Below are 72,089 nucleotides of genomic sequence, written 5' to 3' on the forward strand. Positions count from 1 at the left end.
TGTGTTTTTTGTAACGGTGAGGTTTCACCATGTTGCCCAGGCTGGTCTTGAACTCCTAAGCTAAAGCCGTCCCAAACCGAAGTGCTGGAATTAACTGGCGTGAGCCACCACACCTGGTCCTGGAACTTTGTTTGTTTTTGGAGACAGGGTCTCACTCTGTTGCGTAGACTGGAGTGCAGTGGCGTGATCTTGGCTCACTGCAGCCTCAGTCTGAGACTGCTCGAGATCCTCCCACCTCAGCCTCCCAAGTAGCTGGGACTACAAGCATGCACCACCACAACATTTATGGGTAATGTGACATAAATGAGCCACAACAGCATAAGTAAAGTGAGATCTGAAATATTAGCATTATTCTGTGTTAGATTACCACAGTGGAGGTGATTTTATAGTAAAAATTCAATTTTAAGTCAGTTACAATTTGCTTTGTCAACATCTACATAACATTTAGGATTGAAATTGTGGTAATTGCTGTAGAGAATCTGAAGGACAGAAGTATTGGAGTAAAGAAGCGGCCTTTCAGCTGGGTGGGGTGGAGGTTACAGTGAGCTGAGATTGCAACACTGCACTCCAACCTGGGTGACAGTGGGGAGACCCTGTCTCAAAAGAAAAAAACACAGTCAGCCGGGTGCGGTGGCTCAAGCCTGTAATCCCAGCACTTTGGGAGGCCGAGATGGGCGGATCACGAGGTCAGGAGATCGAGACCATCCCACTGCACTCCAACCTGGGTGACAGAGGGAGACTCCATCTAAAAAAAAAAAAAAAAAAAAAACTATAGTGATTCTTCTGTTTCTTGCCTTTCTCAATCAATGTTACTCATATGAGATTGATCCATGTTTCTGCATTTGAGAATGATGTGATGAGACATTTCCTTTATGTGGACATAGCCTGATCAATTGGCATCTTGTGATTGGATAAAACTTGACTACTATTGAAACTGACCCAATAGTCCCATAGACAGTTCCTTTAGATAAAAACATAGAAATTGACCCATCTGATCTTAAAGTTTTAAACTTATATTTGTTTTATCTGAGTTCCTTCCTAAGGAAAGGACACCTAGGCCTCTCAAAAAGGGTGAAATAACTGAAATTCACCAGAAAACTGTATTCAGACAATGAGATGCTAGACTCTTCATTTTGTTTCCTTACCCCTTTCTAGCCCCCAACACAGTGTTACATTTTTTCCTACTATATACACCCCTAATTTTATCTGCTCAGGAAAATGGATTTGAGACTCACCTCCTATCTACTCAGCTGCAACACCTAATTAAAGTTTTCTTCCATGACAATACTGGCCATGTCAGTCATTGGCTCACTGTGTCATGAGCAACAGGACCTAGACCAAAACCCTTGTGTTTCAGTAACACTATGATTGACTGAGACTCAGCTATCTGTTACAAGAATATACTCTTAAATTAGGTTGCCATTTATTTACATGCTAAGTTAGGCTACAGTTCACTACATAGGAACTCAAAGTACAAATGCAACCTCAGGCCAAATTGAGTTTAATTTAACAATTCTTTCCTTTCAGTCAGCCTCTCAATTTTGAGAGATTGACCAAAACCTTAGGCATTAATTCCACTCTCTATCACCATCATAATGAATTTGTTTGGTCTCACTGTGTAATTCACAATTCGTGGCTTCAGGTCAGTTGAATATTTCTTTGCCTTCTCTTTTGATTATTCTGTAATAATCGTTTTACATATAACAGATGAATGTATTCAAGCATTTTAGACCCTTGAGAGAATATGGTATAACAGGTAGACTATTATAATGGCTATCAAAAGGATAATGCTACAAGTCCAAAGTATGCTCCTTTATAGGAATCCCCACAAATTGAACAGCTCAAAATCAAATATATTAAAATTGAGCCTGAATATGAATTTGCTTTTTTTTAAACAAAGTGGGTGGGTTTTTTTTTGTGGATTTCTTGCCTCTGAGTTTCTATCATACTAGATGTATTTATCCAAGGGCAGTAGTGGGTCTTAGTTATTACACAGATTCCCACTATTTAACCAACAGATAGTCCAAAGCAATCATGTTTTCTAAAACAACTTTAGCAAAAATTTAAAGATGTTTTCTGGGCAACGGTAGCCACTGCAGTAGAGGTAGCTATAGTAATGTTTGAGACAGATTTCTAATCATAATACCATTTAGATTTATGACAAAATAGGGAAGGAGGGGTCTACCAAAACATGCCCATTTAGAAGGGCATGTTTGCTTGTAAATTTCTCCTTATTCCATGGTGAAAATCAAAAGGTGTTCAGCTTCCAATTGTTGATGGGGTGACAGTGGTACCGACAGAATCCCTAAACTACATTGGCCCCTTATCTTCCACTTATTAAGACATGTATTTGGCTACATATTTGGTTGAAAATTAAATACTCAACAGACAAATAATATATCCTAGAGGGGCACAGCAGACAGTTCCCCGTGAGATGCCTTGTGTGTTAGATGTCACCAGTAGGAAAGCCCTAGCAATATTTCTCTAAGGCTTCAGTAATGAATCATTGTAGGGTTGGAGGCTACCAATAATTAAAGGATGAGGTTTATAAATTTGGCTACAAACTTTTAATTTATATTTTGTGTTGTGGTTTTCTTATCCAATTTCTGGCATAATTTAAAATTAAAAATCTCACTATATATTTTGCTTACTATTAGATTTTTTTTTTAAATGCAAATTTATAACTATAACAGTCTATAGAAAGAACCAAATACTGCACCTGGAATATCAGTGAAATTTGTTACAGGGTAAGCCAGAGAATCTGTCAAACTACAGATCATGAAGTCTTAATTATTGCCTTATCTTTCCATGTATAAACAATAACAACAATGACAAAACAGGGGAGAAAAGAAAGGAAACAAAGGTTTCCTGATGACAGAGGTAAGAAATGTTGACCTGTAATCCTGAGAAAACTATCCACATTTAGAATGTCTTCTGCTTCTGAGGAAAAACCTTCCTGGTGAGTTTTACCTTGAGGTCTTTGATATGGTTTGTCTGTGTCCCCACCCAAATCTCATCTTGAAATGTAGCTCCCATAATTCCCAGATGTCATGGGAAGGACCCTGTGGGAGGTAATTGAATCATGGGAGTGGGTCTTTCCAGTGCTGTTCTTGTGATAGTAAATAACTCTCATGAGATCTGATGGCTTTATAAAGGGGAGTTCCCCTGCACAAGCTCTCTTGCCTGCTGTCATGTAAGATGTGACTTTGTTCCTTATTTGCCTTTTGCCGTGATTGTGAGGCCTTGCCTCAGCTATGTGGAGCTGTGAGTCAATTAAACCTTTTTCCTTTACAATTGTTCAGTTTTGGGTACGTCTTTGTTAGCAGCATTAGAACAGACTAACACATTAAATTGGTACCAGGTACTGAGGTGCTGCTGTAAAGATATAGACAAATGTGGAAATGACTGGAACTGGGTAAGAGGCAGAGGCTGGAACAGTTTGGAGGGCTCAAAAGAAAACAGGAAAATGTGGGAAAGTTTGGAACTTCCTAGAGACTTGTTGAATGGCTTTGAACAAAATGCTTATAGTGACAGGGACATTAAGATCCAGGCTGAAGTGTTTTCAGATGGAGATGAGGAACTTGTTGGGAACTGGAGTAAAGGTCACTCTTGCTATGCAAAGAAACTGGTGGCATTTTGCCCCTGACCTAGAGATCTGTGAAATTTTGAACTGGAGCTAGATGATTTAGGACATCTGGTGGAAGAAATTTCTAAGCAGCAAGGTGTTCAAGAGGAAGTAGAGCATAAAAGTTTGGAAAATTTGTAGCCTGATTATGCAATAGAAAAGAAAAACCCATTTTCCAGGGAGAAATTCAACCCAGCTGCAAGAATTTGCAGAATTTACATAAATAACAAGGAACCTAACGTTAATCACCAAGACAATGGAGAAAATGTACCCAGGGCATGTCAGAGACCTTCACAGCAGTCCCTTCCATCACAGGTCCAGAAGCCTAGGAGCTAAATATGGTTTCTTGAGCCAGGTCCTGGGTCCTTCTGCTGTGCAGCCTAGAGACTTGGTGCCCTGTGTCCCAGTCATCCCAGTTGCTCCAGCCATGGCTAAAAGGGACCATGTTACAGCTCCGATCATGGATTCACAGTATGCAAGTCCCAAGCCTGGGCGGCTTCCACATGGTTTTGAGCCTGTGGGTGCACAGAAATCAAGAATTTGGAGTTCAGAACCTCCACCTAGATTTCACAGGATGTATGGAAATGCCTGGATGTCCAGGCAGAATTTTGCTGCAAGGACGAGGTCCTCATAGAGCACCTCTGCTAGCATAGTGTGGAAGGGGAATGTGAAGTGAAAGCCCCCCACCCAGAGTCACCACTGGGTCATTGCCTAGTGGAGCTGTGAGAAGAGGGTCACTGTCCTCCAGTCCTCCTCGACCCCAGAATGGTCGATCCACTGACAGCTTGCACCCTGCATCTGGAAAAGCTAAAGATGCTCAGTGCCAGCCCATGAAAGCAGCCAGGAGGGGGGCTGTACCCTGCAAAGCCACAGGGGAGAGCTGCCCATGGCCATGGTAACCCATCTCTTGCATCAGCATGACCTGGATGTGGGAGATGGAGTGAAAGATCGTTTTGGAGCTTTAAGATTTGATTGCTCTTTTGGATTGCAGACTTGCACAGGGCCTGTAGCTCCTTCATCTTGTTCAATTTATCCCATTTGGAACAGCTGTATTTATCCAATGCCTGTACCCCCATTGTATCTAAGAAGTAATTAATTTGCTTTAGATTTTACAGGCTTATAGGTGCAAGGGACTTGCCTTGTCTCAGATAAGACTTTGGACTATGGACTACTGAGTTAATGCTGAAATGAGTTGAGACTTCAGGGGACTGTTGGCAAGGCATTATTGGTTTTGAAATGTGAACACATGAGATTTAGGAGGGGCCGGGGATGGAATGATATGATTTGACTTTATCTCCACCCAAATCTCATCTTGAATTGTAGTTCCCATAATCCCCATGTGTCCCATGGGAGACATGGTGGGAAGTGATTGGATCATGGGGTGTGGTTTCCTCCATGCTGTTCTTGTGAAAGTGAGTAAGTCTCAAGAGATATAATGGTTTTATAAAGGGGAATTCCCCTGCACATGTTCTCTTGTCTGCCACCATGAAGATGTGACTTTGCTCCTCATTTGCCTTATCCCATGAATGTGTAGCCTCCCTAGTCTTGCGGAACTGTGAGTCAATTAAACCTCTCTCCTTTATAAATTACCCAGTCTCAGGTATACTTTTACTGGCAGTGTGAGAATAGACTAATACAATTTTCAATGAGTATACTGGCCCAAGAATCTGGAGTAGGCCTTCTGCATGGAGACATGTGGATCTGATACTTGAGGCATTGAAGTTTTGCTGAAGTGTGGGTGGATGGAAGTAATTTGTATGGTATCTTCTAATGGGGCTCAAGGTAAGTCTTTTTCAGATGTAATTTCCAGAAGACACAATCTCTGGGCTCTAGATCATGAAGGGTCTGTTTGTCATCAGTTGGGGGTTCACAAAGGGCTTCTTTTATCTAGTGAAAATGCACTTTGGCATAATGCATCAAATCCTTGCCACATTGATTTATGTCAGAGTTTATGAGTGTGAGATAGAAGAAGTTCTAGTATTAAGGGCATATTACTTCCAGTAACTATTTCATAAAGCTATATTTTCCAATGAGAGTGGATCTGATTGCTATTAATGGGTAATACTCTTCACTAAGGTAATTTAATCAATTCAGTTAGCTTTACCTAGTGCCACTGTGTTTGCAATACATTAACTATTTTACAATTTGTCCTGTGAAACAAGTACTTCTGTCATTGAAGATTTCTCCAGAAATAACCCATAAGTATAAAACGTATTCTAATAATATTTCAGCTACCGTTAGAGCATCAGCTTTCCTACATGAGAGAACTTCTGTATAACCAGAAAACATGCATCAAAGGTAGAAATTGAATAAAATAAATCTATAAGTGTTTAAATGATCAGGCAGTTACCAGAGTCATATTATGTGAAGTTTTCTTTGTCTTATCAGGATTATGAGTTTGACAAACCAAATATTGGCTATAAATAATTAAAAAAATTTTAGAAACCTTACCTCACTAATATTTTAAAATAATTCATATCATTCTGTATACTCCATGATGAGTCATAGAGTACAAAGTTTTAATATTGGAAGCCCTAAACTCAGGAAGGGCCAGGTGACCATCTGAGCTCCCCATGAACCTACACTTAATATTGTATTTACATTCTCTTAAATTTTGTTTCTCCAATTGAGGTGCATATCACTGTTTATTTAATTCCTTATCATAGGTAATGTGTTAGTCTGTTCGTGGATCACTATAAAGAAATACCTAAGACTGAGTAATTAATAATGAAGAAAATTTTAATTGGCTCATGGTTTTGCAGTCTGTATAGGGAGCATGGTTCCAACATCTGCTTCTGGTGAGGGCTCAGGAAACTTACAGTCATGGTACAAGGCAAAGGGGGAGCAGGAAAGTCAGATGGTGAGAATGAGAGCAAGACAGAGAGAGTCTGGTTGCAGTGGTTCACGCCTGTAATCTAGCACTTGGTTGGCTTACATGGGAGGGTTGTTTGGGCTCAGAAGTTCAAGACCAGCCTGAGCAACATAATGAGACCCTGTCTCTACCAAAAATAACTAAAAAATTAGCTGGCTAAGGAGGTACATGCCTGTGGTCCAAGCTACTAAGGAGGCAGAGGTAAGAGGATTGCTTGAGCCCTGCCGTTTGAAGGTGCATTGAGCCATGATCATGCCATGTCTGAGTGACAGGGTGAGATCCAGTCTAAAAAAAATAAACAAAACAAAACAAAAACAGAGGATGGAGGGGGTATGTGCCACACACTTTATATACCAGATCTCATATTAACCAGCAGAATAAGATCTCACTCATCTGCAAGAAGATTGTGCTAAGCCATTCATAAGGGATCTGCCCCCTTAATCCAATACCTCCACTAGGTCCCACCTTCAACATTGGGGATTACATCTACCTTGAGATTGGAAGAGAAAAATACAACCAAACCATATTATTTCTTCCCTTGGTCTCAAAATCTCATGAACTTCTCACATTATAAAATACAATCATCCCTTCCCAACAGTCCCCCAAAGTCTTAACTCATTCCAACATCAAGTCCAAGGTTCCAGGTTTCATCTAAGATGCATCACCATCTACTTATGAGTCCATAAAATCAAAATCAAAACAAGTTATATACCTCCAAGATACAATCCTGGTACACACATTGGGTAAGTATTTCCATTCAAAAAGGCAGATATTGGCTAAAAAAAGAGGGGAGTGGGGTCAGAAGCTCCCAAGCAAGTCCAAATCCTTGCAAGCCAGACATTAAAACTAAAAGCTCCAACATAATCCTTGATTCCATGTCCTCTAACCTGGTGTGAAAAGTGAGCTCCCAAGGCCTTTGGTGGCTCCTTCACTGTGACTTTGCAAGGTTCATTCCCTTGCAGCTGCTTCCACAGTTTAGAGTTGAGTGCCTGCAGCTTCTCCATGCTCAGGATAGAAGCTGTTGGTGGCTCTACAATTCTGGGATCTGGAGGGCTGCATCTCCCTTCCCACAGGTCTACTAGGCAATGCCCCAGTGGACACTTTATAGGGGAGCTCCAGTCTCACATTTCCCCTTGGCATTGAGCTAGTAGAGTATTTCTATAGGTCCTCTGACCCCATGGCAGATTTCTCCCTGGGCACTCAAGCTTTCTCATATATCCTCTGAAATCTAGGTGGAAGCTGCCAAGCCTCTTTCACTCTTACATTCTTTGTGTGCCCAGAATTAATACCACATGAAAGCTTCTAAGGCTACGGCAGCTTGCACTCTACAGTGTAGCAGACTGAGCTCTATCTGGGGTCTTTTAAACCCAAGCTGGACCCAATATAGCTGGGATGGGAGGAGCAGGTTCCTAGGGAAGTACAGGGCAGTGGTGACTCAGGGATGACCCACAAACCATTCTTTCATCCTAGGCCTCTGGGTCTGTGATTGGAGAGTCTGTCCCAAAGACTTCTGAAAGGCTTTCAAGGTCTTTTTCTCATTGTCTTGGGTATTAGCACTTGGCCCACTTTGGGTCATGCTAATCTCTCTAGCAAGTGATTACTCCACAGCCTCCTTGTATTTCTCTCACACAAAAAGCTTTTTCTTTCTCTGTCACATGGTTAGGTTGCAAATTTTTCAAATATTCACATTTTGTTTCCTGTTTAGATATAAGTTTCAAATTCAAATAATTTATTTGCTCCCATATCTTATTTTAGCTATTAGAAGTGCACAGGCCACATCTTGAATGCTTTGCTGCTTAGAAATTTCTTCTGCTAGACGCAGTAAATCATCACTCAAGTTCAAATTTCCATATATCCTTAGGGCATGAGCACAATGCAGCCAGTTTCTTTGCTAGGGGGTAAAACAGATGATCTTGACTTCAATTCCCAATAATATCCTTATTTCCATCTGAGTCCTCTTCATCCTGGGCTCCACTGTCCAAATCTCTATCAGCATTTTGGTCACAATCATTTAACCATTCTCTAAGAAGTTCCATACTTGCCCTTGTCCTCCTGTCTTCTGAGCCTGACAAAGTCTTTCTACCTCTGCCTCTCACACAGTTCCAAAGCTGCTTTCACATTTTCAAATATTGTATAGCGACACTACGCTCTTGGTTTCATTTTTCTGTGTTAGTCAGTTCTTGCATTACTATAAAAAAAGCACCTGAGACTGGGTAATTTACAAGAAAAGAGGTTTAATTGGCTCATGGTTCTACAGGCTGTACAAGAAGCCAGGCACTGGCATCAGCTTCTGTGAGGCCTCGGGAAGCTTTCAATCAAGGCAGAAGATAAAGGAGGAGCAGATATATCACATGGCAACAGCAGGAGCAAGAGAGGGAGAGGTAGAGGTGCTACACTCTTTTCAATGACCAGGCCCTGTGCGAACTATCAGAGGGAGAACTCACTAATCACCAAGGGGATGGTGCTAAGCCATTCATGGGGGATCTGCCTCCATGATCTAATACCTCCCACTAAGCCCCACTTCACATTTTAACATGGCATTTGGAGCAGACAAACATCCTAACTGGATCAGAAAATTTGACTTGAATCAATCAATGTAGTTAATTCAAATCACATAATTTAACAATGTTAGTACTGGCTGAATTAGAATAAAAACCTGCCAAAGTATTATTTTGGTATTCAATTAATTCTTCTTATGATGTTGGGTTAGAAGTTTGATGAAACCAATCGATCTCTTAATTAAAGTTCAGGAATTCTTACCCAGTTTAGTGGTATGATCAAGTATGTAAGAATTTCATACAATTTCTGGAATACATATTAAAACTACATGCATACAAATATAACTCAAAGAATGTTAGTATCACTTATTATTTGAGAGTGTTTCTCAATTTATTATATCAAATAAATATAATTAATTTAATATTTTTTTGTATAAAAAAGACATCCTTTTGAGATTCACCAAGGGCCCATCTGTAAAATTTTAAAGATAATTTAAGGTCAAGGAAAATACTTAATTTAGAATTTGATTTTGAGAAATCTATAAATAATATCTAAGGCTTAAAATATTTGATCTAATTAGGATAACAGGTCACTATGAATAATAGCCATTCATTTAACCAAAGTAATAATTTAAAGACTTGAAAAGCAAATACGTAAAGTTACATAGTTACACAGTGGTAGTAAAACTTTAGCTCTTTTTATAGAATGATCTCAGGTTTCTTAAGTGACATAAAACTTAACAAAGACAATGTGAAGCACAGAAAATTATCTCGGTAAAATTTAGAATTTTAATTTTCTAGGCCAATTCCTAAAGGTTAAAGAAGAACTTTTCATAGCTTTCTATTAAGAACAGAACAGGCCGGGCGCAGTGGCTCAAGCCTGTAATCCCAGCACTTTCGGAGGCCGAGACGGGTGGATCACGAGGTCAGGAGATCGAGACCATCCTGGCTAACACGGTGAAACCCCGTCTCTACTAAAAAATACAAAAAACTAGCCGGGCGAGGTGGCGGGCGCCTGTAGTCCCAGCTACTCGGGAGGCTGAGGCAGGAGAATGGCGTAAACCCGGGAGGCGGAGCTTTCAGTGAGCTGAGATCCAGCCACTGCACTCCAGCCTGGGCGACAGCGAAACTCCGTCTCAAAAAAAAAAAAAAAAAAAAAGAACAGAACAATATGCTAAAAAAATTTTTTTTTTCTGTTGTTGTTAATACATTTTATAAAACAGAGATAACCTGAACTTATTTTACTAATTAACCTACGGAGAAAAGGTTCTACATCTGTATTATACTTAATGTTGACAAGTCTGATGATATGCCTATTTTAATCACACCAACAGTGTTCTTAGTTAACAAAGATTACCCGAGTTACATGAACTTAAAAAGAATTTGGAGAAGTTCTTATATTTTCTGAGAGAAAACTTAATTTATATAACCACTTATTTTTTTGTAAGCCAATTAAATGGAGTTGCTTTACAATTTTATTTTGGCAATATCAAAAGAATATAGGAAAATATCATGTGTATATTACATATAGATGGACATAACCTATAGACAGAAATGGATTTTATAGCTTCCATTCTAAAATTATTTAGCCATGTGCCAAATACAATAATACAGAACTCACTAATTTATTGAAGAAATTTTAGATCAAAATTGCTTTGTCTGGCCAATATAATATTTTATTCCCAGATAGCTAAAACGTTTGAATTATATTTGTGGATTTTTAAAATTTGCCGTCTGTAAGGAATCCTTTAGAGAGACAATCTTTGACTCATTTAATCTTTTTTATGCCCCTGTGTACTGATTAAATAATGCAGGGCCAGGCACGATGGCTCATGCCTGTAATCCCGGCACACTGGGAGGCCGAGGTGGGTGGATCATCTGAGGTCAGGAGTTCAAGAACGGCCTAGCCAACATGACAAAACCCCATCTCTACAAATACTACAAAAAATTAGCCAGGCTTGGTGGTGGATGCCTGTAATCCCAGCTACTCTGGAGGCTGAGACAGAATTGCTTGAACCCAGGAAGTGGAGGTTGCAGTGAGTCAAGATCACGCCATTGCACTCCAGCCTGGGCAACAAGCAAGAATCCATCTCAAAAAAAAAAAAAAAAAAACCAAAACAAAAGGCATCCCTTTGGTTTTGTGGCATTTTAGATTTTTAATGTAATTTGCAAGTGAACAATTTAATCTGATTAACATTTCCCCACTCTGGCCACTTTAATTCTGTTATGTTTTATAAGTTTAACTCGTTTTCTTTTCCAAAAATATACAGATTATAGACTCACAATTTTTGTATACAAAGCTTGTCACTGTTTCATAAATTGGTGTCTCAAATTCTAGAGTCTTAGACTACTTAGATTCAGAGGAACCTATTTTCAAAAGTCACGTACCTGAGGTCTCTTAACTGGATCACAATACATTTAATTATCAAATCTAATCCAATCCTGACAACCTATTCAGTAAAAGTTGTTCAAATAAAGTGGGAGAGGTCACGGAACTTGAGTCTAACAGGAAACACACTCATGATCTCCAATTGCTGCAAAAGATTAGTGGGAACATTGGGCTCGATGGGTACCTATACTGGGTCACTCAGTCTCCTGAGGGTCACTGGGGCTCTCCCTCAGACTCTGCTTCTGTTAAATAAAAGCTTTAACAAATTAAATTTAGTGGAGTTTATTTGAACAAAAAGTGATTCATGAATCTGGCAGCACTCAGAACAAGGGGAGGTTCGAAGAGCTTTGCAGCAATGTGGGCAGGCAGTATTTACCAACAGAAAAAGGAAGTGATGTACAGAAACAACTTGAATGTTTGCAGCTCAAAGTTTGCCTTATTTGGGCATGGTATGATGAGGCATTTGCTTCATACGGACATGGTCTGATCAATTGGTAGCCTGTGATTGTCTGAGATTCAACTATTTGTTAAAAGAATGTTCTCTTAATTTAGATTGCTGTTTGTTTTCATACTGAGTTAGGTTGTAGATCACTATGTAGGAATGAAAATGATGGAGGCAGATTTAGGCCAAATTTTTTTTAACACCATTTTCATCTTTTTTATATTTTGCACCTGCCTACCAAACTTTTACCCACAATCCCCCAACTCTATGTCCGAATAAATAAAATTGCTTAGTTTTTCCCTGACAGTCTTTGTAGCTACAGTTCTTTGTTCTTGCAATGTTCTTTCTCTTTTCTTAGCCCAGAAAACTGCTATTTATTCCTGGCACCTAGCTCCACTGAAAGCAAACAAAATCTGTTTTTGGATTCTTCCCAGAAGAGTTTGTCATTACTTTTCTCTAAATTCTCAAACTTCTTTTTATCCTTTCAACAATGTATTGTTTACCACCTTGTGGGAAAATTATCCAATTTTATATGTATCTCTTGTCCAAAAATACTAAGTTCTAAAAAATAAATCTTCTCAAGTGTTTTTTTTTGTTTTTTATTACATTGTCTGACATTACTGTAGTTTCTGAATACATGCTTGTGGAATAAATTGTACTTTCAAAATTTTCTTCACTATTTTTAATCTATTATGCTTCTATATCTTATTTCAAAAAGGATTTACATAGGTTAATAGATTTATATCATGTTTCTATATCCTATTTTAAAATAGGTTCTAGAAGCTTAATGTTCTATATTAAGGATTAATATCCTGTATCCTTATATAATATATATTTTCCTTATATATTCTATATCCTTAATATTCTATATCCTTCTATATTCTATTCTAAAATATGAGGTAGAAGCGTAATGTAAACCATGCTTATATTGGTTTATGAAATCGGGAAATATATGTTATTATAGTCCTCGATCTCTGTAAATTTAAAAAAGTATACAACATCAAAAATAGATTTCATGGAAGAAAAAAGTACTAACAAACAGTAACTTTTCTACATTTTCCCAATTTTAAGTACATTTCCCGCTATGTTGAAAATTTTATTAATAAATTGTGTTTGTATAAATTATTGATTACATTGCTATTGTTTTCCAAGCAAGTGGTATTGAATCTAAATCTTTGTTGTTTCCCAAAGCTTTAAAAATATCTGCCATGTAGAGTTTAGCAATGTAGGATTCTACATGGCAAATGTATATTATTATTGTTATATGGATTAGCATTAAAAATAAAGGAAAATAAATATACAATGTTAGAGCCTGGAATAATAAAGCATTTTCATTATTTTATTGTAAATGTGAAGAGATTAAGTTAAAAAGAGGTTTCCCCAAGTCAGCATCAGCATGTGGAGTGAGTGATTTTTTAAATTATCCAGTGCTGTTTTAATATAATACCAAGAACATTTCCTGCTTCAGGCCCACTTCTCATAAGTCCTACATCTGGGTCCAAAGTACAAATAAGATGTATATTCCAAGAGTTTAATGTACAAATCCAACTATCCCCTCTGACCTGGTCTGCACCTTTACTCAGGGCTTCCAGTCCATTCAGCATGGATCTCTCTTCACATCTGGAGGCTAAAGGATATGACTTTCAAGGATGTTAGGTACTGCACGGAGGAAGACTGGGCAGAGCAGTGTATAAAGTGATGCTGGTGCCAACATTCTGGGACAGTGGCTGCATCTACACCCACTTCAAATGTCAACTGATTTGATTAAGCTTATAATGAACCAGGGTGAACTGGGTCCTATCCACCAGCTTCACTTCTCTGACAGCATTTTCAAAACAGTTTAAACTGCCTCCATATCCACTTCAACCAAGAATAAAGTAGCAGAGACCAGAGAAACACTTTGCGTGTCTTAGAGAAATCAACTTTTAACAGAAGCAACCACTCTCATGGGTTTCCCAGGAGAAAAGCTCTAATTTTCTTCTTTCCTTTAAAACATTTGAAAACTCACAATCTCTCATTCTCTGGCCTGACTATATCAGCTTGATTTGAATGACTCATTAACATAATTGCAATTTGTTAACAAACATTCAAAAATATCCCATGTGGGCATGACAGGAAAGAAAAAGCACCATTGTGTTTGAGTGTTGGTGACTTGCAGTGGATCTCCAAAGAGTGTTACTACTAATGCCTGCATCTGAGAATGGTACTGCCCTAATTTCTAAAATTGGCAATCTTGAAATATTGTCATTGCAACAATAGTCATAATGAAGTCTTAAAAATTTCAGACTTTTGGCATGCATATGTGGTTCACCCTGATTTCAGACTGGATATAATCAGCTGAGAACATAGACAAGGCAAATTGTGTTTTTGAATCTTTTTGGGCACATGATAATCCGCCAAAAAGATCTGTATTCATAAGCTGTCTTCTTCTCTCCCAGCAAGTGAGGAATTAATGTAATACTTATAATAATTATAAAAATACTAACAAATCAAAGCAATATATTTACCACACTTTGTTTATTTTTAAATTATTTGTATGCTGTAAAGGTGCAAGAGAAAAGATGACACTAGTAACTCAGTTTGACAATTGCAGTTTACACATAAACATTTTGGCAGAGATTAGGTTTTTCTACATTAATGCTTATAATTAGTCTGAAATTCATTACATTTAAGCTATTTTAAATTTAAAAATAAAGGCACATTTTTCTTTCAAATCCTAAAAGCTGGTGTTAGAATAACTGTTTTTAGACTTTGTCCTAGTTATGATAAATATCACTAGGTTGTCTATCCTTGAAATTTAGATTCAATTTCATACACTGTTTAAATGTGATTTTACAAATCAAACCCAAGTAAGGAAACAAATGGAAATGCATTTTTCAGCAGTATCTTCTGACAGTATATGATAAACAGCATCATTTACAGGACACTGCATCATACTATTTACATTTAGAAGGAAGAAAAATGCTGATTAGGCTTCCATTTGGCCCAGGCTTTCCAGTTCATAACATGTTAAGCAATTCAATCTTTTGGTTTTAAAGCCACCCACATCTCTAATCATAACATGCCAGAAGCAACAGAACTAACAGAATGAGTGAGACTGTTTACTTTTGACACATTATAACATTTCTGAACCAACAGTGTTCTAAAAATGTGTCATTGTTATCTCTGGATTGACAACTCAGCACCCAAGGGCCTCTTACTCTCCCCAAGATTTGTTTCTAAAACCCACAAAGGCTCCTTTAAAATAGTGTAAAATGTTATCCCTTGTTCAATTACTCCCCACTTGTTTCAAAGGGGAAAGACCCACATCTGACCATTTTTGCAATCAAATAATCTACATGTTTGCAGAAGAGTTAAGCAAAACAAGAAAATTGCTAAATACTGTTGAGCTTTATTTACTAGATTTGCTGAGAGTTCTACATGCATTAAAACTGCTTTTTTTTTTATATTTTTGCATGTACTAAACATGGTAGAACTCCTAGAGAAATACCAAGGATTTATAATATCATGGTAAGAATACAAAGAAGAAAATCTCTTTACTTTTATAATAATTTCAGATGATTCAGTAAATGTCTGAGTTAACACCAATCTTACCATTAATTATGAAGAAAAGTTTTACTGTAGGAAGAACTAATAATACAAATTGTGGATTGAATATTTCGATCTATATCAGTAATAAACTCTTTTTTAAACACTCTACAGTATTTAAAAATATTTTTATTTTATCAATATGACTACCAATACATTATTTTATGTATTTCTTAAAGCAATTTTCAACATAGAGTCCTGGAGTCTGGTTTTAGTTACTGTACGTAGCTTTTAAAAAGTGGAATACTTGTATTATCAAATAGTTTACAGTTTAGACTGCCCTTCTTTTATTAATCTAAAGTACTTAGATATTTTTTCCATTTTAGAAACTCTTGGTTTGAAGCTAATATTCTTTCTTGATTGTGCCACATTTACTTTAATTATTCCTACAAAAACCTATGTAGACAAAGGAGAATACTTGTGTCTTAAATTATTCCTTATTAAAATTCAGAAAAAATATAATGTGGAGAATCAGGTCTCAGAAAATAATGACTGCAAAATAGGGTATTGAGAAAATTAAAATTATCTGACTATGAATAAATTATTTTATATCAGCAAAATTTCAAATTATCTGAAGAATTCTATTTTTCTTATAGCATGTTACATTTTTCATGCTGTACTGTGGTAAGTGTGCATGTGAGTATCTCTGCATACATATATACATAGTAGAGAGAAATAGCTAAACTATACTGCCTTTACATTTCTTACTGGGACAAAATTCAGACATTAACTTTTTGTCTTTATCTGAGCCAAGTCATGGCTCAATTCTAATCCTAGATCATTTCTGGATATCCTGATAATTGTCTTTTCTAAAGTACAGTCATAATATTTTGAATGTGCACTTATTATATATACATTGTGTTGGGTGTGTGCGTGTGTCTGTGTGTGTGTGAGAGAGAGAGAACGAGAGAGAAAAAAATCTACCTGTCTAATGTTTAGTGTCTTCTCACCTATCAATCACTTTTCAAGTACAAATGTCACTTCTTATTCAAAGTCTTCTTAGCCCACTCCCAAACTAGGTCAAGACTGCTAATTGTATATGCTTACATCACTGTATCTTTTGTTTAAAGACTTTTTTAAAACCACATGAATAAGTCTGTGTATATTGACACGTACTCTATTTCCTGCTCTTGATTCTGTTTCTATGAGATAGTGACCCTTTCTGCCATTCGTTGCCTGTATCAACAGGACCCATCACAATGAATGGTCACAAAGTGGGAAGTGGCTTCATAACAAATGAATACAAGGATGAATGAATGCATGGATGAAAACATTGCAGTATCCTTGTGAATTTTCTCTGGGTAGATATAACTTGAAATTACTACTAGAAAAGAGTTCCAGGAACTGTACAAGAGGGTGACAGTATGTTCACAAAACTGAGTAAAGTGTCTACCCAAATAGACCCTGTAACAGACCCTGTGATTTAGTGAGGAGATAGATAACCAAAGAATTACGTAAACGAATATAAAATGACATTCTGATAACTATATTATAATAAAACAGAGATTCCTGTTACTATAGTAGATAGTACTATAAAAATGCATATTAGTTTGATTTCTCCAAGTCAGGAGGAGATCAGTTCAGGCTTTTCTGAGATCCAAAGAGTCTGGAAAGTTTAATTAGTTGAACATCAGTGGGGGTACTGGGAAGAGAAATCATCTGAGTGACTTGGAATTGCATGCTCAAGAAAGATGGCATTGGTGTAAAGAACACACAGTTAACAAGGAACAGTACCTGGAGCAGAGCTAAAACACAAAAATGGAAGTTCAGAGTTGGAGAATAGGTAGAGGCAGCAAGATATAGCAATTGGACATGAAGCTAATAGGAAAGGCATGGATCTATTTAGAGCAATGGATGTTCAACATTATGCTTGTCCTTTGAAAAGATGACTGACTTGGAAGAATGTCAGAGGAGGGGCAAGTAAAGATTTAACTCAGAGAAATAAGGAGGTTATGACATTATTCTAGACAATAGTTAAAGAATTTATTTTAAAATATAACTGCAAAAGAGTTTTCAAACTTATTCGACTTATCCTTTTTATTTATTTGTTTTATTTTTAATTCATTAAATTTTTTTAACTAGTGTGTCAAGGAGTAGGTGTTGGGTAAGGTTGATTTTATACTTTTATGTCTTTCAGATAATAAAACTGAAGTTTAGGAATGTTTATAAATTTGTTAGATGTGCAGGAAATCTATGAAAGGGCAAGATCTATCTCAGAGAGAAGTATACATAACATCTAATGATGCACTATCAAGTGCTAGGAAACATTTTGAAAGATTCTTTGTGTTGATCTTATTTAAACTTTCCTTTCTCTCTTCCCTCCCTCTCTCTATCTGTATCTGTCTGTGGAGTTTCAGCTCTGTTTGTTCCACTTACTGGCTTTCCCTGCAGGGAAGAGAACTAATTATCTGGATGATCAAAACACATTATCTACTGTAGTATATTCATTACTAATCATGATCACTGTGTTCTAAAAATCAGAGGAATTCATACAAATCTGCGAATGACCTCTCTTGTACTTTATCTGGGCATCAAGCGGTGTGACTAAATTAAACTACAGCCAGTTCTGTGGATGGAGCTGCTTTATGCCATCTATCTCTATTCCATTCATCATTGCTGGCTTAGTGGGTGCCTACCTGTCTTCAGGAGTCATGACCATATTCTTTCTCTATTCATGATCGCCACTGTTTCTACTTCCTGTGGCATGTGACCACAAGGAGATCAATACTATCTCAAGCATAAGATTTTGTTTCAATATAGATAAAAAAGAAAACCCATTCTGGCCTATAGTCTTACTTAATTCAACCAGATAAGTAGAGCCACATCTCTGCATTAAAAGTTGTCCATCTTTTACCCTCCTGAACTGGTATTTAGTTTTCCATTTGACTGTTACTGCATATATTCTTAAAGACTTCCTGGGAAGTCATAGATATGCTATTTATGAAAAGATTTTGTCACCCCTGATTCCATGACTATAATATAATCTAAACCATGGGGCTAGAAAATCATAGCCCATGAACCAAATTCAACTGGCTGGCTATTTTGTAGATAAATGTGTATTAGAACATAGCCATGCTTATTCATTTTCATATTGTTTCTGGCTGTTTTCATGATACAATGGCAAAGTACTTGCCAGAGACACTGTATGTCCTATAAAGCTTAAAATATGTATTATGTTGACATTTACAGAAAGAGGTTTATAACACCTGATCTAAACCAATCTTTTTTTTTTTTTTTTTTTTTTTTTTGAGGCGGAATCTCGCTCTGTCGCCCAGACTGGAGTGCAATGGCCGGATCTCAGCTCACTGCAAGCTCTCCCTTCCGGGTTTCCGCCATTCTCCTGCCTCAGCCTCCCGAGTAGCTGGGACTACAGGCGCCCGCCACCTCGCCCGGCTAGTTTTTTGTATTTTTTAGTAGAGACGGGGTTTCACCATGTTAGCCAGGATGGTCTCAATCTCCTGACCTCGTAATCCGCCCGTCTCGGCCTCCCAAAGTGCTGGGATTACAGGCTTGAGCCACCGCGCCCGGCCTGCTAAACCAATCTTTACCCCTAATAATAAGCACAAATCACTTAATATTTTATGGAAGGATTCACAGTAACCTAACTCTGTCAAAAATAATTTTTGCATATGACTAAAGTAATATAATTTCTTACCAATAATTTATTTTATATATATATGTGTGTGTGTGTGTGTGTGTGTGTATACATATATATATAGAGAGAGAGGGATTAGAGAAATTTAAATTTCTCTCTGCAATTAGTGAAAAACAAAAAAGACCTGAGGTATGAAAAAGAGCTCTTTAAATTCCTTATATTCCCCCATTTTATACATCATCCTTTTTGTGATGTATTTCTCCCTTTGAATCTTTCCCTCATATTTATTTCAACCAGATTTTTCGTATACTCTTAAAGTTGAGTCTGTGTCTCACAACACCCTAGGGATGCTTTGCCTGAGGGGCTTTGATAAATGGCATTTTCTAGAGCTGATGATGAAGAAAGGGTTCTGTAGCGTGTGTGTAGGAAGATCAAGGATGATCCTTGGCTAGTTGGCTCTGCTGACAACAATCATCTAGACTAAATGATGACAGCCTAATATAACAATAACTTGTCAAAATAAAATAAAACAAAACAAAAAAATACATGAGATGTGTTTTCAAAATACTTTTATGAATCAAAGAGCTGTCATGCTGACACTTTTTCAAATTAATTTAATGGAACTATCATACAATATGATATGTTTATGAAACATCCCAGGATATTTCTATAAAAATACTTTTCAAATTTCTCTGAAAGCAATCTGAATTAAAATGTATGTGTAACCCCTATTTTTATTTGATGTGAATAAGAGAATAAAAATATTATAACCAGATACGTCTGTTAAGAGAATGAGACTACTAAGGACCCTCTTATTATGATTATTATTCCCCAATAGAAATTCCTCAGGCAAATCATTAATCTCTAAGGGACTCATTTGTTTCTTTTCTAAAGATTGACTAGCTAATATATATAATTTAATTATTTGTGGTTGATCTAAACAGATTACATTGCTATCTTATAGTATGTCCACTCTCCTCAAACTTCATTCAGAGAAGATAAGACTGGCCTTCATAGTATTTATTTTATAGTTGGTGAAGCCAAGGAGACTCAAACAAGGGCAAAAATGTACCTTCAGTTCACTTGATTATTAAGGATATGGGTTTACAATTAAAATGCAATATGAAATATCAGCACTCCAAGTACTCCTCTGGGAACATAATGTCAAATCTATGGGAATTTGATGCTATTTCTTTTAATTTGTTTTTTACTTCTATCTAATAGTTGCAGATTGTTTAAAGGATTAAATGGTACTATAAGACTTATGACAAAAATCAACAATTTTTTAATTCCCACTTAAGTTTATCACTCCCCAGAGGCAACCTCTTTCAACTTTTAAAATGAATTCTTTTGATAGCATGTGTATATAAATACTTACATTACTACTTTTTGGTTTTTGACGTCTAAGGATTTTCTATTGGCATACTTACATGGAAGATGAGGCTCTAAATCTCCTTTACATCCCTCTCCAAAACGCCACACACTCACATACAATTCCTAAACCTATATCCTCCCAATATAGTTGTATTGTCATTGTCATTTAGGTTATATCAATGTTCCCTATTTAAGATTCATAAAAATGTAAATGACATTGACAGCTGAGTATTGGCTCACAGAAGAGGGAAATAATTCATGCTTAAATATTAATCTTTCAGCAAGCTTTTTATTTTGGTATCACCTTTACTTGCACTTCCAAAGACACTTAGAGCTCTTTCTTGAGTGTTCCATAGTATGCCATCAGATTTCGTATCAGCTTTCCTGCTTGTCAAATGGCAAAAATGAAATCATCTCTGTTAGATTGTATTATTATTATGAAAGACAGGGTCTTGTTGTGTCACCCAGACTGAAATTCAGTGGCACAATCATACCTCACTCTAGCCTCACACTTCTGGGTTCAAGCAATCCTCCAGCTTCAACCTCCCAAGCAGCTAGAACTACAGGTACATGGCACTATGCATGGCTAATTTTTAAATTATTTTTAGAGATGAAGTCACACTATGTTTCCCAGGCTAGTCCTGACCTCTTGGTCTCAAGCAATCTTCCCACCTCACCCTCCCAAAGTGTTGAGAGTACAGGTAGGAGTCACTGTACCCAAACCTTTTCTTAGGATTCTAAAGTCATTTGCCATGTATACATCTGGTTCTAACTTTTTTGAAACATTGCACTAATATCTTTATTTTTTTTTTGCCTTTTTGGGTTTTAGAACTTTTTATAAAATTCTTTGGTATTTCTGAGCAAATAGAGGATTACATATGTGATTAACTCACATAATTACTAAAAACAGTGATTAAAGGCCCATAGTAACTCATACTTAATATTTTCCTGTTATATTTAATGTGCATTTTTCTTTATAGACAGACAGGTAGCACTATCGGACATATCTGACTATCTAGTTAAATACTGGACATTTCTTTTAATTGAGGTGTATTTTGTGTACTACAACAATTTTTTGAGCCTAAAAATTGGATGAAAAGCAAGGATGCTCTCTAATGAGAAAACAATCTACAGTCAGTATACCACCTGAGGGTGCAGAGGAAAAGGGGAGGGAGTGCTATATAATCTGTGAGATCAATAGAGGAGTGAGTATTCAGAGATACTGTAAGTGTATGTTTGCAAAAGACCTTATTTTTTTTCTTCATGGCCTTTGGCAGTCTCTTCTCTTTGTAACTTCATGAGTCGTCTCTCTATCACTAATTGCTAGAAAGAATTCACCAGTGTAATTTTGAATGGCTAGTGAATTTGCCATTATCCAAACTTGATTTTGATTATCTGCCATTTTTTGAACTTAGGCAATTTAAGAGGCCTAAGTCTCTTATTTTGAAAAACAGTAACAGTAACAAAAGCATGAGATTGCTAAGGGCTCTTCCATTCAGAAGGCTAAATAATTCTCACAGAGATATGTATTGGCATAGTTTTATGACACAATTTAAATCAAAGGTGACTGTATAAATGGAGTATAGATTTTTACTTATACAGACTTGAGTTTGATATTGCATCCACGGTTGTAAGCACATTGTAAGGCTTATTATGATGGTCCCCTATGCTCTGTCTTGTACTTGCAATCTTACAATTCTCTACAGGACTGATGAAATTCACAAAACCATACTGTGGATTGGCCTTCTGAGAAATTCATAGTTCAGACTGGCAAATTTGCAACATGAAATGCAACAAGAGAGATAAATATACACTTGAGTGGGTAGAAGAAGAGGAAAGATGAGATAAAATGCATGAAATATTTTCCTGAAATCTCAGCACATCCCTTACCTTCCTACACCAAGGAACTGATTGAACAAGAAGAGGGAAAAGAGCCTGGTTATTATGAGTTTCCCAATAATCTCTCCATGAACTCAGTACTGCCTCTTGTTAACCTTGGAGTAAGAGCTAAACCCATTACTGAATCCAGCTTCATGTCTTCATCCCTTTGCTAATTACAACATATCAATGATATTTGTTATGGAATTGTAAACTCTATTTTTTTACTTTTTTAGGAAGACTGGAGAAAAGGAATTAGGGAAGATATTTTTGTGAGCTCAGTATATTGTTTAGAATAGCACGGGAGAGAGATAAAAAATGTGGTGAAGAATAATCTGTTATCTCTGAAAAATTAGCAGATAAAAATGAAGAGCCTTCTTAAAATGCCTTGTTCTGAGGTAATCTGAGCAGTTTTGTTTTTAACTTCCCCTCAGTTAAATATGTTTTCATTTTGCATGTGAAGGGAGCAATTATTTGTTTTGCTGTCACTGTTGGCAAAGCAGGAGGTGTAAACATATTTTTCAAATCCTCCAGGAGACTGCCGAGGTGTTCCTGACTCCCAACGAATATTAGTTTAAACTTTGGTGGGCTTCCATTCATGAGCTTGAAAACAAACCTTCTTCATCTGGAATTCATAGTGATGCAACCCTAGCAAGGCCCTAGAAGAAAAGAACTTAAAGTATAACAAAAAAAAAATCAGTGCTTGCCACTAACAGTATGAAAAATGTTGAAACTCTACATGATAATGTACATATAATATGCAGACAATGAACCTCTTTTTCACAACTGGGGCCTCAGTGCTGGTACAGGAACACACACATGAAACTCCAGTTCTTTCTAATGGAGACCACGTATGTACAAAAGGGACAATTGTGTGTACCACAATTGGAAAGGAATCTTTTCCTGTCCTATATCCTTAGGTATTTCCTACATGGCTTTTTAGCAGATAAGTATACCTACTTGGAGACTTTAACTTTCACTTTGCTAACACCCTTCTACACTTGTTACTTAGAAAGAAGCAAATTCAAAGCTTTTGTCTACCAGAAAATGCCACCTAGAAACAAAGAAGTACAAAATATAATAACCCATAAATAATCTCTTAAATAAGTGGCTAATTCCTAAGCTCTGCATATTCTTGACTACACAATCGACATAAATTTTTACTCAAATATTTCTGAAATTGAGCAATATTATACAACAATAGTGCACTTAATGTAGCTTTTAAAAAATGTTTGCCAACCTGCTATAATTAAAGACTTGGAATGTCTTATAATCATTGGCATCTTACAAGGAAGAAAAAAATTGTATAAAGGAATAATCCCCGTGACAATGAATTGTTAAGTGATAGCGGCATTCTTCTTGTATTCACAAGCTTAGGATCAATTAATGTTGATAATTAATCAATTGACATTGCTAAGCCTGTGACAAATGCCACAAATATTAAAAATATTGCTTTTGTTGACATTTTTCTTTTATTTTTTCAGTTGAACTATTATCTACAGCATTCAATGATCAAATATATAACACAAGTTCAGTATTCCTTATTCAAAATGCTTGAGACCAGAAGTGTTTCAAATTTCATTTTTTTTTCAGATTTTGGAATAATTGCATTATATTTACAGGCTGAGCAGCCCAAATCTGAAATCCTAAATCCAAAATGTTCCAGTTAGAATTTCCTTTGAGCATCAAGTCAATACTCAAAAAGTTTCAAATTTTGGAGCACTTTAGATTTTGGCTTTTCAGATTTGGAATCTTTAATCTGTATAGAAAAAAGTCTTTCTAACTGATGAGCTTCAGCAACTAATGTGCATGCCTTGAATGAATTACCTGTGTGTCAAAATATGCACCGAAATTGTCTAAATCTGCTTTCATTTATGATATTAGTCCATATAAATACAACTATAATCTCCTGTAATACAAAAAGATATGAAATCATATATATAAGAAAACAAAGTGGGAGAAAGTATTAAAATCTAATTATATCTGTTTTATAAAGGACCTAGTATTGCTGACTACATGTAATGAAATCCAAAGTCAATTGTTGAATTGCCGTCAAATAATCAGGTGGCTAAAACAAGTAGAAAAAGTATTCCATGACTCAAGCAATGTTAAAAATATGTGACTGGCAACAAACCAAAAATATATTAATACACAGAAACTTGAAGACAGAAATTAGAGTGTTTTACAGTAAATTACAAATCAATTACGTTATTTAACCAGGATGAAATAGCATTCACAAATGAAAATTAAAGGCCATCAAGAAGCAAAGCAGGAACTTGTTTGCAACTATATATGGAAGATCACGGTGGATTGGTGAGGCAGTTGAGAAACTGTGGCAGGGCCTTGAAATAAATTTTCCCTGGAGGCACTGGAAATATATTGGACTTGCAAAAGAAATGTTAGATCAGGAACTTCATAGGATTGTACTTAGGCTCTAGGAAGATTACTTTGGTAATTAAGTTACCGGAGGAAGCGGATGGAAACAAAAGATCTAGTTAAAATATGATTTCAACAACCTTACAAGAAGTGATGCCAACAGGAAAAGGAAGATGGCAATGAATGCTAGGGGATTATGCAAATTACTTACTGCATGTGGAGAGTAAGAAAAAGGAAAAAAAAAGTAGAAATAATATAAAGTTGTTATGTTTGAGTGACCCAGAAGATGGCAAAGAGAATATGAGAGGCAGTAAAGAGAATGGGAAGGCAGGTATGAGGTGTCAATGGAATGTAGAGCTGGAAATTATATGTAGGAGTTGAGAATCAATAGAAAGTCTATAGTCAGAAAGATTTGGGTTTAAACATATTTTACATGTCGTTAACTCTAAGATCCTCTCTATATTTATATATTTCATTATTAGTTGAGATGATTTTTTATTTTTGTTAATCTACATTATCTTTGATATTGTTATCAGTCATTGCTACTGTAATAGCTGTGACTACCATGACATTCATAGAGTAGTAGCAGATATTAACTGACAACATATGTCAAAGCATAATAAAATTATCTACCAGTAGCTATATTTCAGATATACCTAAGTACTTATAAAGATATAGTGAAATTATCATGCACATCTTAGTTTAAGAAAAAAGGAACATTTTTCAGTGAAATCTTTCACGTACTCATCTGCCATGCCTTAATCTCTATCCTAAATATGGCATCACCCTTACTATTATACCAAAACAATATATATTGTTATTTTGCATACGGTTCAACTTTATATACATCATATTATCTGCAATTTGTCCTTTTTGAGTGACACTTAAGTTTGATAATGCAGCTCTAATTCATTCGTTTTCACTGCCACCTATTCTTCTGTTGTATGAATACGGCAAAAAATTCCACTGTCTTATTAATAAATATTCAACCGATTTGCCATTATTTATGCCATTACAAACAAAGCTGCAGTGAACAATCTTGCGGATGTCTTCAGGTGCAAATAAGTGAGAGTTTCCCTAGGGTGATGTATTTCAGGATGGAGTTACTGGTTTACAGGGAACGTAAATCTTAAACTTTAACTAGATATTGCTAAATTGCTTTCCAAATGTTCCGTTATTCACTGGCCATGCATAAGAACTGCTTTTGTGCCAATGTCTTGCTAACATAAAGTCATCAGACTTCTCATTTAAAAAAAAATCTGTATGCAGCATGGTATCTAATTCTGATCTTAATTTGCATTTACATAATTAATGGCAAGCTTGAGCATGCTTTTTTTCTGCTTATTGATTACTTTCATTTCATTTTCCTTAAATTGAATTTTAAAATCTTTGCTTTTTGTTGTTTGGAGTTGTTTATAATTTTTAATCAATTATTAGAAAACCATCATTTTATATCCTCGTTACTAATCTGATGTCAGTTATGTGCATTATAAATCTGTCCTCTCAATCTGAAGATTTTGTTTTCAACTTGGTTATGGTGTTTTATGATGAACAAAGGTTTTAAATTTTGATGATGTTGCATTTATCAATACTTTACTTAAAAAGATAATACTCCCAGATCATAAATAATTTCTTCTATGTGTACTTCTATATAAAATGTATTTTCGTTAAGTAGTAAATAAGTCACATAATTTGAACATCAAAAACATTTTAAAAGGGTCTTTGCTGTGTATCACCATCTGTCATCCATTTCTTCATATATTCTTTTTCTCTCTTCTGCTCTGTGCTCCGGGGCATACCCTTATGGGCTACATTACCAGGGTTCCTTGTTATCTGACTTCTGATTGAGTTTGTCCAGTGAAAGGCACCAGATAATTAGAAGGCTAAAGGGAAGAGAGACGTGAATGTTGCTTCCCTTTTCTCTCTGCTTTGGCTTTGGCATTCAGTTGCTGCCCTACTACAATCACAGATCTGATCAGGTCATCCTTTCTTCCAGCAGCTCTCACTGAGTTCCTACAAAATTATGCCCTCCCTTTTTCCATCAGTAGGAGGGATGATAATAGCTTTCCACTGTTACTAATCTCCAGATTCTTCAACATTCCTTATTAATTTATTCAACTTTACTGATACTTGGCTAAAATCTCTTAGGTAAAAGTGTATCTTCAGTGAAACCATGATGGACATCTTTCCTGACATGATCTTGAAGCATAAAAAAATATATTATGAAAACTCTCTTCTGAACTTCATTCATAAACTTCCCATTGCCCACTATTAATACTAACTTTTTGTTAATACTATATTCCAGAGAACTTTTTATACCTATAAGGTAATTAAAACATGTGTCCTCGCCCTTTCATTTATCGCAAATGGTAGCATACAATAGACACTACTCTTCCACTTGTTTTTGCACTTAATAATATATGACTATAGTTTCCAATCAGTACATAAGAAGCTTCCTGATGCATAGCACAAGGTTCAGATGCATAGTAATCTATTTTGTGGATATATTTTAATTTATCCATTCAGTCCTCTAATTATTGATATGTATTTGTTTATAATATCATTCAGTTACTAGGAATCATTCAATAAATAATTTAATATAAACCATCTTTTTTGCAGATTTGTTTGGTGAGAAATTACATGAATCTGCTTTAATAATTCTGCATATTAGATATATTTTCAAAGCATCTTAATTTATCTCTTCAACTATTTTATTTAGTTAGATCTTTAGAACATGTTTAGCTTATATTCTCTTTCCCAATTTTTAAATTTGAAGTTTTTGGATAAAGATCTTATTTTGCTACTTGTTATTTCTGCTAATTCTTTTGTTGTTTTGTTTTGTTCTGAGGTGGAGTCTTGTTCTGTCGCCCAGGCTAGAGTGCAATGGCACGATCTTGGTCACTACAAGCTCCGCCTCCTGGGTTCAAGCGATTCTCCTGCCTCAGCCTCCTGAGTAGCTGGGATTACAGGCACCTGCCACCAAGCCTGGTTAATTTTTGTATTTTTAGTAGAGACGAGGTTTCACCATGCTGGTCAGGCTGATCTCAAACTCCTGACCTCGTGATCTGCCTGCCTTGGCCTCCCAAAGTGCTGGGATTACAGGCGTGAGCCACTGTGCCCGGCCTCTTGGTGCTAATTCTTAATTGTGGTGGCTTGTCTATTTCTCCTTTTGGACATTTTCTATAGTGAGTTGAACTATGGTAGGTTTTACATGTGGGAATCTTATGCATTCCGAATTGAGGCTGAACTCCTTCAGATAATATTTACCTTTGTGTCTTCTAGGCAGCACTAGGCAATAATAACTTTTAAGTAAATATTTTAACATTCCTGGACCATATCAGTAATATAAATAATACATTTCAGTTGCCAGTGGAGAACGAAAGACCTGCACATGTGAAATCTCAGGAAAGATTTTATTTTCCCAAGATTCTAGGTTAGTAAGATCTGTAAATAGCCTCAAGACACCTGTGGTTTAAGGATCCTCATAACAAAATTATATTCTATTTCATCACTCTCACCACCTGTAGAATTATCTTATTTTCTTGAGAACACAAAATTTGTGGTTATATTTTCCTTAGCATTTTTTAGGATGTCTACAGTGGGAGAAATTTTTTGTCTTGCTGGCAATAATTCTATAAGATGATGTTTTACCTGAATAAATGTAGGAAAATGGTTTAGAGAAAGACCAGCATTCAATATATATTTATTTTAGGACAAAAACAATTTGGTCATGTTTTTAGGCAGGATGTAAGATGTCAGATTGAAGAAAAAATGAAAAATGGGAGCGAGTAATATCAATTACAGGGTCAACTAGACAGAAAGAGCAGAGCAAGCACATATAAAGGAACCAAGAAGCACAGGATATCCTAGAGTAAAATGAACTGTATCTATATTTTCTTGGATTACAAAGTAGAAGTAATATTTAAGATTAGAAAAAAGATAGTATGTCCAGATCTCAGGGAGTTTGGATATGATGCTCAAGATTTTAGAATTCGGTCTGAGTCTAAACAAGGATTTGAAGCTAAACACCGGCATTACTAAGAGCAGGGCCTTCGTAATCTTGTATGGAACTTCATTACTGTACTCTTTATTCATTTTATTCTAAGCTGTGGCCATTCCATACATTTTTTTCTTTCTCTAGGACCAGGCTGACTTGAGACATGGAGTTATTGTGTGATAACATACAATCTTAAGTTGTTCTTGCTATCCACATGAATGAGCCTGACTACTTGTTTTGTTTATGTGTTCTCTTGGCATTAAGAGTGATTTGGAAATGAGTTTATATAGAGAATCCCTCAGCAAAAATTCAGTAATTTATACAACTAATTTTTACCCTTTTTTACCTTGTGTCAGGTAAGTGTGCTTCTAAGAGTGGGAAAAAGACTCTAAGGTAACTCATTGAATAAAGGTACAGAAAGATCAGTGGATTTGTTAGACAAATGAGAAGGGAAGAAGTAAGTTAAAGAGACAGAGAGACAAACATTTCATGGACTGATTGAGTTTGGGACAGGGTAAGTGGTGATCAACTGCTGAGAGTCCCTCATTAAACCATTTAGTGAGAGTAGGTTGGATTGTTGTAGTGGGGGTTATCAGAGGCTGATAAAGGGAGGTTGTTGAAAAGTGTTAAACAAGGTAAGATTAATAAGGTTAGTTTTCATTTCAGATATATTACTCTGGGTTAGTTTTTATTTAAATAATAATTACTGAGACATAAATTGCATACAATAAAATTCACCCTTTAAATGTATACTCCAGTGGTTTTTAGGAGATTCACAGATTTGTTTACCCATCACCACTATCTAATTTCAGCATATTTTTATCATCCTAAAAAAGAAACCTCATTCCTTGTAGCACTCACTGTTTATTCTGTCCTCTCGCCCACCCGGAAAAACTGCTAATCTATTTGTCTTTATGTATTTGCCTTTTTGGGATATGTCATATCACATATCGTGATACATGGGATCATATAATATGTGGTTTGTCATGACAGGATTATTTGATTTAGAATAATGTTTTCAAAGTTCACTCATGTTGTAGCATGTATCAGTACTTCATTCGATTTTATAATTGAACACTACTACATTGTATGACTATACACATTTGTTTATCCATTCATCAGTTGATGGACATTTGGATTGTTTCCATTTTTTGGCTACTTTGAATAATGTCATTATGAACATTCTTGGACAAGATTTTGCACAGATACATGTTTTCATTTCACTTGGGTACATAACTATGAGTGTATTTGCTAGGTTATATGGTAACTCTAAGTTAACATTTTGAGGAACTTCCACACTTTTTTCAAAGTGACTATACCGTTTTCTATTCCCATCAACAGTATATGAGGGATACTAGTTCCTCCACAGGCATGTTATTCTTTGTTATGGTCTATGTTTTCTAAAATTTTACCTATTCTATTGGGTGGGAAGTTGTTTCTCATCGTGGTTTTGACATGAATTTCCCATGTGATAAATGGAGTTGAACAACTTTTATAGGTTTATCGGATATTTCTATATTCTCTAGGGAAAAATGTCAAGTCCTTTTGTATGTTTTAATTGGGTTAACTTGTGCTTTTATTGTTGAAACATAAATTTATTTATGTATTCTGGATATAACTGTCATGTGTTTTCATTTTCTTGATTGTGCCCTGTGACGAACACAACTTTTTAATTTTTATAAAGCCCAATATATTCATGTTTTTTTATCACTTATTCTTTTGTTATCACCTGTAAGAAACTATACAAAGGTCACAAAGATTTCACCCTATATTTTCTTCTAAGAGTTTTATAGTTTTAAGTCTTAAATGTAGATCATTTATTCATTTGAATTTAATTTTGTATACAGAATGAGGTAAACAGGTATAACTTCATTATTTGGCATGTGGATATCCAATTGTTCCAGTATCATTTGTTGAAGAGCCCATGATTTCCCCCATTAAATTGTCATTGAACCCTTGTTAAAAATGAATTGACCATAATGTATGGGTTTGTTTGGGGGATATCAATTATATTTTATTGTTCTATATGTCTATCCTTATGTTTGTACCATACTGTTTTGATTACTGTAGCTTTGTAGTAAGTTTTGAAATAAAAAAAGTGAGTCCTCCAACTTTATTCTTTTTCAAGATTGATTTGGCTATAGTATTAGCATGTCAATTTCTCTAAGAGCAAATAATTGGGATTTTATAAGTACTGCAATAAATTTGTAAATCAATCTAGGGTAAATTGTTATCTGAATGATAATAAATCCCCCCAGTTTATGATCTTATAATATATTCCCATTTACTTAGATCTTCATTAACTTCTTTCAATAATGTTTTACAGTTTTGATTGTACAGGTATTACACTTCTGTTGTTAAATATATTCCTTGTTATTGTTTGGATGTTATTGTAAATGGAATTGTTTTATTAATATTATTTCTAGACTACTCATTGCTAGTGTAAAGAAATAAAATGAATTTTCTATACTGATCTTATATCTTGGAGCCTTGACAAGCTAATTTATTAGTTCTAAAAGGTTTTTTTTGTTGTTTTTGTGGATTACCCTGGATTTTCTATATACAGTCATTCCTCTGTGTTCACAGCTTCCATCTGTATTCAGAGCTTCTGCCTTCATGGATTCAACTAACAACAATCAAAAATTGAATTATTGCTGGAAAAAAGATACAATAAAAATGCCAAATAACATATAGCATAACTATTTACATAATAGTTGGTATTATAAGTAATCTAGAGATGATTTGAAGTATGAGGAAAAATGTAGATCATATGCAATACTAAGTTATTTTATATAATGCACTTGAGAATGTGCCAATTTTGGTATCCACAGTGTTCTTAGAACCAATTCCCTGGGGATACAGAGGGAGAACCATACAAATCATGCCATTCATGATGAAAAAATAGTAATAGTTTTACTTTTTCTTCACAATTTAATTTTGTTTATTTATTCTTGACTGATTGTCCTCACTAGAACCCCAATACAATGTTAAATGTAAGTGTCAAGAGTAGGGATCCTTTTCTCCTTCCTGATCTTAGGGAGAAAGTATTTGTTCTTTCATGTTAAACATGATGTTAACTTATAAGTACCTATATAAGGTTGAGGAATCTGTATTCTATTTCTAGTATTATCAACTGTTTTTAATCATGAATGAGTATTGGATTTTGTCAAATACCTTTTGTGCATCAATTGAGATGACCATTTTTTCCCCTTTATTTCATTAATATGAAGTACATTGACTGATTTTCATATGTTAAACCAGTGCATAATTCCTGGGATATACCCCATCTGGTCATGGTGTCTAATTTTTTTATATGTTGTTGGATTCAGTTTGCTTGTATTTTGTTGAGGACTTCTTTAGGTACTTTCACAAGGGATATTGGTTTGTAATTTTATTTTCTTATGATGCTTCTGTCTGATTTTATTATCAAGGTAATACTGGTCTCATATTGTGAATTGTTTGAGGTTTGAAAACTGGATTAAAGAGAAAATGATAGTGCCCATAGACCAAGGAAGGAACTGTTGCATTAACTCAGGTGGATATGTTTTAAAGTAATAATAATGAGAATAGAAATGTGTAAAGAAAAAGCCAATATTTAGTATAAAGATTTTTTTTTTTCTTTTGAGACGGAGTCTCGCTCTGTCGCCTGGGCTGGAGTGCAGTGGCCAGATCTCAGCTCACTGCAAGCTTCGCCTCCTGGGTTTACGCCATTCTCCTGCCTCAGCCTCCCAAGTAGCTGGGACTACAGGCGCCGGCCACCTCGCCCGGCTAGCTTTTTTTGTATTTTTTAGTAGAGACGGGGTTTCACCGTGTTAGCCAGGATGGTCTCGAACTCCTGACCTCGTGATCCGCCCGTCTCGGCCTCCCAAAGTGCTGGGATTACAGGCTTGAGCCACCGCGCCCGGCCTAAAGATATTTTTTTAAAACTGAATTTCTTTCTGCTATTCAAGGGAGAGCTGTGCATGTAGGGATGTATCTCTGAACCAAACAAATTGCTGATTTTATACAGAAGTAAATTGAAACAAAAGAAATAATATTAAATGCTCAGGAATTGGCAGATTTCCAAAAGTGAGGGTGTATGGAACATGGCTATTGGTAACTGGCTGCTACTAATTGACTGGCTTTCAGAAGCATAGTTACTAATATGAAGTTGTAATTGATCAATTGACATGGATTCAAATGTGTTGGCATGGGTTCAAAATTTATTCTGGTTATTACCTAATATTATGGATAAAAAAAGAATAGGAATGTTTTATTCTTGGAGAGAAATGAGCAAATAAAAAGTGAATTCAGGGCATATGCTGATTTAATGGGGTGGTAAAGAAGAGGGATATGTTAAGCATGCGATTCAGGTTTCTGGCTTGTATGACTTAATGTGAGATCGGCCATGTTAAGAATCTCTCTCTTTTGTTCTTCTTTTTTGGATTTGCCATCTGCAGTGCAATTGCCACCAAAATGTAAAATTTTCATAAAAATCCTTACAGGGAAGACCTGTAAGGTTGAAGCCTCCAATACAATAGAAAACATAAAGGCCAAGATCTAGCACGAGGAGGGAATTCCTCCTCATCAGCCAAGACTGATCTTTACTGGTAAGCAACTGGAAGATGGGGGTATTTTGACTAGGACATTAAAAATAAGTCCACACTTCACCTTGTGCTGAGACTTCCTGGAGACGCTAAGAAAAGGAAGAAGCCTTGTACCACTTCCAAGTAGAATAAGCATAAGAGAAAGAAGGTTAGGCTGGCTGTCTTGAAATAGTATAAGGTGGATAAGAATGACAAAATTAATCCCCTTCAATGTCCTTCAGATGAATGCAATACTGAAGTTTTCATGGCCAGTCACTGTAATAGACATTACTGTGGCAAATGTGACCTGACTTACTGCTTCAGCAAATCAGAAGACAAGTAATTGTTTATGAGTTAATAAAAAGTGTGAACTTAAAAAAAAACACACAAAATCTATCTCTTTGTTGACTGATGTACTCCTAGTTCCTCAGAAAATAGCTGTAATGAACTAGGCACTTTATAAATATTTTTAAATTAAAATATTTCCATTAACATAGGAAACAATGAAAGTATAAAATGCTAGAGATGTTTAATTTCAAATCTCTGCAAGATATCAAAAGAAGGTGCATTATAGTAAACTGGAATAATTAGTACAGATATTTATTTTGACAAGATTTTGTGGGCACCAGCATACAGATGATTTTTGAAAATGTAAGTCACGTAAAAGTTCCTGTGGACCTTAGGAGAAGGAAAGACAGCTAGGACAGACATCTGACAAACCCAAACATTTGAAGAACCAGGAAGCAATATAATCTGATAAGAACACTGATAAGAAAATATCTAAAATAAGCAGTAAGAAAATAATGAGAGAATTGTGAAAGCTAAGTGAAGTTATTTTGTTTATTTGTTCCCTCTCTTTTCCCCACCTCCTGAAGAAAGAAGTGGTTAACCTTATTAAATAAGCCTTAGGGGGTGCACAAGAAAAGGAAGAGCACTGGAGGGTACCTATAGGATCAACAATGGGGATATCAGTGTCCTTGACAAGAAGAGTTGATTCTCTGGAGTGGTAGGTGCTATGTGTAGAAGAATCAGCTGAGGAGAGTGAACGAGGTTTAGTTGGACAGAGGAGAATAGGATAAGCAGACAGGCTTTGAGTTGAGGAAAGGAGTTTTTTGATTTTTATATTAAGGAAAACTAAAGCTTATTAAATCCTGATTGAAAAGAAATGGATAGAGATTTGCAATGCAGGAAAGACAACAAATGATCAAAAGACTAATGTAAAGAGTGAGAATTTATGATTCTATGTCTTCTAACTCTCAAAACCCTTGCACCTCTAAATTTCTATGATTATTTTAATTGTCTGTGTAAATGGCTGCTTTATTGGGAATTTGTTGTTAACTATCTTAATGCAAGTAATCCACAGATTATATGACAAAATTGATAAAGTTATTTTATTCTTTCAAAAAGAATACAGAACATAGCAAACAAACTACTGAACATTTGAATTTTTCACAAATTTTATATCAAAAGGGGAACCACATATATCCTTTGCCTATATATGTCAGCTGATATTGTATTATCACATTTTTTCTCTCTCTTTTCTATTCTATTAATAAATCATTTCAGAATTAGTTGCAAATATTGTGACACTTCACCCTAATTAATTCAGCATGAAACATTAATCATCTAAGAAGAAGAACATTCTCTTATACAACCACTATAAAATTGCCATACCAAGGATATTTAACATTGATACAATGACATTATCTAATATAGAGCCTATATTAAATTCTACCCACTGTCAATTAAGCCAATGATATATGTTATCAACTTTTAAAAAATATAGACCAGCTAATTTTTAATTTTTTGTAGACTATGTTGCCCAGGCTGGTCTTGAACTCCTGGGTTCAAGCAATCCTCCTGCCTCAGCCTCCCAGTGCTGGGATAACAGGCATGAGCCACCATGCCTAGCAAGCCTTATATATTTTTATAAAAAATATACTTGTCTCCAAATCTTTATTTTTATTTTTTAAAAAATAACTATTCGTATGCCTTCATTGATTGATTTTTAATTCAATATTGATATATTCTGAATTTTTGTGTTCCCCCAAAATTCGTATCTTGTAACGTAATACTCAATGTGGTTGTATTCAGAAGTAGAATCTTTAGGAAGTGATTAGATCATGAGGGCTCTGGCTACATAAATGGGATCAATGCCCTCACCAAAGAGTTTTGAAGGAAGACAGCCTGTTTGCACATTCTGCCATATGAGGCTAGCAACAGGCACCATGTTTTAGGCAGAGCTCTTACCAGATATGGAATCTGCTGGCACCTTAATCTTAGACTTCCCAGCTTCCAAATTGTGAGCAATAAATTTCTGATATTTATAAATTACCCAGTCCAAGGTATTTTTTAATAGTGTCCCAAATGGACTGAGATAAATATATTTTTCCAGCTTTATTGATGTATGATTGACAAATAAGAGATTGTATAGATTTAACATGTGCAACATGGTATTTTTATATGTGTACCTTGTATAAAATGATTTTCACAATCAAGCTAAATAGTATATGCATTACCTAATATGGTTACTCTTCTGTGTGTAGTGGAAACACTTAAGATCTACTCCTTAAGCAAACTTCAAGTCTAAAATATATTATTATAAGTTATAGTTACCAGGTGTTACATTAGATCTCTAGAACTCACAGCTTACATTTTGTAGTCTTTGATCAACATCTTCCCACTTTGGCCAATACCTCCCCATTTCCCTGACACCTCCCAGCCTCTGGCCACAACCATTCTACTCTCTGTTTCACTCTGTTTGATTATTTTAGATTTCACATAAAGATGATCTCAAGCAATATTTGTGTTTCTGTGCCTGGCTTATTTCTCATGGCATATGTCCTTCAATTTCATCTACTTGCCACAAAGGGCAGACTTTCCTTGTTTTATAAGGCTGAATAACACACACACACACACACACACACACACACAAACACACACAAATTTATCAATTCATGCATCAATGAACACTAAGTTGTGTCCATAAATTGGCTATTGTGAATAATGGTGCTATTTCTTTAAGGTATTTCTATTATTGTTTATTTTGACACTTAATTTGTCATAAATTTGTCCAAAGACAGCTCCTTTAAGTTTTTCAAGTCTTTGTTTTTTCACGATGAGAAACCTAATTCCCAACAATATCAACATATTAAATCATTTGCTCAATTCTATTATACATGATCAAACTAGTTTCAAACTTACTGAGCTAATACCAGTACCAAAAACACATGTTAAGTAACACTCAAGATTTCTTTTGTTTTAAAAATATATTCTACCTATTGATAGAAATAGCAATCAAATAATTCACTCAATCTTCAAAATAAGCCTATTAATAGATTTTTTTAATTAAAATAAGACCTATAATAGTATAGGTAATCGCAAATGCAATTATAATGCTTAATTAATCAAGAGAAAGCCAATCAGAATGTAAACCAACATTATGGCATCCCCTTCCTTATCTTTCTTTTGTGAACATCACCTTGGAAAATTACTTACTTGAAAGTATTGTGGACTTAAATTCTGTGGCAACTTGTGGTGCAAAAGGCAAAAGAAGAGAATTACTGGCAACCATTAAAAATAATAATGTTCATTTCTGAGTGCCCTTCAGAAATGCATATATTTGGGGGAAAACCTGGGTAGAAAAAAAAAACGAATGAGTCAACTTAACAGGCTTCATTTTAAATTCTATCTCTTTATTATATCAAAAAGAGATCTTTGCAGTTTAGAGGGACCAGTAGGCACTGTTATAACTAAAATTGGATAAAATTCCAAGCTGTGTCAAAGACATTGTTTGAATTCACTTAAAAGTGTTTTATGTCACTGTTCACCACTCCCCTTCTCTAGTCATGATCTGCCTGTGGCAAACTGTTTCTCTCTGGGACTGAAAAGATTACTCCCACTGATACTCCTCTGACAGTGTGAATATTGACTTGCACTTATAAAGGTCAGACAGTTCCACTAGTTAATAGGAGTGAGAAGAGCAGCTCCAACAAGTCTCTTTGAAAGGAATTTAACCTTCAAATTGCAAAGCATGCTGCTCTGTGGAGCCAATTTTGGCAACTAAGAATACATGCTTCTCTACTTTCCAAAAATACTAACAGGAGCCAGAAAGTTAGCATTACAAAGGGAAACAATCATGCCTTGTAGCCGACAAAGGTCCATGGGAACGCCATGCAGGATATGCCTAGTTATTTTATTTTTTAAACAGAGTTGGATACTGTGGAGTAATTCTCTAGGCCTTTAACTTTCCTCAATGTATAAAAGCCTTTTTGACTTTTAAGAGCCATGTGCTGTGAGATGATAAGACACCACATATATTTTTCTCAGCATCATTCTGACACAAGATCAAGAAAAAGTTTTATTCCCATGGAAGCATAGCATCTCCTCACCTATTTTTTTGAAAAGTCCTTTGCCTTCTGTTATTGTCTCATGACCGAGAGTTCAGGAAAGGCTGACACAATTTAAAGTCTCTGGGAATGTGGCCTATCTGTTAATGGCAGTGTCCTGAAGTACAATACAAGAAAAATGAGAGTGAGAAAACAAGACTGAAAATGGGAATGAGACTTCACTTTTTATTCTGATGGAAGGTAAAACTAATATTTTTAATTTTTAATAAAACACATTTATATTGTGGCATCAATGGCAGAAAGGATGTGCTGCATAGAAATGAAGACGATTCCCTATTTTTCTTGAGCAGTGGAAGACAGGAGACATAATGATAAAGAGAGCCTTTTACAAGTAATAAGTAGGAAGAAGAATATGTCCTGGGTGTCCTGGAAAGCAAAGCTTTCATGATTCCAGAGCATATTTTAGAAATGGTATTACGGCTGTCACTGCTTTAAGTTTGGCATCAGCGAGACTTCAGATTGCTCTAAAATCATCCTTAATGTCCTTTCTGCCTCATCAGTGGGGGACCATTCAAGTAACAAAGTGCCAATCAGGGGCTCTTGTTCCTCTTTAGCTTGAAGATATTACTGTGGAGGTTTTTCTGAGAGCATGATCTCTCCGCTTGAGATGCCCTTTATTATAACTGTAGTTAAAGGTCTGCTGACTTAGCCGTTACAAACCCCTAATGTTCTCAACTACAAAAATTTGCTCTGAAATAAAGCTTAGCATACTAACTTGGAGCTCAGGAGAGTCATGATTTTGATAAATTCTAAGAGAATAAAAGAGTCATTTTAACATAAAAAGAGAGTAACAAACATATAAATATCAAAGCTATTTGAGTTATGTGTGTCACTGCTCTGGTATCTCCAAAAATAGCATCGTTAATTAAAATGAAGTTGGAAAGTAATTTGCTCATAATGTGCACTAATCATTTTTGTAAGTTTGGAATATAAAAATGTAATTAAGGAAAAGAAAAATGGGTTATAGACAGGATGATTTTCTTGATTGAGAATATATCAGTGAATTTTTAACTCAAATGTTTTCTGGAAATATAGGATCTGGGTTGCTATCACAGTCTGTGCAGTGTTTTAGTCACTGAGTCAGATACTCCTAATGCTTAAGGCTTTCCCTGTAATTTTTTTCTTTTTCTTTGTTCTTTATTTTATTTTCTCATGAGACAGTATCTGTCACCTAGGCTGGAGTATAGCAGTGCTATCTCAGCCCACTGTAGCCTTGACCTCCCTGGCTTAAGCGATGCTCCCACCTCAGCCTCCTGAGTAGCTGGGACTATAGGCACATGCTACCATTCCTACCTACTTTAAAAAAATTATAGAGAGAAGGTCTCACTATGCTGCCCAGGCTGGTCTGGAACTCCTAGGCTGAAGGGTTCCTCCTGTCTTGGCTTCCCAAAGTGCTGGGATTACAGGGGTGAGCTACTGCACCTGGCCATGTTGTAAGTTTCTTAGCCAACTTTAAGGTTTTTATTAGTTGAAGTGACCTACAAATAGCAGTTTGTAAAAAAAATAAATAAATAAATAAAATAAGGCTGCAGTTTAGGAGCAGAATTACAAAGGAAATATTAACAGTAGAAAATAGACTTCAATATTTCAAATATGAAGATTGTAATTTTTGAAAATATATACTTTTAGCCCCCTATTTTTAAGAAAATACCTAAAGAAACATGTATTACTCTAGTGATACAGAATTTGTTCAGAATTTTTAAATATCAAGACATTTTTGTTTAACCTTCCAGCATAGCAGTCTTTCTACAGATAGCCACCATAAACTCATGACAGAATTAACAAGATAGAACAAAACACCTACTGTAAAACTCTAGAAGTAAATACTGATACGCAGATTCTGGAAATGCACTGATAGCTAAGAGAGGGTACCTCTAAAGGGTGAGCCTATAATTTCACAGAAATTTATAAAGGAATAAACAGGGTGATGTCTTAGAAAGTAGAAGGGTGTCTCCTTTTAGATAGCGAAAAGAAAGGTCTTTCTGAGGATTCTATGTTGTAGCTAAGAAGTGATGAACAAGAGTTAGCAAACTAAACATTTCTAAAGAAAGAATATTGGAACTAAGGGGAAGAAAAATTTCTAACGCACTAGAACAAGGCTTGGCATGTCCCAGAAACAGAATGGAAATCCATGGAGCTGAAGGTTAGTGATTAAAAGGCAGAGTGGCAAGAAAAAGTAAGAGAGGAAGAAAGGAACTAGGTTATATATATATAAATTTTACTTAGGGCCTACTGTGTACCAGGGAATGTATACAGAAATATAAGTAAGATATGATTCTTACACTAGGAGATCTCCCAATCTGTGTGGAAAAGGGGTTTTTGGCTGTGCTGTCAATGCAACGTATTACAGACAGATCCTAGACATGCCTTTGCTCAATAACGTTGTAGCTTAGAGTTAAGCAGAGAAAATCATATTTTTTTGGTATGGACAAATGAATGAATGAATGAATGAATAGATGGATGGATGACAGACTGAGAAACTACAGCTGGCTTCTCAGATATCACACAATTGATCTTTTCTTTCCACTGTCACCACATACAGACTCTGAATTACACTTCTAATTTGACGGTTAAAAATTATATAATATAGTTTGAAGTCAGGTAGCGTGATGCCTCCAGCTTTGTTCTTTATGCTTAGGATTGTCTTGGCTATACGGGCTGTTTTTTGCTTCAATATGAAATTTAAAGTAGTTTTGTCCTAATTCTATGAAGAAAGTCATTGGTAGCTTGACGGGGATGGCACTGAATCTATAAATTACTTTGGGTGGTATGGCCATTTTCATGATATTGACTCTTCCTATTCATGAGCATGGAATGTTCTTCCATTTGTTTGTGTCCTCTCTTATTTCATTGAGCAGTAGTTTGTAGTTCTCCTTGAAGAGGTCCTTCACATCCCTTGTAAGTTGGATTCCTAGGTATTTTATTCTCTTTGAAGCAATTGTGAATGGGAGTTCACTCATGAATTAGCTCTCTATTATTGGTGTATACAAATGCTTGCAATTTTTGCACATTTATTTTGTATCCTGAGACTTTGCTGAAGTTGCTTATCAACTTAAGGAGATTTTGGGCTGAGACGATGGGGTTTTCTAAATATACAATCATGTCATCTGCAAACAGAGACAATTTGACTTCCTCTCTTCCTATTTGTATACGCTTTATTTCTTTCTCTTGCCTGATTGCCCTGGCCGGAACTTCCAATACTATGTCGAATAGGAGTGGTGAGAGAGGGCATTCTTGTCTTGTACCGTTTTTCAAAAGGAATGCTTCCAGATTTTGCCCATTCAATATGATATTGGCTGTGGGTTTGTCATAAATAGCTCTTATTATTTTGAGATGTGTTCCATCAATATCTAGTTTATTGAGAGTTTTTAGCATGAAGGGTGTTAAATTTTATTGAAGGCCTTTTCTGTATCTATTGAGATAATCACGTGGTTTTTGTCATGTGCAGTAATAATTTTGGTAAGTTTGGAATGTACAAATGGAATGTAACTTCTACACTGTTTATGTGATGGATTACATTTATTTATTTGCGTGTGTTGAAACAGTCTTGCATCGCAGGGATGAAGCCGACTTGATCTTTGGCTTTTTGGTGTGCTGCTGGATTTGGTTTGCCTGTATTTTACTGAGGATTTTCGCATTGATGTTCATCAAGTTTACTGGTCTGAAATTTTCTTTTTGTGTGTGTCTCTACCAGGTTTTGGTATCAGGATGATGCTGGCCCCATAAAATTAATTAGGGAGGAGTCCCTCTTCTTCTATTGCTTGGAAGTTTCAGAAGGAATGGTACCAGCTCCTCTTTATCCTCTGGTAGAATTGGGCTGCGAATCCATCTGGTCCTGGGCTTTTTTTGGTTAGTAGGCTGTTAATTACTGCCTCAATTTCAGAACTTGTTATTGGTCTATTCATGGATTCTACTTCTTCCTGGTTTAGTCTTGGGAGGGTGTATGTGTCCAGGAATTTATCCATTTCTTCTAGATTTTCTAGTTTATTTGTGTAGAGGTGTTTATTCTCTGATGGTAGTTTATATTTCTGTGGGATCAGTGGTGATATATGCTTTATCAATTTTTATTGTGTTTATTTGATTCTTCTCTCTTTTCTTTTTTATTTGTCTGGATAGTGGTCTATCTATTTCAAGTTACACTACAAGGCTACAGTAACAAAAACCGCATTGTACTGGTACCAAAACAGATATGTAGACCAACGGAACAGAATAGAGGCCTCAGAAATAATGCCACACCTCTACAACCATCTGATCTTTGACAAACCTGACAAAAACAAGTAATGGGGAAAGGATTCCTTATTTAATAAATGGTGTTGTGAAAACCGGCTAGCCATATGCAGAAAACTGAAAATGGACCTCTTCCTTACACCTTATACAAATATTAACTCAAGATGGATTAAAGACTTAAACATAAGACCTAAAACCATAAAAACCCTATAAGAAAACCTAAGCAATACCATTCAGGACATAGGCATGGGCAAAGACTTCATGACTAAAACACCAAAAGCAATGGCAATAAAAGAGAAAATTCACAAATGGGATCTAATTAAACTAAAGAACTTCTGCACAGCAAAAGAAATTGTCACCAGAGTGAACAGGCAACCTACAGAATGGGAGAAAATTTTTGCAATCTATCTAACTGACAAGGGCTAACATCCAGAATCTACAAGGAACTTAAACATATGTACAAGAAAAAACAAACAACCCCATCAAAGAATGGGCAAAGGATAGGAACACATACTTCTCAAAAGAAGACATTTATAGAGCCAACAAACAGATGAAGTCCTCACTGATCATTAGAGAAATGCAAATCAAAACCACAATGAGATAGCATCTCACGCCAGTTAGAATGGCAATCATTAAAAAGTCAGGAAAAAACAGATGCTGGAGAGGATGTGGAGATACAGAAATGCTATTACACTGTTGGTGGGAGTGTAAATTGAGTGTACATTAGTTCAACTATTGTGGAAGACAGTGTGGCAATTCCTCAAGGATCTAGAACCAGAAATACCATTTGACCCAGCCATCCCATTACTGGGTATATGCCCAAATGATTATAAATCATTCTAGTATAAAGACACATGCACACATATGTTTATTGCAGCACTATTCACAATAGCGAAGACTTGGAACCAACTGAAATGCATCAATGGTAGACTGGATAAAGAAAATGTGGCACATATACACCATGGAATACTATGCAGCCATAAAAAAGGATAAGTTTACATCCTTTGCAGGGAATGGATGAACGTGGAAACCATCATTCTCAGCAAACTAACACAGGAACAGAAAACCAAACACCACATGCTCTCACTAATAAGTGGTAGCTGAACAATGAGAACACATGGACACAAGGAAGGGAACATCATATACAGGGGCCTGTCAGGGAGTTGGAGGGCTACAGGAGGGATAGCATTAGGAGAAATACCTAATGTAGATGATGAGTTGATGGGTGCAGAAAACCACCATGGCACATGTATACCTATGTAACAAACCTGCATATTCTGAACATGTATCTCAGAACTTAAAATATTATTTAAAGAAAAGTAGATAAAAATGTGTAAACCTATTTGTGTCCTCCAGTAGATATCTGACTAGTTTATGACTGGGAGTAGGTTGCTTAACTTCTGTTTCCTTATCTGTAAAATATCTATAAGCATATCCATCTCCTGGCGATTTAACTGTGATTTCCTATTTTGTTTTGTCTTTGTTTTTGAAATGAGATATTACATATAAAGTACAACTGTTAATAACTAGACCCAGGAGCTCAATATTATCATTTTATCTGCCATTGATTATAATTGAAGTGTACTAACTTCTAATAATTAAACCTAAAATAAACTGAGTCATAAAGCAGGCATTGTTTTGTGAATTATTGGTTTACTGAGAGAGAAGTCTGGCTGAACATGACCTGGTGGTTCTGTACTTATCTCTCTCAGTGAGATAATATCTCATAAATCAACATCTGGTTTATGACTCAGTTTATTGTAAATTTGATTATTGAAAGTTAGTACTCCTCAATTATGATCAACTTCAGATAAAATAATAATATTTATTTCCTGGGTCTAGTTATTAACAGTTGTACTTTACATGTGATATCTCATTTCAAAAAACAAAAAGCAAAACAAAACAAACAAACAAGAAATCACGTATAAGTCTCTAGAAGATAGCTATGATTGTGGATATTTTATAGATAAAGAAACAGAGGTTGACCAACCTACCTCAAATCAGGAACAACCTATTCTGAGAAAGTTGCAGATGCAAAGAAAAACAACAGATTGGTAGAGTAAAGACGTTGCAGTCAAAGGGGAAAATGTGGATCCAAATTACACATTTAAATGGTGCAAAATAGACAATTCAAATCTCTTCAGATCTTCTTGTTTTTTTTTTCCCCCACATATATAAGTTTTCAATTTTCTTGAGTGAAATTGAGTAGTCCCAGATAAATAAGTAAGAGTAAGAATGGTGTAAGTCACCTAGTAAGCTAAAATTTGGTGGTTACAACAAAAGATTAAAGGAAAACACTTTCTTTGTTGCTAGAAAGTAGGTCCTCTTCTGCAGCCCCCACCCCCTGCCCTCAATTTGTGTATCATTATCCTGCACCTGTCACTGACTCTGTATAAAAATATGCTCAAGTTTTACACATCTTGAAAAAGTATTCTTCCTTTAACCCTACATTTTCAACTACATACACTACCTACACTATTTCTCTCCTTTCCTTCATGGTCAAGCCTTTAGAAAAAATAACCTAAGCTCATCATGTCTCCTTCTCCACCTTCCATTCATTCTCCAATTCCTAAAATATGGCTTCTGTCTGGGTTACTTCTCTGAAGCTGTTTTCTCTAAGGGCTTCACTGACACACTTATTATGAGACCAGTTATACAATTTTATTCCACTTATCCTCATCTTTTTGTAGTGTTTGCTTCTGTTCACCACTACATCTTTCTGAAAATTATTTTATCATTTTCTATCCTACAAATTCCTCCTGATTCTCCTTCTATTCTTTTTATGAACACTCCTTAAATTGTTTTCCCGTTGATGATTTTCCAGGTACCTACTCAAACCATCTCTTTCTTTCTTTATGCAATTTTATCAGGCAATATTTTCAACTTCCACAATGTTAACTTCCACATATCCTCTAGTACTCATCCATATCTACCTATCACCTACAAGAGTTCTTGGAGCTGAGGAGGCATTTAATTAGTATATTCTGAATAATCGATGGATGGATGGATGGATGGATGGATGAATGGATGGGTGGATAGATGGGTGGATCTACATGAGAAGTCACAGTCTAGAAATGTTAGGGATGAATGTGAAGTACTGGCATTTTACGTGGGTCAGGGATGGTGGAGAACCAATTAAAAATATACCATATTTAGTCTGGGAATTCTACCTTTAAACTTAGATTATAAATTTTCTTGAAAACTAATGGGAAGGTATAGCAAAAATAGCCCCATATTCTAGCATGGTAACCATCCGTTAGAGCTGAGTCACATTTATGCCATTTAGAGGAAAATGTGTTGCTCAATTTGGCACAGTCCCACCATGGCTATGTCTTCATTTATGTTACCTACCTGACCTCACAAGCATTCAATTAGATATGTCAAACAAAACAGCCTGCAGACACGTACATTCAATATGTTAGTCACCTTCCAAGTTTTTAAATCTGTGACTTCCTTACTTATGTAACCAATTTCAATAAAAAATTATCCATATTATATAAGCCAAAAACCAAGAGTCTTGGAGGTTCTTCCTGTTTACTTCCTGCTTACTTCCTGCAACATCTTATCAAGCTTACCTCGTGTCAGTATTCCCCATTATAAATATATTTCTACTTCATCTCCTTCTCTCTTATTTTAGGCTCGTGTCTTCATTTCCCTACAAATGTTGTGACGGGTTCCCAAATGCTTTTCTGGCCTGTCCTTTTTCCCTCTCCATTCATCTATCTGAAAAACTTCTATATATCCTTTAAGTCTCAGTTCAAGTGCTATGTTCTCTATAAAACTTATCTGACTTAGGAATACATTTATTTATGCCTCCCTTTATCTACTAAATTATTAGTATTTTTGTAATATTTTACTAGAATAATGATAGTGACAATAACAATAGCCAAAATATATTACATACTTTATATAGTACAGAGACTCTCATAATAACTTAGTATATATGTTCTCATCTTATCTTTGCAGTATTTTGAGATAGATAAAATTATTATCACCACATAGAGATGAGGAAGCTGATGTATAGGCAGATTTAAAAAAAATATAGTATCCAGGAATGAGGTTCGACATGTCTGTTTTGATTCCAGAGGAATAAGTCCCTTCTAAATCCATCTGTAATTTTTTCAACTATGCAATGAACAACACCAATTTGATTTGGGGCTTTGTAGCTTTCATAATATTTCATATTTGTGACAGGACAGATAACTTTGTTGAATAACTAAATGATTAAAACACTTGATTAAACTGGTAAGGAGATCATGAAACAATCTTGTTTTTGTTGTCTAAGGCTTCTCAGCTAATACTATTTAAAAGTAAGTTTTTTCCCCTGTGTCTTAAGGATGTCTTCTAAAATAGTTGAAGTCTATAAGTCTTAGACATTAAAAACACTATAATGCAACTATGATAAAGTTATTTGCCTTTAGGCCCCAGTGCTATGTATGTGCCATTGGCTTCTAATTTGATACTTTACGTGTTGGTGACCCCTATTTGAGCAACCCAGGTTCTGAGGGCCTATATTGCAGCTTAGCCATGGTTTGCAAGTCTATTTTTAAAAATAATAGTCAACTCAGAGAGAGTAAAAATAATCTATTTCTGGCCCCTCACCAGTAACTAGAAAATTGGCCTTTGGATACACATATTTACTGACTGTGACATGCAACAACGATACAGAAATGCATGTAGCCAGGAAAAAGCCAGGAAGAGGTAGACCAGTTAGGTAGAGAGTAAAGCTGTGATTAAAAAAAATTGAAAGACAACATTGCAAATTCAAAGTTTTGCAGGATAAAGAGTTTTTATTGTTGCTATGCTACCAATTTGAATCTGCTCCTAAATGACTACATTGAAGAGGAATGAGGGTCACAGTTAACAGGTGTAGATATGAATGTTGAAGATATAACACTCGTTTCCTCTACTACATACTTGACATTAAGCATGTTATTTCCCTAAGACATCTGCCATCTAATATGCAGATTTTAAAGCAAGCAAATCCTTTTTGTTGTCATTAATAAAATTATAAATAGCTAAGGACAGGTACTAATTATTATACCTCTTGTACCTACCACGTTGCTTAGAATAGTACATCCACGAGATATCACAAAATCAAGATAAATTATACATCAGCCAACTAAGAAGGAAGCATTTTCATCACAGTAAGATTCAATATAGAGAGTTTTACACTGGACATGATGGCTCATGCCTGTAATTCCAGCACTTTGAGAGGGCGGAGGTGGGAGGATTGCTTGAGGCCAGGAATTTAAGCCTGGGCAACAAAGGGAAACCTTGTCTTAAAGAAAGAAAAAAAATAGTTTGCCCAGTGTGGCTGGGGGATCTTGAGACTGTAAGCTCAAGGCGGCAGTGAGCAATAATCAAATTACCACACTCTAGCATGAGTGACAGAGCAAGACCCTATCTCTGTGAAAATAAAATATAAAGTTTCAGTACCTGGCAATCTTTAAGTTACTTTTTTTTTTTTTTGTCTCTGAGTTTTTTTTTTTTCTTTTTTCTTTATGATCTTGTAACTTTGAAGTGGGAATTTAAGGATCCCAAATAATTCTAGTCGAATAATTATATTTGAAATAAATTTGATTTGAGGAAAGCATTGGTTAAGCCTCTATTTTTTTTTTTTTTTGCTGGAGAAATATGTATTTAGACTGTCAGAGCAAACTAATAATTTTCTTTCATATTTGTATTAATTTCACAGAAGAACAAGCGAGTTAATTTTTGTTTATCGTACTTCTTTTGTGTTGGTGGGATGATTCATATCAAACTGCAGCTTCTGTCAGATGTGTCAGGATAATGTAGGACTTTATCATTCTTTCTGTTAAAGCATAATGTTGTAATACGTGGTGATGTTTTAAGTTTCCTCAATGACAGTATAACTTTGTGAAACATTATTGCTATTAAGAGAATAAATCGATGCATTAGACAAGTTCATGACACATTTTGAAAATATAGATGTATTATAACTGACGTATACTCTAGTTCAACCTCAGTTTTCAATTGCACAATTAAATCCTAAACATAGTTGATACATCTTCTATCAAATGTTGATCTCACAGATGTATGTTGAAAGGATAATATTTGGTAGAAAAGGTAGCTCATTTAGATAATAGAATGGATAATTATGTGTCATTGTATAAATTAGGAAACTGAGTTTCAGCTGATGTGTTCAAGTTCATGGCATTAACTGATGCTAGCAAATCCTTTAAAAGCTAACTCAGAATTTTCTGCTGCAACCTGTAATTGATAACTGGCATTGGACTGCTAGTTTTACAGTAAACAAACATAAAGCTGTTGAAGAATATATATAAGAGAGCCCATCATTTTTAGGCATTGGATTGCAAGCCGAGGAACACTCTGATCCCTGAAAGGAGAGTCAAGTGAGCATCACAGTCGCTCAGGCTTTCTTTCTGGGTAAGAAGGGAGTTACAGTGTTGGAGTCACAGAAATTCATGTGCATAGGTCTCCTGGGAATGCTTGGCTGTGGGCTGAGCTATGAACACACAGAGCGAGACTACAAAATAGTTACTGGAAAGTGGTTGCTACAGGGTTGAGAACAAAACAAATATACTAGAGGTCAAGCATTGCTGGGAGATGGAATTCTGGCTCAGACAGGGTAGAGAAACTTCAGTAATATTTTATTGTTTTTGGACATAATGGTAGGTTCATTTATTTTTTAACTTTTTATGTTTAGATAATGATTAGATATACATCAGATTCATGATGGCTGAAGCAGGGTGTAAGGTAGGCAGGAAATTTTTATTGTAAAGAGGGAAAAGAAGCTTTCTGGAGTGCTGGAAATGTTTTATAGCTTGACTCAGTGCTGGCTACGTGCATATAAACATTTGCAAAAACTCACCAAAATGAATATTTAAAACATGAAAATTTTATTTTACGTTATATTCCAGGAAATTTCATTAACAACAGCAACAACTAATTAACCTAGTCTAATACTATTTCCTTTAGAAAATAATAACCTCTGGCCTAGCTTTTGTAATTTGCATAAACTTCGACTTGGAGAGATTCTTACATATGATTGAATCATAAACTTCAAATGAAAAGACAACTAAATCCTTAATATATTAAGGAATCACCTGGCTTTTCTGAATTTTTAACATAGCTCAGACTAGAGTTCATATTCCTTAATCATTATCTACTGTTCTCAATGATATGATATAGTCTTCCAACAAATTAGCACTCTTAAGGACATGGAATGCTTTGTTACCAATGTCCTCCTCTGACAAAGGTTCCTAAATTGAAAATAGTATGGCTCATTGTGGTTTGGTAAATCTCCTTAGTTTAAGAAATAATAAGTAGAGTAAGTGAGACTAACCTATATTTCATCATAATATTCATCACCTGCCACACTCATTTGCACAAAATCATATTCTGTGTTGTCTTATTTAGCCTGAGGGTACCTCATTATCCCACCTGGATTGCATGCAGTTTGAAGGCCAGCAGCCTGCCTCTAACTAGATTTTGTACAGTGCTATGTGTATACCAGTTGCCCAGTGAAAACCTGGTGTATGAATGAAGATGTAAGAAGAGGAAATTGGGAAAGGAAAAAAGCTAGTAACTACAGACTTCAGTTTTATTCAATCATGTGATTTTATATACCATCTACTGTAGGCTCTTCAGTACATTCCCTCATAAACTGGATGTATACAAATACAGATTCAAATTTGCCAAAGGCCTTCTGAAAGTGGAAAACCTAAACACAGGTGCAAAGGAAAATACGACAGAAAAACATCAATTCCACATCAAGTGTGCAGCATTAACTGTCTACAGGGCCAGCTGTCTGACCTGTGCTCCTGTACCAAAGTTCATTCAGGATAAAGCACCTAAGTATCTCCATCTCATTCACATAAATCTAGGATAAAGCACCCAAGTCTTTTCATCTCATTCACATAAATCTAGATCTTATTTTTCTTATAGTGCAAAAGAAACACACAGAACTCAAAAAATACAAATGAAGCAAAATGACTGAGTGAATTGAGAAGATTGCTTTTATGTTGTTTCTAAAGAAATGTCACTTCATTTACAGACCATTAGAAACAATTATCACCTTCTTCCTAAAGATAACTCTTTGCTGACTTTTTTTTATAACTTTGATGCTATACTCTATTTTTGACATATTATTCAGTTTTTCATCTCATCAACAATATTGTCAGCTAATTCTTTCTAACTTGGTATATAGATAACTGCATATAAAAATAATTTGTGAAAATACATTTTTAAAATAACTTCTATAGTTTGGAAGGTGTCTCCCAGATTTCATGTTTTGGAAATTTAATGCCCAAATTCATATATTGATGGAATTTGGAGGTGGGGGCTTTGAGAAGTAATTAGGATTAGATAAAGTCATCAGGATGAGGCCCCCATAATAAGACTGGTAGTTTTAAAAGAAGAGAAAGACTTGAGCTAGGATGCTTTTCTTCTATCCCATGTGATGATCTCTATCTTGATGCACAAGAATCATGGTATTTCTTGCATGGTATATTCATAGCAATGTACAAAATCTAGCCTGGGGTTTAAAGGTATAAAAGATAGGCTACTTGCCTTCAAACTGCATGACTCTCAAAGGAGAGGAAGAGAGGCCTGAACTGGCATGCTCTCTTTTGCCATGGGATGTCACAGCAAGAAGGCCTTCACCAGATGCCAGTACTTTGACATGGGACTTTTCAGCCTCTAGAACTGTAAGATATAAATTTATTTTCTTTATAAATTAACCAGTCTCAAGTACTTTTTATAGCAACAGAAAACAGACTAAGATAATAACTGTTTTCCATCCTTCATCCCTCTAGAAATGCTTTTATTAAATTTATAATGTTCTCCAAATCACCAGTTTTAATGCTCTCTATTTAATCATCAATCTTTTGATTCCTGTTAACACATTGTTCTTGTTTACTGTTCTAACTTTTTAAAACTTTCATGCCATGAATTCCAGAGAAATCATGTTTGTTTAGTTTACCTACAATCTACCTGAAAATACTGTTTTTGTCTCATGTATTGATGCCACTTTCAACATGTATTAACACATTTTAATATTCACTGAGGTTTTGTCCTTGCCCCTCTTGCATTTCTTTATTCACACTCATGTAAATAATTTCATAAGAGTTGCTCCTACCAACTAATAACTGGTGATCCTCAGATATTTTTCTCTTCTTTTGTTCTCTCTCCCGAGTTCCAAACCAGCCACCATTTGGATATTTGTGACTCAATAAACCACTTGCAACCAAAACTTTATATATCAAATATTTTACTCATTATATATATATATATATATATGTGTGTGTGTGTGTGTTTGTGTATTCATTCCAATGTATCTCTCCTGCATTATCTCAATATTAGTATCCATTCAGCTAGACATGTCTGTTTCATTCCTGATGCCTCTGTGTTCTTCACAGACCATATTTCAGCTTCAAAAATTCTTATATATTTACCCACTAAAACATATGTTATTTCATATTTCTTCCCTCTATTCCCACCACTACAATCTTTGTTCAGATTTTCATCATTTCTTGCTTGAATCATTACAATTTACATTTTAGACAACCTGTTGTCAATATTTCTCTTTTCTGGACTTTCCCCTATCTGCCCTATCTGTTGCCAGAACAATTAAAAAAAAATATCTACCTCTCTCGTCTGCTTAAAGACACTAAGTTATAGTTGCAAAGACACTGCTAGCTATATTTTCAAATCTACTGCTTCCCAAAAAATGACCTTTCCTTATCTCTCTTTAAACATCTTCAACTTGATTGTCTCTTAGTTATACCTATGCAAACAATAACCTTTTGTTTTGAATACAATGACTGAACTGGTGTTTTTATATGATTGTGTCTTTGCCTATGTTACTGTTTCATGTTCATATTTCTTCTCTTCATTATTATACCTGGAGTACAACAATTTATTTATTCCCCAATACTCTGAATAATTTGTTAATTCCTCAATACTTAATTAAATTTTTTTCTTTAAGACAATATACATATGATCTCTAAGATTCTAAAATATGTGCTATATATATGTACACACACACATATACACTTATCCTTACAAAGAAAAAGAGAGATTAAAAGCCCTGGTTTCCCTGCTACTAATAAAGGAAAGTATTTTATAAAAGAATTTTCCTCCAAAATATAGTGTTAAATGGAAAATTGTCACACCACTGTTTATCAGGTCCTCTCAGAAGCCCATAGAATTAAAAATATAATATTATCTTATGTTCAAACTTAACTTTATAATACAGGGGCAAGACAACTAATTTTTATTATGAATTATTTTTATGATTGATAGATATGAGGATGTGATAAACCTTGGGAAATTCCCTTCAGCTTTCAGGACCTTGTTATTTTCACCTGTAATATTAACTATTTGAAGTAGATCTCTAAGTTTGCTTCCAGGTGTACAATTTTGTATTAAATAGCTCTAACTATATCCTCATGCTTTTCTTGTGTGCATTAATTCCATCACTTAAATGATGACCATTTCATTGATAGTCAAATATAAGCATCTCATATATTCTTGACATATTTTAATATTTAACTATGATATGATTTTCAAGCTAAGTTTGTAACTAAGGAGAAAATGCAGATAGGGAAATAGCAGCAGATTATATTTGCAAATCCTGTGAGTGAGACAAAGTCATTTCCTTGAATGCACAGTTGTTTTAGTTTATAAAGCATTTCTCTGCCTTTGGAAATATGCCAACAAAAAGTTAAATTAGATATTCTGTTCTGTGCCTCTATTGAAGTTTAGCCCCTTTAGGCCTTTATTACCTTCTTAAGGTCCCAGCTCACTGAAGGTATTGTTTGTTTTTCTGGTTGAGAAAAAATATATACTAGGAAACAAAGTGGTTTACTGTTCAGCCAACCAGGTTGGAAGTCCAATGGTTTAAACTTCTCTTTTGTGACTATCATGGGGCATAATCCTGAGGGAATTCCTTATCAGTTGGTGCCTTTGTTTCCTCCTTTTAGCAAAGGAGTGCAAATGTCATCTGTTGTTTCCTCTAAAGGCTGATGTAATCATAAATTAAAAAAATATATATATATATAAATACATATATAAATACTATAAAAACAAATTGACCTATTCAGAAATAAAGGAACTTTTATAATTTGGTAAAATATTATTTTTATATTAGGCTGTACACACATGTTCATTGCTTTTGCTCATCTTTATTACTTCATACCTATCCAGTTGTAAGCTAAAAGGAACATGGGAGCTAGTATCCTTGTTTGTCCTCTGCTTTCAAGGAGACAAACTGTTCCTTACAATTGCTGTAATATATCTTTGGTGAGGAAGGCAGGGAGTGGGGCACAGAAGGATGGAGACTTAATAGAGTTTTGGTTTTTTTTAATTGTTTAATACAAGGTAATGGATTACTAGTTCTGTTATACTGTGACTCACACTCAGGAGACTAAGAGCAAGCAAGGAATGATTCTGTTCTGACATTGTCAATTGGAAAAAATGCCATGCAAAGAATTTAGGCAACAAACAAAAACCCAAGACAAAGGTGAAGTAAGCGGAGAAAGATCTTTTGGGAATTCTCATAATTACTAAATGTTCAAACTCTGTTTACTTCATGTCAACTATTGAAACTGACTTCCCTGTAGCAAAGAAAAAAAAAAAAACATAGCCATCCAGGACCAAACTGGAAAAGATGTAGAGAAATTTGACATGAGCAAATAAATTTCAGGATAAACAAATTTGCTTCTCCCTGGCATGAATTTAATTATGGGCATTGAAGTACATCTTGATAAACATGCTTTGCCATGACTAGATCTTATGTTAGTACAATAGCATTCACCGAGATAAAATCATATTCATCCACTTCCTGAAGGACTTCACAGTTCTGTTGAATACAAGCAGAAAAATTTAAAATTCATAAATGCTGTTCACTGACTGCTGTGGTAAACTGCACAGCATAAAACAGGAACCAAAGTTTAAGAGCCAACAATAGAGTAAGGCAAAGAACAGTTTTTCACACCCCTGTTTTTTTATATTTTAAAATTTCTCATTTAATCACCTATTTATATCTACTTTCTCAGTATTGCTTAATTTTCAAAGATTCAAGCAGTACTCATACCACCTTAGAGTCATCCTAAGTGTCATTTTTCCTTAACTTTTGTTAATACATTGCTTAATTTTAGTACTGATGTCCTCTGTACAATGATCATTATGAATTCACTGTAGTCAATAAATTGTAGAAGGTTCTAAAGTTTCTAAATTGGAATAAGTCATATATATTTTGTCTAGCAGAGGATACTTTTTCTTCCAGTACCATGTAAATGAACCATAAAGAACACTCATTCTGAAAATAGAATTTTATAATTTAAATTATTAATATCTCACAAAATACTTTCCAGGGTGAAATCCTAAAATAATTCAAATTTTCTATTTTAACAAATATTTATCTTATATAAAGTAACATAAAAATAGCAAAATAAATATCTTTAAAAACATTACTATATTAGGAAATATCGCTTAAAAGGATTGACTGAATAAAAAGAAAAAACCTCCACAAGCTATACATTTAAGATTAATTGAAATTCTGATGTGAAAAAAATATAAAAATATACTACAAATGTATTTAATGTCTTATCCATTTAGCTTTTGTTAAAATGCATCTACTGCAGTTGTATATGGAAAACGCCAGTTGGAAAAGTTGAATTATCACAGAAATAATTAAGAGTTCCAAACCACCTTAAGATGTCCCTAAAATTGTATAGTAGGGCAAATTCATTCTTTAAACTTTTAATTTGCATCATCTATTATTTATCTTGATGTAGCAGAGGTGTGATTCTGAAGGTCTACCATTACTGTTCTGAAACTTCAAAAAAAGCTGATGGAGCTTGGTCTACCAGGGAAGGCTCATCAGGAAGTGCCTCAGTGTCGATTTTACTTCCTAAACACAGCTGGATTTGGCACTGTATGAATTGTAGGATGCAGATAACACACAGTTACCATCCAAGAGAAAAAAAATAAAATTTGTGCATAAATAATATACTTATGAGATCACCAGTAGGTACTTTCACATTGATGATTCTTGACTAAGCTCCATTACTGTCTGTGTATGCATGCATGTGGTATGTGTGTGTGTGTGTGTGTGTGTGTATGTGTGTAGGAGTTAATAGCTGTATCTAATCTCTGCTGTACTGTTTCATTTCCCATTATGTCAGTGTTTCTGCACTATCCATGGGTTAGTTTCTTTGGAGAGTTCCTCTTCTAATTACCATATTATCATCAGACATATACTCCTTCCAACTTTTCCACATAAAAATTATACTATTCCTTATGATGTTTTTATTTAAATATATTGTGTTTTTTAGAAGTTTCTCTTTTTCAAAAGATAGGCATCTAGCTAACTCTATTTTACATAAAAACTACGTACATATGTTAGTCATTTTGTGGGATATATTTTAAGGCCCTTTTCTATCTCTGGGTATTTTGAGTCTATGAAAATCTTCCTGTAATATTTCCATTTTTTTCTATATAAACTTATGATGGCTATATAAGTGATAAGCAGCTTTAGACTGTATAAGAAAAAGTAATCACCAGGCCATTTTACTCCTACGCTGAGAAAAGAATTGTGCTAAACGAGGATTTAGTCACTTGGGACATAGAAGAGGTTGGCTGTTGTAATGTTGGGCACATTCATGTGTTATTGCACACATGAAAAAAGACCCTTAGAGGCAGGGTGTGGTAGAAGGGTGTGAGGTGTCAGATGTACAAGCTGCAAATTTCATTTCCAAGAATGGGATGATGGTGACCACATAGTTTTACTCTTTCTCCTGGAGAACCTTACAATTTAAGATTCTTTAAAAAACAAGAATGATCACTACAAATCATAGCACCAGGCCCCAAATTTTGATGCATTCTTCCACTATATAAAGTTAATTTCTGTCAGTATTTTTGTAATCTTCAGTACATAAAAATCTGGACAAGCTTTAGTCCTTATTAATGAAGCTAAAACTTGAAGTATAATCTTCCCTAAATCCAAATCCAAATATATATATATGTGCATATATATATATATATCTTATATATGTGTGTGTGTATATATATATCTCCAAATAAAGTGGGCCATGCTGAAATGAGTTCTAGCTCTTTTTTCAATGATTTAACCTGTTCAGAATCTAAGAAGTTCTAAGTATGGCTTGTCTTCGTAACCTTGATGAAGTTCCTGAAGTTCCCTGAATCTGTACTGCCTTACCTTTTAAATAGACAAACTAAAGTCTTACCAATTATCACTCATTTTTAAAATGAAGTGCTAAGGTGGCTGGCCCTCTATAAGCCTGTAATAGGACACCATTTGAAACTCATCATTAACATGTGTCCTTAGGGTATGCAGCTCAGGAACTAGCAGTCCTTAATTGGACTTTATTAGACTTAAGGGAATCCAGAACTCTCTCCACAGTGAGAACAGCTCAAGTGCTCAACTGCAAATCATGGAGTCGTAACAGTCAGGAGAAGGACAAAGTAACAATCTCAGGGCTTTAGGAATAGAAGTGATTACTTTTCCTGTTTCAGCATCATCAACATGCTTTCACAATTTCACTGGCCAGAATCACATAATCGGAATCACATAATCAGAATTCACTTGGGAGACCTAAGATAAGTTTTCAAACTTAGGAAATATATTTATTAAAACTCCATAAAAACCACATACACACACAAAATCCCACAACTGTGACCTTAATACAGATTCAAAAAGTAAAATGATTATGCTTTTCACTGAATGAGCAAATGTGTACAATGTTCCTGAGGCTGACATTTAAAGCACAAAATTATAAATGCTAGAGATAAACTCCATAATTGTTTAGAGACTCTGAAAGTATACAGAAATATAGAAAAAATAATTTCACCTGATACAAATTTTGTGCTATACAATGCAGGACTAAACATAGGAGAAACTCTAATCAAGTAAGAAGAAAATAATAAATCCAAAAAACCTCCAATATTTAATTTAGTGAATAATGTCAGGGCAAAGTAATAAATGGATTAACAATGGCTTAGCAATTGGACCAGAACTATCATTGTTAATGATGTGTGGTCACAAATTGAGTGATTCTCTATATTAGCTTCAGTGCATAGCATGTTCATTAAGTTCTTTTTTTGTTGTTGTTGTTTTTTGTTTTTTTCTTGTTTTGTTTTTTTGAGATGGAGTCTTGCTCAGTTGTCCAGGCTGGAGTGCAATGGCACCATCTTGGCTCACTGCACCCTCCGTCTCCCAGGTTGGAGTGATCCTCCTGTCCCAAGTAGCTGGGATTACAGGTGCCCACCACCATGCCTGGCTAATTTTTGTATTTTTAATAGGGATGGGTTTCATCATATTGGTCAGACTGGTCTCAAACTCCTGACCTCAGGTGATCAGCCCACCTCAGCCTCCCAAAGTGCTGGGATTACAGGCGTGAGCCACAGCCCCTGTTGATGTTCATTGAGTTCTAAGGAGTCCTACAAGTACAAATATTTGCAAATATAATCTATGACAAAGAAGAAATGTTTTAATGTGGCTAATTTGCTTACAGTCTCTGAATTACAGACTTTACTCTTATCTGTATCCCTCTTAAAGTTTTGTATTTGGTATCTCTGACGAAGACTGCTCATATTCATCAATATCTTGTTTCCTCTTCTTCCTGGGCACAACTACATTTCCCAGTTCCTGTGCATGTAGTTATGAAGTTGGAATTTTCTAATTCACTTCCTATTTTATGATCTCTGATTGGCCAGTGCAATAGGAGTGAAAGTGATTTATGCCATATGGGATCTGGCCCTAAACTTTCTCAAAGAAACCTTCATGTCCTTTCTTTTTACCCACCCATGCAGCTGGAAGGAAAAGACTGCAAGACCTTACCATATGGAGTAGTCACATGACAAAATACCCAGACTACTGAGACTCAGTGTAGCTAGACAGTAAAGAAACTTGGATTCCTGAGACACCACATAAAGCACAGCAGCTCCGGAGAGATGCAGACTAGGAACGTTCACATTACACTGCAGATCTGTAAAAATAAGCTTCTTTAAAAAGACACTGAGATTTTTTGAATTTTGATGACAGTCTGTTTTATGTAATACTAATATTACTGCTAAAACAATTTCTCATCCCACTTGCCAAATATTGTTAGGAGTGATCGGATTTAGTAATCTACTTAAGCTATATATTTTCATGTTATATTTTTGTTTCTGTATTTATTTATATAGGTTCTCTATTGTTACTTTCCCAATATTGGTTAGATTCATCATTTCTTCGGTCTCCCAACAAAATCTCCCTAATTTGGGTTCTTAGTCTTCTTTTCTGGAATACTGCCACGAGATCCTAAGTGAAGCCCGTTTACAGCCTGTCTTTTGCAAATCATAGGTAGTACTGACTTAATCTTTGGACCTAATTAACCTGGCTTTAAAGAATCTTGGTTACTGCATCCCTTTTACCTCATATCCCTTCAACATGATGTTCTCTTGTAGTTAACAACCCTGCTAACTGCCCTTTCCTGACTTTTGTTTTTCATTCCTTCCCCGTTTCAGAATGAAGTTCTATTTTTCAGTTCGAATATATGTACTTTACGATCTTCATAAACTGTCCAGCACACCCACAGTGATAGATAACCTATTTATTCTGATTTCCTCTCTCTTCTACGCTACATTGAATTATTCTCAGATTGCTTCCTATGTGCATTACAACAAATTCAACACATTTATTCTCAGTACCAACATCGTAAACAGCAGTGTATTAGTCTGTTTTCACACTGCTGAAAATGACATAGCTAAGACTGAGCAATTTACAAAAGAAAGAGGTTTAAAGGAATCACAGTTCCGCGTGACTGAGGAGGCCTCATAATCATGGCAGAAGGTGAAAGACACGTCTCACATGGCAACAAATGAGAGAAGAGAGCTTGTGTAGAGAAACTCCCCTTTATAAAACCATCAGATCTCATGAGACTTATTCACTATCATGAGACTAGCATGGGAAAGACCCACTCCCATGATTCAGTTATCTCCCACCAGGTCCCTCCCACAACATATGGGAATTACGGGAGCTACAATTCAAGATGAGATTTGGGTGGGGACACAGCCAAACCATGTCAAATAGTGTTATTTTCAATAAAGAATCTTCAAATTCTAGTCAATAAATGACCTGCTTTTTCCACTTATTAGTTGTATACAGAATATATTACTGAAGTATAAAATATTCTAGAAACAATTAATTTACATTTTGTAAAAAAAAAAAAGAAAAAAGCAAAGTTGAAAAGCCATCTTAAGTTTGAAGATAGGGAAAGTTAGAATTGTCTGGTTTTAGTATCGGGGCAATGATTTACTATGCTGTTTATGATAAAGATTTTCATAATACTGAGTTCTAGGCCTACTGAACTGTGGCTTAGAACACGAGGGATGGTGAGCCTCAAGCACAGAAACATTAGAATCAGAGAGATGTGGAATAAGATTCTGACTCTGCCATGTACGCTGGATAAGTAAATGTTGGCAAGTTATTTTATATCATTAAAGCTGTTTTCTTATATGTAAATTGGGGATGATATCAAACTTTCAGAATTTTTGTTAAGATTAAATAACAATTTGATAAGGTCATAGTAGAATGTCTATGTGATATGAAGAAATAGTCAATAAATGTTACAGCCCATCACCTTTGTCTTAATATGTCATGTAAATTCAAACGTTTTTACATTTAAAACCAAGTGAATTTTAAAATAGGATTGATGCTTTTTCATCAAGAAAATTTTGAAGTAGTTAAAATACAATTTCTTTTTTTAAAATTATTATTATACTTTAAGTTCTAGGGTACATGTGCACAACATGCAGGTTTGTTACTTATGTATACTTGTGCCATGTTGGTGAGCTGCACACATTAATTCGTAATTTACATTAGTTGTATCTCCTAATGCTGTCCCTACCCCCTTTCCCCCTCCCCACAATAGGACCCAGTGTGTGATGTTCCCCTTCCTGTGTCCAAGTGATCTCATTGTTCAATTCCCACTTATGAGTGAGAACACGCGGTGTTTGGTTTTCTGTTCTTGCAATAGTTTGCTGAGAATGATGGTTTCCAGCTGCATCCAAGTGCCTACAAAGGACATGAACTCATCCTTTTTTATTGCTGCATAGTATTCCATGGTGTATATGTGCCACATTTTCTTAATCCAGTCTGTCACTGACAGACATTTGAGTTGATTTCAAGTTTTTGCTATTGTGCATAGTGCTTTCATTTCTGCCCCACTTACTGTCTCTTCATCTTTTTTCTGCCAACAAATATTTAGTAAGTGATAACTATGTACCAAACAGCATAGTAGATGACAAGAGGAATTGTATTTGTTATCTCTTGCTGGGTAACAAATTAACTCAAACTGAATGGCATAAAATAACATTTTTTTATGTCACTGTTTCTCATAGTCATAAATATCAAAGCAACTTATATTTGCTGATAAATGATATTTTCTGATAACTGATAACTGAGTGGTTCTGGTTTAAGTCTTTCATGAAGTCAGGATGCTAACTGGAGTTTCAGTAATAACATTGAAGCTTATCTGGATTACCAGATTGGCTCAATCACATAGTTGGTGGCTGGAGGCTTCCATTCCTCAGTGGTTATTTTTAGGCAATCTTGATTCCTCAAAACGTGAACTTAATAAAGTAATGGGAATGTCTTTACAACATGCTAGTAGCTTATCCAAAGCAAGCAAGAACTTTGGGGGTGAAAATTACACTAGCAAAAATACTGTCATTTAGATTGCCCCTTTCAGTTCAAGCTGACATTGTCTCCATTAATATAAATGTTTTTAATCTGGCTTTCCTGTTAACTTTTATGTGCTAAAAGTTACACCAACAAATCTCTTTAATATAAGCCCTTTGGTACTTTAGACTTTTGTTAGGAGGTAATTTCCTTAAGCTTGTTAGTAACTCTATTATTTTATTTAGGAGAATTATGAGAAACACTCTTGAAATCTTTAGAAAATTTTTATTTTTGTTTGTTTTCCTAATGGATGGTGCTTTGAGACACCACCGTAGATCTTTATGAGGTGGTGGCAAAGATTTTACAGTCACAACTTTGATTTCATCCTTATGGCATGTTTTCCTGGCAATGTTTGCCATCTGTAAAGGTTGAGAATTTTCAAGGCAATTAAGTCATTGGTCCTTTGTGTTTAAGGGTACTGACTTCATTGTTGTTGTTTTCTCACATTTCAATATAAGCATCAAGAAGAAACCAGGTGGCATATTCACCATTTGGTCTGGAAAGCTCCATGGCTATATATCTCAGTTAACTAGGTATAATTTCTACTTCTTAATTTTTGCATGTATCATTGTTAGTAAACTTTTTGCTGCTACATCAAAGAATCCCTTACCTCCCTGATCCCATAAGATTTTGTTAATTTTATTTTCAGTCCTCATGCATAGCCTTCTAAATTTCCATCAGTCTTTACACAGAGTTTCCTTAAGGTTCTTAAAATCTTTATTAATTTTCTTTTCAAAGATCTACCAGTTTTTGTCCATTGTTTAATTCCAAAGTGGCTCCAGATTTTACATTTCTGTCATGGCAACACAGCAAACCACATCCAGGTATTAAAATTTGTATTATGACTGATTATTGGAATTTACATCTGTCATTTTCACAACTTTCTATTTGTTAGAAGACACTCATGAAGCACAGCCCATACTCAAGGGAAGGGGATCTAAGCTCACTCTTTGGAGGGAGAATTGTCAAAGTATTTGACTTGTGGCCATATTATATAACACTGGAGGGACAAAACATGAATAGGACACATGATTTTACTTTCAGGATTTCATAACTAGTAAAAAGTAAATACATAAATAAGCCTAATACAATATAAAATAACTCAGATGTATTAAATATTTTTAGATAGAGGAAGAAATAATACTTGTATGTGATTTGGATGAATTTGTAAACTTTAAGAGTGTATAGCAATTCATAAGTCAGAAAACTTGGGAAATAATATTCTAGTCAGAGAGAACAACATGAGAGAAGTTAGAGATGCGTGAAAATCATGACTGTTTGGGAAATGCTACTAGTAGTCCACGAGAGATATCTCATAAGAATATAAGTACCAAGGAGTTACAGGATATCATGTTAGCTGTCGTCCAGTTGTGAAGATAATTATACGGTAGGGTAAGGTGTTTGAATTCAAAATCCAAAGATGATTGATTTTATAAGCATGAGATTGCTTTGAGGTTTCATGTTTTATTATAAAACTCATGTGGCATTCTATGCTGTCCTATAATAAATCAGTATTTTATTTAAAATGTTTACCCAATCCTTAAGTAAAATTGCCATTTCTGGAATGGGTACAATTGCTCTGGTTTGATACACACTTCATATGTTGCTGAATAAGTGAGCAATCCAAAGTGCAAATGTAATCCATGGCACAGTCACTGATGCTGAGACATAATGAGTCATCTTTAAAGGGGGTTACAGACTCAGGTCTGTGTTTGAGAAAGTTAACTCTTGGGATGATGAAGACTATAACCTGCATTTTGAGAAATTAGGAAAAGCATGTTGAATGTCATTGTAAAAGAACACTGATGTTTACACAGTAACAGTAGTTAATGTAATTTAACAGAAAGAACATCTTTGAGATACTTTATGGGATAATGGGTGTTCCCTGGAATTAACTGAATTATTTATATTCATAAAATGTTTATTTTCAAACAACTGGCTCAGATAGCTATGAGCACAGAATGCTTTTCCTTCTGGGAGCCACTCACTCACTTTTTGGTTCATCTTGTAACAATCACCATGGGACAGAGCCTTGTAAAACAATACAGACATAACACATTCTACACTACAGATTCTACTTCATTTCTAAATAATGACTAGCTACTTCCAGAGCAAATTTGGAAGAAATCTAATTAGATGAACTTACCATTATTCATTTATTTATTCAGCAAGGAAATCTAAAGGGTGTAATTTATGACCTTAAAATTGTTGTGTTGAAGACGTCTCAAAAGCTGGTTCAGAGATTAGATGTTTTGCCTATAGAGTCCTAATCTACGAAGCTCTTAATCCACAAGTAAAATTTACAGAAAAATAATATTTGTGCTGTTAATACTCTATTTTAAAATAAAAATGTAATATGTTTTCAAATAAAATCAAAGTATACATTAGTTACATATAAAACTGGCCCTCCTTCTATTTCCATATCTTCAACTTTAGCAGTTTACTACTGAGTCTCAAAGAATTCAAGTAAAAAATTGCAACTGTTTCCCAATCCACTCTACAAACCCACTTTCAGATGTGACAGAGGAAAAAAACAGTGCAACTGCTGCTTAAATTCTGTTTTTTAAGAGGGTGATATAAATCATGTATACTGAGAAGATGTGGATGTTTAAATGCTTTAGTTATCTTCCATTAACAGTCAATTAGCCTGAGGAGAAAAATTTTAGTAGAAGGTGTGGGAGGAATTGTCAAAATGCTTACCGGAGGTGAATCAAAAAGTAATAATGATCTCCATGCCAAGATGCCTCCTACTCCCCAAATCCCCATGAAATTTTAGCAATCCCTGAGTTAAGCAGATGTGATTCTATATGCCTAAACCAGAGAAAATAAGGGGAAAAACCCACATAACTAGTAATTTGGGGGAAAAAAATTACTTGGTGAGGAAGAACCAACTTCAGCATTCTCAAATGGAAAATAACTGAAATTAAGCCAGAGAAAGGCCTTTACAATATTAATGGCATAAAATCAGAGTTAGAAAAGAAGTGTTGGTCTTTTATAAGTGTTTCAGAAGAGTATATTCCTTGAGAATTTCAACATAGAAAATCATGTCATCTGCAAATAGGAACAGTTATATTTTTTTCTTTCCGATCTGTATAATTTTATTTAATTTCCTTGGCTTATTGTACATGCTAGAACTTTCAGTACTGTGATGAATAAGAATAGTGAGCATGGCCATCCTTGTAGTTTTCACAATATTAGAGAAGCCATTCAGTCTTTCACCATTAAGTAAGGTGTGAGCTGTAGGCTTTGTTTGTAGATGTCTTTATCATGTTCAAAAAGTTTCCCTCTGTTCTTGGTTTGCTGCTAGTTTTTATATTAACAGTATTGGTTTGTGTCAAATGCCTTTTCTTAATCAGTTGATGTAGTTATGCAATTTTCTTCTTTATCTCATTGATATTGTTGACTATATTTATGATTTTCACATGTTATATCAGTCTTGCATACCTGGAATAAATTTCACTCCATTCCAGTGTATTATTTCTTCTATATACTACTGGATTTGATTTGCTAATGCTTGTTGATCATTTTTGTATCTAGGTTTATGAAAGACATTGGCCTTATGTTTTTCTGCTCTCTTTTATCTGGTTTTATTATTAGAATAAGGCCAGGCTCAAAAATTGAGTTGCAAAGTATTTAACTTCTTACAGACTCATTTAATACTCATCTTTTAAATGGGGTTAATGATCTTTTATTTTTTTAATCTGTACAATGACTATCATAAACTTTTCTATTAATAAAAATATTTACAAGCAAATATTCTTAAAAGTGTTATTCTAGAAGCTGGAGAAGAACAATTACTCAACAAACATAATCCAGAGCTATTTATATTGAACTGATACCCGGAAGAGGAAAAGAACTGAAACTCGTCAGCATCCCTCACTTTCACAGTCGACCATAGAACTTCCTTCAGTCTTTATGATCCATCCACTTACAGGTTTTACTCGCAATAGCTATCATCTTCTATCATACTCTCCACCCCACCCAATCAATACTATAATAAGAACATCAAAAATTTTAATTTTGGACCACTTTTTACAATAAATAAATATATCTAAATCTATCTAATGTGGAATTAGCAAGATAAACTGCCCAATTGTGGGAGTCTCAAATGAAAACAACTTAAACTATGATGTTAGAAAGATATCAAGAGAAAAATAAAGAAATTGAGATTGCAGATTCTTATAATTAAAAGTGTAGCCTGGGCCCAGCAACATCCGCATAACATGGGAGTTAATTAGAAATGCAATTCCCAGGCCTCTGCCTAGACTTACTGAATCAGAATCTATCTTTTAACAGAATCCCCAGGTGATTCCTATGCACATTAATGACTGAGAAAAAACTCTCCTTTAGATAACAGAAGAAACAGAAGACAGAAATTAGAATATATGTATATATCTTATATATATTCATTTTAGCTTGTCTTTTTATTCTCTTCATTGAGAATGTGGCAACTGTGGTGCTATTGGCTTAGCTTAGAATGGAAAAGAGAAGGAGAAGCTAAGCTGATGAATTTACTGCTAAGCTATTTAGAACTTTTCTTTATTCCTTTTATTTGTAAAGTTTCTGATTGTCAAAATAAATAGTATTTATGGCTTGAAACTTAAGAAGTACAGTCATAAATCCTCAATTGCAAACTTTAAAGACATTAAGTTACTTGGCAAGTACTTGCTATTCTTGTCTCCAAATAAATGAACACAAGTAAGGAAGTTGTTATTCTGTATTTTTGGGTAATAAATACTATTTATTGCTGTTGGCAGTTAGTGATTTCAAAAATGTGCTCCCTTTAGCTCCCCTCATCTTTTTATGAATGAGGCATAACAAGGAGAGATACAGGCAGTTTGGGATCTAGAAAATTGGGAAGGAAAGTATAGAGATAAGATGTTAACAAATTATGTTAAAATATCCAAAATACTGTTCTAAGAATCTTGCCTTTAAAAGATCTAGGATTAAATTAATTAAGTCACTATTGGTATGTTTTATAAAGGAGTTGCAATTAAAATGTATGATCTTAAAAATAATATAAGCTGTTATAGACTGAATTGCATTCTCACATTGGATTTTCTGTTTCAAATATAAACTTGTATAATTAAAGTGGAATTATTGCTCAATTTTTCTATGCTCTCTCTTCCAATATTGCTTTCTTTTATGCTAGTTTTCCAGATTAGGTCACTTCAAGAGATAAGAATTAGAGAAGCAAAGTTCACCTAACCCTTTGAGCCAAAATCTCTACGGAATCAATTCGCTAAACTTTTAGAAGAATAAACAGCTAACGTATGTTATGTCTCTTCTGCACTGTTTGTGTGTGGGATGACAGGGCAGGGGGTACAAGTGTAGAGTATGTGTCAATTCTGTAACTAACTATGACCTTGAAATGGGACTATACCTCTGTAAACACATGTAAATTGAACTATTTTGTTATTCTTAATTCTTTTTCTGTTTAGTAAGTCTAAAACTATCTAGTTCTGACTACAATCTTTCTGCAAATGACCCTGAAAATATTTGTGTGCCAGTATCGCTTAGCATTTCCAACCACAGCCTCAGCAACATGCTGGGTGTTGATGGGTTTTTAATACTAATGATATCAACTTTTCTATCCTGCAGGGAATCAAAATCATACATCTAACTCCATTCCTATGGTAGATTTCTTTCTTAACTAAAGCAACGTATTCATGTCACTATAGACTCTCACACAGGCATACAGTATTTTCTTGAGAAAATGTATAAATTGAAAATTTTGTACCTTGAGCCTAGTCTAATATGTATCATTCTTTAAATGCACATCTTGAAGCAAAAAGAAAACATGACAATGACACTTCAGTGTTGTATAATGCTATGCCAATTTTAATACTCTTATGCAACTGCTTGCTTTATTTCTCACAACTCCTTTTTTAAAAAAATTGAAACCCAAGTTCCTTAAACTTGCTATATTAATCTAAGTTACATTGTGTCTCCAATTTTCTACTAGACTTGAGCCAGTATTTTTAAAGCAGTGAAAACATTCATGCTATACATTTTGGTACACGCCTGTTAAGAATAATGAAACTATAGAATCTAGAAAGGAATAATAAAGATCATCTTGTCAAAATCTCAAGCAGCATCTTCCACACTAGATCATTATCCACACCAAATCAACATCCACACCGGTAAGAATCTGATCTCTTTGATGAGGAAGAGGTGGGGCCGAAACCTCACCAAGTATCCACTCTGTTGATGAGCAGTTTTAATGAATAGAAAGTATATTCACCCACTGGCTCTTGTAGCAGTAAAGAGAATAGTTTAATCTCTCTTCTGAATGAAAGTTACTAAAATATTTGAAATTTTGTATAGATTTCTTCCTTCTGTAGACTTAAGATTTTTTTTTTTTTTTACAGATTCTTAGTAGACAAAGTTCCTGGTGCATAGTAGGCACTTAACAAATATTTGCTGGATAAGTGACACCTTCTTCAGCCTTGACCTAGATCATGCAGAGTAGAACTAAATATCCCTTTTGTATGCTCAATATACTTCTATTATATAGTTTGAATTTAGAGTTATCTGAAAAAAAATAAAACTTGGATTTATCCTTGCTTGATTTCACTGCAGCCATTCAAAATTTATTTATTTGAAGAATTCAGTATTTCAGTGCATTAGCATGATTTTTGAGATGTATCATTATCAAATTCTATAAACACGCTTTCCATGCTCCTTCAAAATCACAACAAAAATGTTGAAGGGGCCAACTGTAGAACAATGAAGCAATAAATATCTGTTGTTATCTTCTCAGTAGTATTTGTCAAAGAGCTCAGAATCTACTTGAATCACTTGAATTTACCTATTTGTCAAAGTTGTTTTCTTTTCATTGTAACCCTCTTCATATAATATATATATATATCCTTCTATATTATATATATACACATCAGGAGTTTGAGACCAGCGTGGCCAACATAGTGGAACCCCAGGTATACTAAAAATACAAAAATTATCTGGGCCTGGGAGCAGGGGGCTTGTTATCCCAGCTACTCAGGAGGCTGAGGCAGGAGCATCGCTTGAACCTGGGAGGTAGAGGCTGCAGTGAGCCAAGATTGTGCCACCTGCCGAGGTAATCCACCTGCCTCAGCCTCCCAAAGTGCTGGGATTACAGGTGTGAGCCACCACACCCGGCCTGTTCCTCCTTTTAAAATCTTAACAGATAAAATAGCAGTCTACAAGGTTAATGTAATTTTTAGCTGTCTTTTTGTTTTAATATATCTGAGATCTTCTGATACTTTTATATTTTTGACTGGCTTATACAAAGAATTGCCTATCTTCAGTCTGTTTCTCTATTATTATTTCAGTCTATGGTGTGATGCCTACTTTTTTCTGCAAAGTGCTTAACACATTTCCTGACCAAGGTGGGAAAATAGGGTCTGGAGGCAGGGAACTTAAGGTCGATTAACACTTCAGCTATGACAGGAAATATCCTCTCCATAGGGCATATGCTGAATAAATGACTTTATAACTTCACTTCAACCTCTTCACTTACATAGGGTATACCCCAAGCAACCAGTGGAATTCTCTAGAGGGTATTTAAACTCCCAAAATTTCTGTAGTGGGATCCTTGAGCCCTGATACTTGGGCCTGCTCCCACATTGTGAAGTGTACTTTCATTTTCAATAAATCTCTTCTTTCCTTCCTAGCTTTGCTTGTGCATTTTGTCCAATTCTTTGTCCAAAACAACAAGAACCTGGACACCCTCCACAGGAGACATATTTTCGCGAGCCGGCCAGAAGGAAGAGGTAATTCCAAAGTTTGCGATTTATTTTTCTACTTTCTCCTTTTCCTTTCTGCTCCATACAGGGAATCTCTGTCCCTCTTATCCATTCCAACTCCGGACTCTTGCTGGGCAGCTCCTAAACATGGAGACAACTGCAGGTTTCTGGTCATGGCCAGTGAAACTAAGGGGTTTTCACGTGGAGAAGCCTGACCGCCACTGCCCGATTTGCTTAAGGGACCTGGGTCTTGTTCATTTTATTTTCCCGTTTTATTTCAGTCTCTCAGAGGCTATTTCCTGGTAGCTCATCGGAAGTTGAGGACAATTAGCTGGGGTCATTCCCGGTATTGCATGAAGGTCTAGGAATGAATGGGAATAATTGCCCGGACCAGAAAGGGGAAGGACTTTCTAAAAAAACCTTTTCTTCATGATCCCTGATCCCTACCTGCAGGGCAGCTCAGAGCAAATCCACACATGTTTCAGGTAACTTAAACCTTCTTTTCTTATGCTAAATTCTTCTCTTATACTCAACTGGCTAAGGACAAAAAAGCCCACCTGGCTTCCAGTTCTTCTCATTACAGTTCATGGCTATTCTTATACAGCTCATAGTAGGCTCTGGAGTGAAACCTGCATGTGGTACTGGTGCCCACCTCAGGTCAGAGATGTCTGACACTCTAAGATTAGTCCCCACAGGAAGACATTGTTCGAAATAAATTTTCAGTGCTGCAAAAGAAATAGCACTCGAACATAAATTTTCTCACAAGGTGATTTTAATTCTATAGAATGGTGCATTTTACAGATGGAGCAATGCTGAGAGCACAGCTGAACAAGGCAGGGGAAGGGGTTCTTATCCCTGAGGCAGGTAGCCCCTACTGATGTGTCATTCCCCTATTGGCTAGGGTTGAACTGCACAGTCTAAGCTAATTCTGATTGGCTATTTTAAAGAGAGCAGGGGTAGGAGCCAGGGTGGAGGGGTGAACTGTTTCTGCAGAAACAATGGTTACGGAACAGGTGACTAAAGGTGACTCAGGTCAGAGCAGGTGACCAGGGGAACAGATGTGAACTACTGATTAGAACTGGTGGGAGGTCGAGCGCGGTGGCTCAGGCCTGAAATCCCAGCACTTTGGGAGGCCGAGGCAGGCAGATCACAAGGTCAGGAAATTGAGACCATCCTGGCTAACACGGTTAAACCCTATCTCTACTAAAAATACAAAAAATTAGCCGGGCGTGGTTGTGGGTGCCTGTAGACCCTGCTACTTGAGAAGCTGAGGCAGGAGAATGGCTTGAACCTGGGAGGTGGAGCTTGCAGTGAGCTGAGATTGCGCCACTGCACTCCAGCCTGGGTGACAGAGACTCTGTCTCAGAAAAAAAGAAAAAAAAAAAAAAGAAAGAAAGAACTGGTGGCAAGGCTGTTTACTGAGGAGAACAAGGAAGTTAAACTTTAAACTGGAGAACAAAGAGCTGAACATACTGACATACTGATTCTTTGAAGAGAAACTTAGAACCCACTGTTATTTAACAAGGCACCGGGTGATGCGCCAGACCTCAACCTCTCCAAAGAGGACACTCTTGGCACAAGTACTGAGGTCTTATATTAAGCCCTCCTTAGAATTTTCTCTCGGAGTTGCAATACTGTTTGGCCCCAACATTGTTTGGAATCTGGAGTTTACTGACTAATGGGAAAGTGGAATGGCGTTGCATGTATCCAGGCTTTTGTGCTATGGTTCTAAGCAGGGCACCCGGTTAGCTTGTGTCACTCTCCCTTGGTGCTGTTTGGCCCCAGTGCTTATTGGAGTCTGGGGAGGTTTGGTCTTTAAAAATCAAACTGCCATGGAGACTGCTTTACCTGAAATTTTGTTTCACAGCCTTCATTGGATTATCTACTGGGGCAAAAAAAGTAAAATCGACAAGCTTGTATTGCTATCTCATGGCTAAGATTGCACGCTATTGGATTTGTTTATGTGTGTGTATACATTTCCAGATGTATTTATTTGTATGTACACTTATTGTTATATGTTGTATCTACCAAATTGGCTTATAAGTAAAAGAACACTTATAAATTAAGTAAATAAGTCTAAGCAATTTTCAAGGTCACGTGACTTAAGTAAAACTTTACTAAACAAGCTAGCTTTAAAATTACTGGTGGAATAAAAATAGAAATGCTTTCAGAATTGTCAGCATACATTTTGTCTGGATTTTATGTTTGTCTTTGCTAAATATTTTGAGATGTCAGTGTTTGGAAGGTTATAAAACTATAAACCCAGCCAAGACAAAATAATCTTGGTTTGCATGCTTTCTTTTGACAAATAATGAAGCTATAGAATTTATGAAATTAAAATATTTTTGGCCCCCGAAAATCACTAAGGTGAAGAGAAAATTCAAGCTGGGAATGCTTGGGAAAAACCTGCCTCCCATTCTATTCAAAGTCGTCCCTCTGGTCCATGAGATGAATGGATATCTAATTATTATCTTTGGAAAGGCTAATCGGTAAATCAAAAGAATGCAACTTTTCTCACACCTACCTGTGACCTAGAAGCCCCAAACTTCCTTCCCACTTCAAGCTGTCCTGCCTTTTCAGACTGAACCAATGTTCATTTTATATATGTTAATTGATGTCTCATATTTCCCTTATTAAAAGTGAAAGAAAAGAATGTAAATGTTATCAGTAAAATTTTTGTGTAAATTAAAATCTTAAAGTTATTTTTGATGCTCATTTAATAATTGGGTCATTTCCAATTAAGAAAGGGTTGTGACATAGGGAAATATTTTTCTAAAATTGTGGAATTGTTCTTTTATATAAATGTCCATATCTGATAGTTGAGCATTTCTTGCTTTTTAGGATTTCACTACCGTTTTATGTTTCTAAGAACAAAAATTCTAGTTAACACATAATTCTGTATATAAAATATGCCAGAAAGGGTTATGATAATAGTGAAAAAAAGAATAATTTTGTCTAATTGTGGAGTTACCCAATTACAGATTTGAAAAGGTTATTTATGAAACAATGTAGTAAGAAATCATTAAGTAGGAAAGAAATATGTGGAAAGAGTTTAAATAACAAGATATTCTTTAAAACCTGATAGAGAATTGGAGACATTTGGCTAATTAACATTTTCATAGTTAAAGCCCTTACACTTGATTAAAGTAAAATTAAAACAAAAAGTATTGCAAATAAATGCATCAGTAGTTTGATAATTCTTTGTTTTAAACACAGTTAAGAATGAAGCTGGATTTAGTGTGGAGCAAAATTTCACATACATGTTTGTATGGCTGCACACTATGTTTACTGTTTTGTGTGGACAGTGCTAGAGTCCTTGTTGGTCATTTGCCTAAAGTGAATTTCTTGATTGCACAGGATGCATGATGATAATGGTGAACTTAAGGCTATTAATTGTGTAACAGGAGCAAAATATTCACTATGTGGGTTTTTTGGGTCCTAGGTAACACTGTAGCCTCCAGGGTACATTGAGTAGGAAAATTTAGGGTTGGCTTTCTATTTATTATTTTTTTGTTTTGTTTTTGCTTCAAGTTTTCATATGTTTGTTGTTTATTCTTTTCTAGCTTTGCTTGTGTATGTGTATATATAAAACCATGATGTTTTCTAGTTCCTAGTGGAAGGCTTTTAGTTGGTTCTGTGAATATTTTGTATGCTATGCATTTCTGACAATTAAACATTCATCCCATTTATCTAGAATGCCTAAGCTACCTTTGTCGGGCTGGGAGGAATTAATGAAGTACATCAGCTTTCTATCCTTAAACTAACTTTTTGGATTTTAGGCTTTATGATATTTT

This window comes from Colobus angolensis, unplaced genomic scaffold (assembly GCF_000951035.1).
Source record: "Colobus angolensis palliatus isolate OR3802 unplaced genomic scaffold, Cang.pa_1.0 Scaffold761, whole genome shotgun sequence".
Taxonomy (NCBI): Eukaryota; Metazoa; Chordata; class Mammalia; order Primates; family Cercopithecidae; genus Colobus; species Colobus angolensis.